This window comes from Nerophis ophidion, linkage group LG20, assembly GCF_033978795.1.
Source record: "Nerophis ophidion isolate RoL-2023_Sa linkage group LG20, RoL_Noph_v1.0, whole genome shotgun sequence".
Taxonomy (NCBI): domain Eukaryota; kingdom Metazoa; phylum Chordata; class Actinopteri; order Syngnathiformes; family Syngnathidae; genus Nerophis; species Nerophis ophidion.
In genome coordinates, this window is record NC_084630.1 from 23483682 (window position 1) to 23555770 (window position 72089).

Below are 72089 nucleotides of genomic sequence, written 5' to 3' on the forward strand. Positions count from 1 at the left end.
TATATATTTGTATATATATATATATATATATAATGTATATGTACACACATTATTATTATGTATGTACATAAATATAATGTGTGTGTGTGTGTTAGACAGACAGCGGGCAGCAGAGAAGTGTGATGCGCATGCGAGACGTGTGGCGGAACAATAAGGTTCTGATAGTGATGGGCAGCAGCTTGGTTCTGATCCACGTGGGCTGGTACCAGTTGAAGTCGAACCCCCTGCTGCACCAACACAGCAAACAGGAAGTGGCCGCGGATGACGCCACTGCGCCCCGGGCGCCCTGGAAGAAATGGTGAGTCCCCGCGAGCACGGCGCGGCTAAAGGCGCTAACACGGCCATGTTTTGCCCTGCAGAGGAACAGCGGCAGCTGGATGAGGAGGAAGTGGGTGTGGCTGGTGGGCGGGGCCTTCATCAGTGTGCACGCGTGCACCTGGCTGATGCAGCGAGCCGTTCGGAGCGCCGTGCAATCTGAGGTGACGCAACAGAAGCAAGCTGAAGGTGACTTATGGTTGCTAGGCAACCACATCCACGTCAATAAAGATATTCTAATCTCTTCTAGATGCCATGTGACACTCCTTAATCATCTCATTAATATTCATACTCTACACACAACAGAAGCATGATAAATGAAGATGTGTCACTGGTTGATAAATGAAGATGTGCCAGTGGTAGATAAATGAAGATGTGTCACTGATTGATAAATGTGTCACTGGTTGATAAATGAAGATGTGTCACTGGTTGATGAAGATGTATCACTGGTTGATAAATGTGTCACTGGTTGATGAATGAAGATGTATCACTGGTTGATAAATGAAGATGTGACACTGGTTGATAAATGTGTCACTGGTTGGTGAATGAAGATGTATCACACTGGTTGATAAATGTGTCACTGTTTGATAAATGAAGATGTGCCAGTGGTTGATAAATGTATCACTGAATGATGAATGGAGATGTGTCACTGGTTGATAAATGTAGATGTATCACTGGTTGATAAATGGAGATGTGTCACTGGTTGATAAATGGAGATGTGTCACTGGTTGATAAATGTGTCACTAGTTGATAAATGAAGATGTTTGACAGGTCAAGGCCTCCCTGCACCAACACATCCTCCATCAAAGAGCCCAGAAGATGACCTCTGACCCCTCACATGCACCACAGGTCCTCAAGCAGTCCATCAGTCCAACTTCACACTCTGGATAGGAGATGGCACTAACTACACCTATAACTGCAATGTCATGGTGTGTGATCTATCAAAGCTGTACACAATGTCAATTCCATCAATTATTGGCATTAATAAAGATTCTGATAGAGAAATACACTTTACTTTGAAGGGTAAAAGAGGATGTTTTGTGTTTGTCATTGATATTCCTGTACACTAAGTATTTTGTCTGATGGTCAGCAGGTGTTGTCAAAGTGAACAAACTTTATTTGCAACCAAGGTGCACAAGTGTAGGAAAAACATATTTCAATGATAAATACTTTACAGCTTTTATTTTGAAAGTTCTTTGTATTGTGTTTGACTTGTAGTGCCACAACAATCAACACACAAACCATGTGACCATTACGTCGTCCGGTCAGGACGTGATTCTCACGTGTGACCCTGAACGCACCGCACACTCACTTGTGCTGCTGTTGCCATGGTAACTTCCTACGGTCTTTCAGTGCGTTCTTCTTCCTCTTCTTGCTCAGGAAGTTCTCCAGCTTGCCGCTTTTCTTCAGCTCCTTGTACTTCTCAGCCAGACGCACTTTCTTCTCCGCGCCTGTTGGCAACACAACACATCCGTCCATATCTCTTTATATAAACCAAGACCACATCCGGGCAAGGAAAAACTCAACACAATGAGAAACCTCGGAAGGGACTGTGAACACATGAACAAATGTGAACTGCTTACTTTTATTGAGGAAGAAGGGTTGTGCTCCCTGATTGGCTCGTTCTCGCTGCTCCTTCTTGAACTGAAGCGCTCGCTCTCTCTGCTGCTCTGCACTCCGCCTCGCTCGCTCCTGATTGGCCTGCGGGACGCCACACACCCGTCACATTTCCCACAATGCTCAGCGTGAGCAGCCGGGGGCAGAGACTCACCATCTTCTTGAGGAGGGAGTTGAGCTTCTCCTTCTTCTCGCCCTTCTCCGTCTTCTTCAGCTGCTTTTTAATCACCTGCACAGGGAGAGAGCGTGCCAGCGTGTAGCTCCGCCCACAAGTAGGTGAGGTCACGCACCTGGGCCTCCTGTCTCCTGATGTCATGGATGAAGCCGTAGGTCCTCTCGAAGACGTCCGCCTTGTACTCTCCAGACAGGTCATCAAAGCGAGGGTCTCTCCGCATCTGCGCACCGTTGGCTCGTTAGCACGTTAGCGTTTGTCCCCGCACTCCCTGCCACTCACCGCTTTCTTCACGCCCGCCACCTGGCGAAGGAACGGCGCCGCCCTCTTGGAGGACATCTCCATGGGCCTGGCGGCAAACACGGGTGAGCTCGCAGGTGTGGTCGGCGGTGGTCACGTGACCGCTCACCTATTCTTGTTCAGACGCTTGTGTTTGGCGGCGCCGTGCGGACGCTTGGCGGCGCCGTACGCCACTTCCTGGTACACCTTGGTGCCCACTTCCTTCTGCAGCTTCATCACGTCCTCAAAGGACATATTGGAGAGTTCTGACAACGACACTCACTCATTCACTCACTCACTCCTTCACAAACACCAGGAACGGCTTCCCCACCTTTTTTGATGTCCTCTCTCGTCTCCATTGCTGGCCCTTCATCCTCGTCATCTTCACCGTCCTCCTCCTCATCTTCACCGTCCTCTTCCTCATCTTCACCGTCCTCCTCCTCAGCTCCTCTCTCCATCAGCAGAGCAAAGTTCTTCTCCACATCAGAGTCTTCTCCATCGCTGCTACTGGCCGCCATCTTGTTCGCCCTCGCTGTCTAGTAACAAGCATGTTGGTCCAAATGTAAAGTTAGCAATATTGGTGATACGCCCAATTAATTGTCATGTCACAAAAAGTCGTTTATGATTAGGTGACACAATTTACCGGCCACGTGTGCTACCTGGGGTGCAGGTGAAGGTTAAAAGATGAACAATCCCAACGCACTTCACAACAGCGCGACTTCACACGGACTTCCGGTCTTTGTTCCCCGCCTTGCCTCGCCTTCAAAGTGGGAGTTTTTGATGTAATGTTGCAAATATATACGATACAGACACGTCGGTCCAAGTCTCCATTACACGCGTGAGTGAGTTCCAGAGAAAGACGTAATTTTTATTTTCGCTTTCACAATAAAAGCCTGCTACTTGTGCCTGGCTGCCAAGAGGCTCTGTTCGTATTCAGCTACTCGGCATGTTGTTGAGAGTCGTCATGACTGCTTATTTTGTAGTACATATCATGGCATAAAAACATACATGGAGTGGTCGGTTTCCTTGCAAGTCATTTATTTTGAAACATCTCAGTATTTCCGGCGAATGTTTCGTGCTTAATTCTCTGAAGCGGAAACGCCTCAGACCGGAATTATACATATGTCAACTTTCAAAATAAATGCATTTGGACGAGTGACTACAAAAGTTGACGGACGCCACGAAGCACGACATGGACCTGGCGTGCTACACATGACACAAAACTTCGCTTTCCCACCACAATTAATAATTGTGCCATTGAGCAACAATTGGATCCACGCGATGGATTATTCCCCTCATTTATTTTGAAACGCCTGTGTATTTCCGGCGAGTGTTTTGTTAGACACAGGAAGTAGTTTATGTGGCTGCTGGGAATTGGCTAAGTTTTATATTCATAAATGTAAGTTTCTCAATACCCGACCTGTCTTTTGTGCCTTTAAAAAGATTTAGAACTCTACGTTAAAACACTCTCTACCTCTAACAACAAAAAAGCTGTGAAAACAATGATGCTGTGTTCCATATTTAAGTTATTTACTGAAATTGATTGCACTTTGTTTATTTTATATATATATATTTGTATTTTATTTTAGTTACTTTGAATTTACAACACTCTGGTGCTGTTTTATTTCGTACTTATTTTGATTATTTTTTCTCGTCTGTTTGTAAATGTTGAAAATCATAAATAAAAGTTTATTTAAAAAATGTGGTTGGTCGGAAATGCTTAACACCAGAATATACACATGTCAACTTTCAAAATAAAATGTTCTGGATGAGTGACTACAAAAGTTAACGGACGCCACGAAGCACGAGCTGGACCTGGCGTGTCCCACGTGACACAAAACATCTCTTTCCCACCATCCATCCATCCATTTTCTACCGCTTCTTCCCTTTTTGGGGTCGCGGGGGGCGCTGGCGCCTATCTCAGCTACAATCGGGCGGAAGGCGGCGTACACCCTGGACAAGTCGCCACCTCATCGCAGGGCCAACACAGATAGACAGACAACATTCACACTCACATTCTCACACTAGGGCCAATTTAGTGTTGCCAATCAACCTATCCCCAGGTGCATGTCTTTGGAAGTGGGAGGAAGCCGGAGTACCCGGAGGGAACCCACGCATTCACGGGGAGAACATGCAAACTCCACACAGAAAGATCCCGAGCCTGGATTTGAACCCAGGAATGCAGGACCTTCGTATTGTGAGGCAGACGCACTAACCCCTCTGCCACCGTGAAGCCACATTGATTAATTATACTATTCAGCTCCAATCAGACCCACGTGGTGGATTATTCCCCGCCTCTTATGCTGAAGAGCCAAAGCGGAAGCTGTCGTCACGCACAGGCGCTTGACTCTGTGCGCGAATTAAATGGCAGTGATCCTCACACGCGCGGACAAAGTGGTCGTGGACACCGCGCGACCACTTCCTGCTTCCACGCGTGGACGCCATGATGCCGGTGAGCCCCCTTTGATGACCTTTCACCTTGCACTGCTTGCTACTTCATGTTGTTCATGTTAATGACTAACAAGTGGGAGGGGCTTGTGTCGTTTAAAAAAAGTGAATGGACTTGTTGACACAGGTGTCAATCATCTGCGGTGGCGGCCGCTCCGGGCTGTAACTTGTCCCGCCCCCTTGCGGAAGTGTGTTGAACTACAAGGCGCTTTTGACGGACCGCTGTTGATGACGTCATCAAGGTAGCTGAGGGCGAGTGACTGGCACCTGCGTTACCATGACAACGTGAAGGAGGCGAGGGATCTGTGTTCTGCTCGGCAACGGTTGCCACGGTGACCGTGCTGGTGAACAATGAAGCCCACCTGGTCATGTGACCACCCCATATGGCGCCAGGCAAAGTTCAGGAAGTGAGTTGTGGCTGGGTTGCCATGACGACGTGGCAACGTCTTAATCCCAGCCTTTGCCCGTCTTAATGAGACAGCGTGGCGGTGTGTCAGCGTGATGTCATGGTCACATGACAGGGCAGCAGACGCCACATTGTTGGGATGGCGTCCCTCACGGCGGGGGGGGCTCTAATCTGTCTGGATTAGGATGGCGCTAATGAGGTGGCGCTCTACTTCCTGTCTGCCCCTTGATGAGGTTCACAGTTTGACTCCGCCCCCTCCCTTCCCGTCCAGACCGCTTGTCCTGGAGAAGTGCAGGCCGGCTGGTCACATGACCGGCAGACTGTGAGCATGTCTGATGATGTTGTATCCTCCCCTTGTGGCCCCCAGGAGCCACGACTGTGGAGATTGAGGCCAGAGGAGCATCAGGAGGAGCATCAGGAGGAGCATTGGGACTATCATCAGGAGGAGCGTCATGAGGAACATCATGAGGAGCATCATGAGGAACATCATGAGGAGCATCATGAGGAACATCATGAGGAGCATCGGGAGGAGCATCAGGAGGATCAGATGCTCCAAGAGAATGTCCTCAGGCAGGAGGCCAAGCTGCAGCGTGTGCGGGCCCTCAGGGGCCAAGTGGAGAACAAACGCCTCGGCAACAGCGAGCTGGGTGAGCGGAGGGGGTGTCGCCAAGGAGGGGCGTAGCCATGCGACGGCGATGTCATGGAGGTGCTGCGTGTGTGTGCTCTTGCAGCGGGCGAGGTGGAGCAGATGAGCGCCGTGTTGCAGCAGAAGCAGAAGGAGATGCTGCTGGCCGTCGCGCGGGTGGAGGAGCTGAGCCTCCAGTTGGAGGCGCTGAGGAGCATCTCAATGCCGCCTCCTCCTTCTCCTCTTACTCCCCGCCTCCACGCCCCCGCCACTTCCTCCTCCGTTGAGCTGATGCACCTCTGCAGGGAGCTGCAGGTCCGTGTGCTACTTCAATGTGCTAACATGGCGTGCTAATGAAGATGCTAACGTGGCGTGCTAATGAAGATGTTAACATGGCAGGTTAATGAAGATGCTAACGTGGCGTGCTAATGAAGATGCTAACGTGGCGTGCTAATGAAGATTCTAATGTGGCGTGCTAATGAAGACGTTAATGTGGCGTGCTAATGAAGACGCTAATGTGGCGAGCTAATGAAGACACTAACGTGGCGTGCTAATAAAAAAGTTAACGTGGCGTGCTAATGAAGATGCTAACATGGCATGTTAATGAAGATGCTATCGTGGCGTGCGAATGAAAATGCTAACGTGGCGTGCTATTGAAAAAGTTAACGTGGCGTGCTAATGAAGGTGCTAATGTGGTGTGTTAATGAAGATGCTAACATGGAGTGCTAATGAAGATGGTAACGTAGCGTGCTAATGAAGATGCTGACGTGGCGTGCTAATGAAGATGCTAACGTGGCGTGCTAATGAAATGCTAACATGGCGTGCTAATGAAGATGCTAACATAGCGTGTTAATGAAGATGCTAGCATGGTGTGCTAATGAATATGCTAACGTGGCGTTGGACCTTCTAGCTGAGGAAGCAGCTGAACCAGGACCAGAGCAGCCGACTGCAGCAGCAGAGGTCGGGCCTGAACAAGAAGAACGTGGAGGTGGCGGCCATGGAGCGACGCCTCTCTGAGGTCCGCCTTCGTCTTTGGAAGAAGGCGGCTCTGCAGCCCCAGGAGACAAAGGTGCGGGCCCCTGGGGGTCCTGCCCAGGACCACAACATCCGGTGTGGGCCCCCCCTGCAGGTCACCTCGGACGTCGCTGTGGCGGCGGTGGGTCCGTACATCCAGTCCTCCTGTCAGGGGCCCCCACTTCACGCCACCACCCTGCCGATGCCAGTCCCGCCCCGCCGGCCGCAGGAAGCGACCTCAGGTAGGCCAGTCACGTGATCTCCATGAGCCAATCAGACATGTTGTTGTGTTGCAGCGGTGGAGACTAGCCCCGCCCACGCCTGCACTCTGCCCCGCGTGGCCAGCCTGCGCCGCCACTCCTCAAGCTCACGCTACGCTACAGATGCGCCGCCCCATGTCCCATCAAGGACCAATCACATGGCTGAAGACCAGGTACCAGTGGACTCCTTCTCGCTGAGGACCGCGTTACACCCGTGTCACACCCGTGTCACACCCGTGTCACACCCGTGTTACACCCGTGTTACCCCCGTGTTACACCTGTTACCCCTGTGTTACACCTGTGTTACACCCGTGTTACACCTGTGTTACACCCGTGTTACATATGTGTTACACCTGTGTTACAACCGTGTTACACCCGTGTTACACCTGTCTTTGTGTGTTTGGCTGGTAGGCGTGCTCTAAAGCTCAGATGGCATTGCAAGCTCTGCCTCCAGCCACCGCCTTCTCCACCGGAACCTTCCCTGGAAGGATGCGGCCATCAAGGGGCGCCCTACATGTGGCCAGCAAGCAGGACAGTCCCCCCACCTCGGGGCCCCTCCCCCCTGTGCTGCAAAAGCCTTTGACGGTGGCGGCGGCGTCCATAATCCGCGTGTACACGCAGCAAAGCCTCCTGGGAAAGAGCTGCACGCCGCCACGCTGCCCAGCAGGTGACTCGCCACCGCCAAAGGCCAACTTGTCACCTCCACCCCCAGTGTACGGGAGGCCCATCCCCCCGTGCGCCTCCAAAAGGGGCGGGACTGACGGTTGTAGAGCAGAGCGAGCTCCCACTCGGCCGCTCAGTCCCACAAAGCTCCTCCCCTTCCTGTCTTTCCCCGCCGACCCTGAAGTCCTGCGGCGTTGGCAGCACGCCCCCCGGCCCCTGAAGAAGCGTGGCTCTGTGGCAGAGCCCGAAGGCCCGGCGGGCCCCAACATCCAGAAGCTTCTCTACCAGAAGACCACCATGGCTGCCATGGAGACCATCGCCATGGAGACCCCAGAGGATGAGGTGACTCCAACCCCACGGCCCCCAAGTTCACCCGTCACAAGCTCCGCCTCTTTCCGCCCCCCGGCCGCTGCTCTGGAGGGGGCAGAAGAGGAAGTGCTGCATCCAATCACGTCGCCTCATCAGGACCCCTCGCAAGGAGGCCACGCCCTCAACCTGCGACCTTCTGAGGTCACGGTGAGATGACCTGCTCATCATCATCATCATTATTATTAATGGTGGTCATAACATTATTATTACAATAATCATTATCACAACAATAATGTGAAATATAATAATTACGATCATTATTCCAATAATATTATTGAATGATAATACTGTAATAATATAAATAATATAATAGTAATAATACAACTATTATAATAATTATTAAAATGATTAGTATTATAATATTGATACATATAACTATTATTGTACTACGTAGACTTGTAATAATTACTATAATAATAATGATGTCAATAATTGTCATAATAGGAATAAAAATAACGAATAATTAATGTTAATAGAAATAAGAATGTTAATTACAATAATTAGGAATACTAATAATTATATTAATAATAGTCATTATTGCCATTTTTACTAGCATTATTTTATTAACAATTAATGTAATAATGAATCATAATAATATTGCTATTATATTAATATACAATTTATTAGATTATATTTATAATGTAAATAATAAAAATAAAAATATTGATTATCATGAAAATAATAATAATTACAATAGGTATAAGAGTAATAATGATCATGATCATTATAATAATAGGAAAAGGAATATTAATCATCATCCACCCATCCATTTTCTACCGTTTGTCCCTTTTAGGGTTGCGGGTGGTGCTGGAGCCTATCTCAGCTGCATAATAATGATAATAACAATAATAATATTAATGGGTATAACAATAGTAATTATCATAATGATCCTTCCATCCATCCATCCATTTTCTACCGCTTGTCCCGTTCAGGGTCGCGGGGGTGCTGGAATAACAATAATAATATTAATAGGTATAAGAATAGTAATTATCATGATGATGATGATATGATAAAAATAGGAAAATTAATAGTAATTATCATGATAATAATAATAATAGAAAAATTAATATTAATTTTAATAACTAATAATAGGTATACGAATATTAACTATCATGATAATGATAATAGGAAAATGAATAGTAATTATCATGATAAAAAGGGCTTCCCGGTGGCAGAGGGGTTAGTGCGTCTGCCTCACAATACGAAGTTCCTGCAGTCCTGGGTTCAAATCCAGGCTCGGGATCTTTCTGTGTGGAGTTTGCATGTTCTCCCCGTGAATGCGTGGGTTCCCTGCGGGTACTCCGGCTTCCTCCCACTTCCAAAGACATGCACCTGGGGATAGGTTGATTGGCAACACTAAATTGGCCCTAGTGTTTGAATGTGATTGTGAATGTTGTATGTCTATCTGTGTTGGCCCTGCGATGAGGTGGCGACTTGTCCAGGGTGTACCCCGCCTTCCGCCCCGAGATAGGCGCCAGCGCCCCCCCGCGACCCCCAAAAGGGAATAAGCGGTAGAAATTGATGGATGGATGGATGGTAATAATAATAGAAAAAGGAATATTAATTATGATAATAATAATAATAGGTATAAGAATATTAAATATGATAATAATAATAGTAGAAAAATTAATAGTAATAATTATAATTATAATAGGAAAAGGAATATTAATTATGATAATAATAATAATAATAGGTATAAGAATATTAAATATCATGATAATAATAATAGTAGGAAAATGAATAGTAATCATTATAATTATAATAGGAAAAGGAATATTAATTATGATAATAAATAATAATAGGTATAAGAATATTAATTATGATAATAATGATAGGACATGAATATTAATTATGATAATAATAGGTATAAGAATATTAATTATCATGATAATAATAGGAAAATGAATAGTAATTATCATTATAATTATAATAGGAAAAGGAATATTAGTTATGATAATAATAATAGGTATAAGAATATTATTATCATGATAGTAATAATAATAGTCGGTATAAGAATAGTAATGATGATGATAATAATAGGAAAATTAATAGTAATTATGATAAAATCATGATAATTATAATAGGAAAAGGAATATTAATTATCATGATAATAATAATAATAGGTATAAGAGTAATAATTATCATAATTATAATAGTAGAAAAATGAATAGTTATCATCTTGATAATGATAATAACAATAATAATATTAATGGGTATAAGAATAGTAATTACCATGATAATGATCCATCCATCCATCCATTTTCTACCGCTTGTACCGTTCGGGGTCGTGGGGGTGCTGGAATAACAATACTAATATTAATAGGTTTAAGAATAGTAGTTATCCATCCATCCATCCATTTTTTACCGCTTATTCCCTTTCGGGGTCGCGGGGGGCGCTGGCGCCTATCTCAGCTACAATCGGGCGGAAGGCAGGGTACACCCTGGACAAGTTGCCACCTCATCGCAGGGCCAACACAGATAGACAGACAACATTCACACACTAGGGACCATTTAGTGTTGCCAATCAACCTATCCCCAGGTGCATGTCTGTGGAGGTGGGAGGGGCCTATCCCCAGGTGCATGTCTTTGGAGGTGGGAGGAAGCCAGAGTACCCGGAGGGAACCCACGCAGTCATGAGGAGAACATGCAAACTCCACACAGAAAGATCCCGAGCCCGGGATTGAACCCAGGACTACTCAGGACCTTCGTATTGTGAGGCAGATGCACTAACCTCTCTGCCACCGTGAAGACCAGAATAGTAATTATCATAATAATAATTAAAGTTGTAAGAATAGTAATTATCATAATAATAATAGAAAAAAGAATAGTAATTATCATGATACTAATTATAATAGGATAATTGTAATTATCATGATAATAATAATAATAGAAAAATAAATAGTAATTATAATAATAGGAAAAGGAATAGTAACTATCATGATAATAATTATAATAGGTACAATAGTTATTATCCTGAAAATAATAATAAAGATAATAATAACAGGTATAAGAAATACGTGTGATGAGGTGGCGACTTGTCCAGGGTGTACGGCGCCTTCCGCCCGTAGCTGAGATAGGCACCAGCACCCCCCGCGACTCCAAAGGGAATATGCGGTACAAAATGGATGGATGGTATAAGAATAGTAATTATGCTAATAATAATAATAATAATAGGTATACAGATAGTAATTATTATAATAATAATAGGAAAAGGAATAGTAATTATCATGATAATAATAATAAGAAAGGAACAAGAAAAGTAATTATGATAATAGGAAAATGAATAATTATGATAATTATAATAGGAAAATTATTATTAATCATCATATTAATAATAGGAAAAGGGATAGTAATTATCACGATAATAATAATAGGAAAATGATTAGTAATTATGATAATAATAACAATAGATATAAGAATAGTAATTAAAATGATAATAATAGTGATAGGTATAAGAATAGTTATAATAATGATAATAAGTATAAGAATATTGATTATGATAATAATAGGTACAATAAAAGTAATTGTAATGATAATATTAAAGCTAATAAACCTTTCAGGCAAAGAAGTCCATCCTGCGCACAGCTGCCTCGGGTCCTGTCGACGGGGCGCTGCGGGTCAAGTTCAACGCCCTCGCCATCCTGCTGGACTCTTCGCTGGAGGGCGAGTACCACCTCGTGCGCAGGCTCATCTACCAAGTGAGTCTCCTCGCCACCTCGGGCGCTGTGGTCCCTGACGCTTGTCTTGCAGGTGGACGACCCCAGCGCCGCCAACGACGAGGGCATCACGGCGCTACACAACGCCGTGTGCGCCGGACACACCCACATCATCAAGCTCCTGGTGCGCTTTGGCGTGGACGTCAACGCCGCAGACAACGACGGCTGGTCAGTAGAGCGTGGTGTGCCCCCGCCCCCAAGGTCGCGACGCCTCCTTATGTGTTCTCACGCTGTCTTTTGGGGGGTGTGGTCAGGACGCCGCTGCACTGCGCCGCCTCCTGCAACAACGTGCGGGCGTGTAAGTTCCTGGTGGAGTCGGGCGCCGCCCTCTTCGCCGCCACCTACAGCGACATGCAGACCGCCGCCGACAAGTGCGAGGACACGGAAGACGGCTACGCCCAGTGTTCGCAGTTCCTCTACGGTGAGAAACCTCTGATGCACACACACACACGTCCTCACTCTACACAACACTCTACAAGTTCCAGCAGGAAGTTCTCATCTTTGCTGCTCACCATCACTTATTGGCTCTGTGTGTAGCCAAGTAATATTCTATGTAAGTATTAATGTATTTAATGTATAACGTACACAAGTACTATTGTATTTAATGTATGGTGTATGCAAGTATTGTAGCAAACTGTTTCACTCTGAGTTTATCTCAGTCTGTGTGTCTGTAATCTGATTTACGTTTGTGTACTGATTTGTGCATCTGTAATCTGATTCACATGTTTGTGTACTTATCTGTGTGTTTATATCTAAGTCTGTGTGTCTGTAATCTGATTCACGTGTTTGTGTACTTATCTGGGTGTTTATATCTCACACTCTGTCTAATCTGATTCACGTGTGTGTGTACTGATTTGTGTGTTTATATCTCAGTCTGTGCGTCTGTCATCTGATTCACGTGTGTGTGTTCTGATTTGTGTCTATATCGCACTCTGTATCTAATCTGATTCACGTGTGTATGTACTGATTTGTGTGTCTAATCTGATTCACGTGTGTGTACTGATTTGTGTGTTTATCTCAGTCTGTGTGTCTGTAATCTGATTCACGTGTTTGTGTACTTATCTGTGTGTTTATATCTCACTCTGTGTCTAATCTGATTCACGTGTGTGTGTACTGATTTGTGTGTTTATATCTCAGTCTGTGCGTCTGTAATCTGATTTACGTGTTTGAGTACTTATGTGTGTTTATATCTCAGTCTGTGTGTCTGTAATCTGATTCACGTGTTTGTGTACTTATCTGGGTGTTTATATCTCATTCTGTGTCTAATCTGATTCACGTGTGTGTGTACTGATTTGTGTGTTTATCTCAGTCTGTGCGTCTGTAATTTGATTCACGAGTGTGTTCTGATTTGTGTGTCTATATCTCAGTATGTGCTTCTGTAATACAATTCTCGTGTTTGTGTACTAATTTGTGTGTATCACCATTTTAGTGTGTGTAATCACCTGTATCTGTTTACTAATTTGTGTGTATCTAACGCCATCTATGCTTTTGTAATCTGATTCATGTTTGTGTACTACAAACCCCGTTTCCATATGAGTTGGGAAATTGTGTTAGATGTAAATATAAACAGAATACAATTATTTGCAAATCCTTTTCAACCCATATTCAGTTGAATATGCTACAAAGACAACATATTTGATGTTCAAACTCATAAACTTTATTTTTTTTTGCAAATAATAATTAAGTTAGAATTTCATGGCTGCAACACGTGCCAAAATAGTTTGGAAAGGGCATGTTCACCACTGTGTTACATTACCTTTTCTTTTAACACTCAATAAACGTTTGGGAACTGAGGAAACTAATTGAAAGTGGAATTCTTTCCCATTCTTGTTTTATGTAGAGCTTCAGTCTCCGCTGTCGTATTTTACGCTTCATAATGCGCCACACATTTTCCATGGGAGACAGGTCTGGACTGCAGGCGGGCCAGGAGAGTACGCACACTCTTTTACTACGAAGCCACGCTGTTGTAACACGTGGCTTGGCATTTCTGGCTGAAATAAGCAGGGGCGTCCATGATAACGTTGCTTAGATGCCAGCATATGTTGTTCCAAAACCTGTATGTAACTTTCAGCATTAATGGTGCCTTCACAGATGTGTAAGTTACCCATGCCTTGGGCACTAATGCACGCCCATACCATCACACATGCTGGCTTTTCAACTTTGCGCCTATAACATTCCGGATGGTTATTTTCCCCTTTGTTCTGGAGGACACCACGTCCACAGTTTCCAAATATAATTTGAAATGTGGACTCATGAGACCACAGAAATCCTTTCCACTTTGCATCAGTCCATCTTAGATGAGTGTTTTTAATAAATGGCTTTCGCTTTGCATAGTAGTTTTAACTTGCACTTACAGATGTAGCGACCAACTGTAGTTACTGACAGTGGTTTTATGAAGTGTTCCTGAGCCCATGTAGGGATATCCTTTACTCACTGATGTCGGTTTTTGATGCAGTACCACCTGAGGGATCAAAGGTCCGTAATATCATCGCTTGCGTGCAGTGATTTCTCCAGATCCTCTGAACTTTTTCATGATTTTACAGACCGTAGATGGTAAAATCCCTAAATTTGTTGCAATAGCTCGTTGAGAAATGTTGTTCTAAAACTGTTCGACAATTTACTTACAAAGTGGTGACCCTCACCCCATCCTTGTTTGTGAATTACATAGCATTTCATGGAAGCTGCTTTTATACCCAATCATGGCACCCACCTGTTCCCAATTAGCCTGCACACCTGTGGGATGTTCCATATAACTGTTTGATGAGCATTCCTCAACTTTATCAGTATTTATTGCCACCTTTCCCAACTTCTTTGTCACGTGTTGCTGGCATCAAATTCTAAAGTTAATGATTATTTGCAAAAAAAAATGTTTATCAGTTTGAACATCAAATATTAGGGGTGTGGGAAAAAATCGATTTGAATACAAATCGCGATTCTCACGCTGTGCGATTCAGAATCGACTCTTTTTTTTTTAATCAATCCAACAAACCACTACACAGCAATACCATAACAATGCAATCCAATTCCAAACCCAAACCTGAGCCAGCAACACTCAGAACTGCAATAAACAGAGCAATTGAGAGGAGACACAAACACCACACAGAACAAACCAAAAGTAGTGAAACAAAAATGAATATCATCAACAACAGTATCAATATTAGTTATAATTTCAGCATAGCAGTGATTAAAAATCCCTCACTGACATTATCATTAGACATTTATAAAAATAATAAAAAAGAACAATAGTGTCACAGTGGCTTACACTTGCATGGCATCTTATAAGCTTGACAACACAGTGTCCAATGTTTTCACAAAGATAAAATAAGTCATATTTTTGCTTCCTTTAATAGTTCAAACAAATTTACATTATTGCAATCAGTTGATAAAACATTGTCCTTTACAATTATAAAAGCTTTTTATAAAAAAATCTACTACTCTGCTAGCATGTGAGCAGACTGGGTAGATCCTGCTGAAATCTATGTATTGAATGAATACACAATCCTTTTGAATCGAAAAAATATCGTTTTTGAATCGAGAATCGTGTTGAATCGAAAAAAATTGATATATTATCGAATCGCGACTCCAAGAATCGATATTGAATCGAATCGTGGGACACCAAAAGATTCACAGCCCCATCAAATATGTTGTCCTTGTAGCATATTCAACTGAATATGGGTTGAAAAGGATTTGCAAATCATTGTATTCTGGGTGGCAGAGGGGTTAGTGCGTCTGCCTCACAATACGAAGGTCCTGCAGTCCTGGGTTCAAATCCAGGCTCGGGATCTTTCTGTGTGGAGTTTGCATGTTCTCCCCGTGAATGCGTGGGTTCCCTCCGGGTACTCCGGCTTCCTCCCACTTCCAAAGACATGCACCTGGGGATAGGTTGATTGGCAACACTAAATTGGCCCTAGTGTGTGAATGTGAGTGTGAATGTTGTCTATCTGTGTTGGCCCTGCGATGAGGTGGCGACTTGTCCAGGGTGTACCCCGCCTTCTGCCCGATTGTAGCTGAGATAGGCGCCAGCGCCCCCCGCGACCCCAAAAGGGAATAAGCGGTAGAAAATGGATGGATGGATGTATTCTGTTTATATTTACATCTAACACAATTTCCCAACTCATATGGAAACGGGGTTTGTAATTTGTGTGTGTGATCAGATCTATGTGTCCGTGTCCTAATTTGTGTGTGTGTGTATGTCAATCTGTGCTTCTGTAATCCAATTCACTGTGTCTGTATCTCAATCTGCGTGTGTGATGAGATCTGTGTGCGTGTTTTAATTTGTGTGTCCGTATTTACATCTGTGTGTTTGTACATACACAAATCAAAATATGGACACACAAATTAAAACACGCACACAGATCTGATCACGCACACAGATCTGATCACACACGCAGATTGAGATACAGACACAGTGAATGGATTGCAGATGCACAGATTGATATACACACAGAAGTTAAAATACACACAAAATGAATTGATTTCAAACACTGTTTGTGATACAGACACACATCAATTCAGATTACAGACGCACAGATTGCGATACAGGCACACAAATCAGTACACAGATGAAAGACCCACAGATTGCGATACAAACACATGGATTACAGACGCAGATTACGATACGGACACGCAAATCAGTACATGGATTACAAACGCACAGATTGCGATACAGACACACAAATCATTACACGATTACAGATGCACATATTGCAATACAGACACACTAATCAGTACACAGATTACAGATGCACAGATTTTGATACACACAAATCAGTACATGGATTACAGACGCGAGGATTGCGATACAGACACACAAATCAGTACACAGAAGGCCAATAGTTTAGTGACAGTAGTCCATGTGTGTGTGTATGTGTGAGTGCAGGCGTGCAGGAGAAGATGGGGGTGATTAATAGGGGCGTGGTCTACGCCCTGTGGGACTACGAGCCTCAGAGTGGCGATGAGCTCCGCCTCCAGGAGGGCGAGGGCGTAACGGTGCTGAGGCGGGAGGACGAGGCGGAGGACGAGTGGTGGTGGGCGAGATGCGGCGACCACGAAGGTTACGTCGCCCGCAACCTGCTGGGGGTGAGTCCTCCAGAGTTAGCATTAGCATGTAGCGGCGCTAACATTCCCCATGATTGACAGGTCTGCGCGAGGGTCCGCCCCCGCACAGGACGCTTCACCGAATGATGGACAGTTGCCAGGGATCAGGTCACAGGATTAAAGATTGAGATCTTCAGCATGACTCCGCCTCCTCTTGAGCGAGGTCATTTATTGAAGAAGAAGGTGGTGTCGGCACAGCATGCAGAGAAAAGGGTACATTCACCTTGAAAGTGCTGAAAGGAGCCAAGATGGCGTCCACAAATTGAGATTATTTTAGTGAGGGTTCTGCTTCTGCCGGAGGTTCTGGTCCGCAGGGAGCAGGCGGGTGACGTGGCCGATGCCTTTGGTCACGCCCTCTCTGAAGAGCAGCTTGGCGCCGGTCCGCAGGTACTCGGGATGTTTGATGAAGTGGAAGCCCACCACGGCTCGCTCGCCGGTCCGCAGCTCGTCCTGCGAGGGGGAGAGAGTGGCGTGACCTGCCGGCAGCCATCTTGCGAACGTAGCGCCGAAATGCACCTTCCCGTAGACGCTCTGGACCACGGCGGTCTGCCGCACGTTGCCCACGTGGACGGTGACCTGTGACCCCCGGCGGAAGGTCTTGGCGTGGAAGAGGAGCACGATGGCGGCCTCGAACTCCCGGCAGACGGTGGGCTTCATCTTGGGACTCACCATCACCATCCCCTGCCGGGACAGCAGCCGTCATGTCGCTGCGGTCGCCGCCCTCTTTGCCACCTCTCACCTTGCGCAGCAGCGAGCGGTCAAAGTTGCCCAACGCCAGCGTGGCTGCCTGCCCCGCCCTCAGCAGCCTGCACGCCGAGCGGTTCCTCTGGATGCTCGCCACCCTCAGGCGCAGGAAGTGGCCTTGCTCCGTGGGCCCCACCACCAGCCGCTCGCCCTCGCGACACACCCCGCTGACACACACACACATTGTTGGACACTGGCCATGCTCTCACCTGTACACAGTCCCGCCCACCAGCGTGCTCTCACCTGTACACAGTCCCGCCCACCAGCGTGCTCTCACCTGTACAGAGTCCCGCCCACCACCGTGCCCACCTCAGGCACCGAGTAGATCTCGTCCACCTGCAAGTACACCACCGTGTCCACTAGTGTAGCTGCAATGCATCATGGGAGACATGTTGGCGCTTTCATGTTTAGAGTGGGAGGAGCCAAATACAATCATTAATCATTAAAAATATTATTTTTATATTAGTTATTGTATTAAGACCATTCATAATAATTACTTAAATGGTTATTATATTGATCATAATAATAATAAAAGCAACAATACCAATAATAGGAATAATTGTTGTTATTGTAATAATAATAATAATAATAATAATCAGAATTAAAATACTAAAAAGAATAATTGTAATAATAGAAAAGTAATTATATTTATTAGTTATTGTAATAGGACAATTTATAATAATTACTGTAATAATGATTATTACTATTATTATTATAGTAATAATACCAATAATAGGAATAATAATCATAATTACAATACTAAAATGAATAATTGTAATAATAAAAATGTAATTCTATTTATATCAGTTATTGTAACATGACAATTTATAATCATTACTGTAATAATAATGATTATTATATTTATCATAATATGAGTAATGATAGCAATAATAGAAATAATTATTATAGTAAAAATGATAGGAATAATAATCATAATTACAATACTGAAAAGAATCATTGCAATAAAAGTATAATAGTTATATTTATATTAGTTATTGTCATAAAACCATTTATAATAATTACTGTTACAATTAAATTTATCATGATAATACAAGTAATAAAACCAATACCAGGAATAATAGTAATAGAAATAATAATCATAATTAAAACTAAAACACGTAATTGTAATAATAAAATATATATTTATATTAGTTATTGTAATAAGACAATTTATAATAATTACTGTAATAATGATTATGTGTCATAATAATACAAGTAGTAATACCAATAATAACAATAATAATTATATGAAAAATCATCATTACGATACTAAATAGAATTGTAATATTACAAATATAATTATAATATTGATGTTAGTTATTGTAATAAGACTATTTATAATTACTGTAATAATTATTATATTTATCATGGTACAAGTAATGATACCAAAAATAGGAAAAATAATAATTATAATAATTATGACAGGAATAATCAATTACAATACTACAAATAATAATTGTAAAAAATAATGAACAATTATATTGATTAGTTATTGAAATAAGACCATTTATAATAATTATTATATTGATCATAATAATAGTATGAATAAAACCAATAATAGGAAAAATAATAATGATAGGAATAATAATCATAGTTACAATACTAAAAATATTTATTGTAATATTAAAAATATAATTTTATTAGTTATTGTAATAAAAAAATTATAATAACTACTGTAACAATGATTATTATTATATTATAATAATATGAGTAACAATACCAATAAAAGGAATAATAACAATCACAACACTAAAAAATGATAATTGTAATAATAACATTTTAATTATTGTAATGAGAACATTTAATAATAATTACTGTAATGATTATTATATTCATCATAATAATACCAATATTAGGAATAATTAAAATAATAGGAATACTAAAAGGAATAATTGTATTAATACAATAAATAATAATTACTGTATTAATGAGTATGATTATCATAATACCGATATTAGGAATAATAATAGGAATACTAAAAATAATAATTGTAATATTACAATAAATAATAACTACTGTATTAATGATTATGATAACATTTATCATAATACCACCAATATTAGGAATATTAATAATAAATTTAATAGACGACTATATCCACTAGTGCAGTGGTTCTCAAATGGGGGTACGTGTACCCCTGGGGGTACTTGAAGGTATGCCAAGGGGTACGTGAGATTTTTTTTAAATATTCTAAAAATAGCAACAATTCAAAAAAACCTTTAAAAATAAATTCATTGAATAATACTTCAACAAAATATGAATGTAAGTTCATAAACTGTGAAAAATACAACATTGCAATATTCAGTGTTGACAGATAGATTTTTTGTGGACATGTTCCGTAAATATTGATGTTAAAGATTTATTTTTTTGTGAAGAAATGTTTAGAAGTAAGTTGATGAATCCAGATGGATCTCTATTACAATCTCCAAAGAGGGCACTTTAAGTTGATGATTACATCTATGTGGAGAAATCTGCATTTAGAATTGAATCACTTGTTTCTTTTTCAACAAGTTTTTAGTTATTTTTATATATATTTCCCAAATAGTTGAAGAAAGACCACTACAAATGAGCAATATTTTGCACTGTTATACAATTTAATAAATCAGAAACTGATGACATAGTGCTGTATTTATCTCCTTTTTTCAACCAAAAATGCTTTGCTCTGATTAGGGGGTACTTGAATTAAATAAAATGTTCACAGGGGGTACATGACTGAAAAAAGGTTGAGAAGCACTGCACTAGAGGGCCTTCAACTTGTAATTGACACACAATCAGCATGGACTGACTGACAAGTGTAGCTGCAATGCATCATGGGAGACATGGTGGGCGGAGTTGAGTTCTCTGATTACAAAAGTAGGAGGAGCAAAATATAATTACAACAATAGTAATAATAATAATAATAGGAATATTAACTGTAATAATAATCGTATTCAAAATATTAGAACACACTAATCAATTAACATGAATATAATAAATAAATAATAAATGGGTTGTACTTGTATAGCGCTTTTCTACCTTCAAGGTACTCAAAGCACTTTGACACTACTTCCACATTTACCCATTCACACACACATTCACACACTGATGGAGGGAGCTGCCATGCAAGGCGCCAACCAGCACCCATCAGGAGCAAGGGTGAAGTGTCTTGCTCAGGACACAACGGACGTGACGAGGTTGGTACTAGGTGGGATTTGAACCAGGGACCCTCAGGTTGCGCACGGCCACTCTCCCACTGCGCCACGCCGTCCCTAATGATGTCTTTATATTAATTATTATAAAAAATATAATAACTGATCATAAAAAGAATAGTGGTAATAAAAACAATAATGTAAAAAGTGAAATTACCTGTGTGCGTGTGTGTGTGTGTGTGCGTACGCACCTGGAACTCAGTCAGCTGCTGCATGAGCTCCTCTTGTTCTTTGCTGTTGCTCAGAGGAGGAAGAACGTTCAAGAAGACCTTGAGGAGCTCCAGACTTTCTCCTGACACACTGGACACTGTCAGGATGGGCGTGATGCTGCACACAAACACACACATGCACATGCGCACACACACAGGACCAGTTAGCACACACGCACACACAATTGCATACACACACGCACCAGGCCGACTGAGCGAACTGCTGTGCGGCGGCCACAGCGTCGTCGGGGCAGGAGAGCAGGAGAGGAACCTTGTTACAGCCCGGCTGCTTGAGGAGTCTCTCCAGCTGTCGCAGGGTCTTGTCCAGCGTGGCCCTCGAACACACGTCCACTTTACTGACCACCACGAAGATGGGAACTTTCAGCGCCATGGCCAGCCCCAGATGCTCCCGACTGGTACCTGCTGCATGGAGGATACTGCACATTATACTATATCAACTACTACACATTATACTACACACTACATCAACTATTACGTACATGATCTACTGCACATTATTTACAGTACAACTATTATGTACATGATCTACTACACATATACAGTACATCAACTACTACACATTATATACAGTACATCAACTACTACACATTATATACAGTACATCAACTATTATGTACATGATCTAATACACATTATATACAGTACATCAACTACTACACATTATACACAGTACATCAACTACTATTATGTACATGATCTACTACACATTATATACAGTACATCAACTACTACACATATACAGTACATCAACTATTATGTACATGATCTACTACACATTATATACAGTACATCAACTACTACACATTATACTACACACTACATCAACTACTATTATGTACATGATCTACTACACATATACAGTACATCAACTACTATTATGTACATGATCTACTACACATATACAGTACATCAACTACTATTATGTACATGATCTACTACACATTATATACAGTACATCAACTACTACACATTATACTACATCAACTACTACATATTATACAACACAGTACATCAACTACTACACATTATACTACACAGTACATCAACTACTATTATGTACATGATCTACACATTATATACAGTACATCCACTACTACACATTATACTACAACCTACATCAAGTACTACACATTATACTACACAGTACATCAACTACTACACATTATACTAATCAGTACATCAAGTACTACACATTATACTACAACCTACATCAAGTACTACACATTATACTACAACCTACATCAAGTACTACACATTATACTACACACTACATTAACTACTACACATTATACTACACAGTACATCAACTACTACACATTATACTACACAGTACATCAACTACTATTATGTGCATGATCTACTACACATATATACAGTACGTCAACTACTACACATTATATTACACAGTACATCAACTACTACACATTACACTACACAGTACATTAACTACTAAACATTATATACAGTATATGAACTACTAAACATACTACACATATACAGTACATGAAGTACTACACATACTACACAGTAAATAAACTACTATTATGTACACAAACTACTAAACATTATACTACACAGTACATGAACTACTACACGATACTACACAGTACATAAACTACTATTATGTACATGAACTAGTAAACATTACACTACACAGTACATTAACTACTAAACATTATATACAGTATATGAACTACTAAACATACTACACATATACAGTACATGAAGTACTACACATACTACACAGTAAATAAACTACTATTATGTACACAAACTACCAAACATTATACTACACAGTACATGAACTACTACACATTATATACAGTACATGAACTACTACACATTATACTACACAGTACATAAACTACTATTATGTACATGATCTACACATTATAACACATTTAAGTCTCATCTTAAAACTCATCTGTATACTCTAGCCTTTAAATAGACCTCCTTTTTAGACCAGTTGATCTGCCGCTTCTTTTCTTTCTCCTATGTCCCCCCCCTCCCTTGTGGAGGGGGTCCGGTCCGATGACCATGGATGAAGTACTGACTGTCCAGAGTCGAGACCCAGGATGGACCGCTCGTCGGGACCCAGGATGGACCGCTCGCCTGTATCGGTTGGGGACATCTCTACGCTGCTGATCCGCTTGAGATGGTTTCCTGTGGACGGGACTCTCACTGCTGTCTTGGAGTCACTATGGATTGAACTTTCACAGTATCATGTTAGACCCGCTCGACATCCATTGCTTTCGGTCCCCTAGAGGGGGGGGGTTGCCCACATCTGAGGTCCTCTCCAAGGTTTCTCATAGTCAGCATTGTCACTGGCGTCCCACTGAATGTGAATTCTCCCTGCCCTCTGGGTGTGAGTTTTCCTTGCCCTTTTGTGGGTTCTTCCGAGGATGTTGTAGTCGTAATGATTTGTGCAGTCCTTTGAGACATTTGTGATTTGGGGCTATATAAATAAACATTGATTGATTGATTGATGATATACAGTAAATCCACTACTACACATTATACTACAACCTACATCAAGTACTACACATTATACTACACAGTACATCAACTACTACACATTATACTACTCAGTACATCAACTACTACACATTATACTACAACCTACATCAAGTACTACACATTATACTACAACCTACATCAAGTACTACTCATTATACTACACACTACATTAACTACTACACATTATACTACACAGTACATCAACTACTACACATTATACTACACAGTACATCAACTACTATTATGTACATGATCTACACATTATATACAGTACATCCACTACTACACATTATACTACACACTACATTAACTACTACACATTATACTACACAGTACATCAACTACTACACATTATACTACACAGTACATCAACTACTATTATGTGCATGATCTACTACACATATATACAGTACATCAACTACTACACATTATATTACACAGTACATCAACTACTACACATTACACTACACAGTACATTAACTACTAAACATTATATACAGTATATGAACTACTAAACATACTACACATATACAGTACATTAAGTACTACACATACTACACAGTAAATAAACTACTATTATGTACACAAACTACTAAACATTATACTACACAGTACATGAACTACTACACGATACTACACAGTACATAAACTACTATTATGTACATGAACTAGTAAACATTATACTACACAGTACATGAACTACTACACATTATATACAGTACATGAACTACTACGCATTATACTACACAGTACATGAACTACTATTATGTACATGAACTACTACACATTATATACAGTACATGAACATGAACACATTATACTACGCAGTACATGAACTACTATAATGTACATGACTTACTACACATTATACTTATTAGCCCCCCTGAAGTGAATGTTTATCTATTGGTCTGTATGTGTCAAGATGTACCCTATTGTCTCTCACGCCCCCCCTGAAGTGAATGTTTATCTATAGATCCGTACGCTATGGTCTCTCACGCCCCCCCTGAAGTGAATGTTTATCTATAGATCCGTACGCTATTGTCTCTCATGCCCCCCTGAAGTGAATGTTTATCTATTGGCCAGTATGTGTCAAGATGTACCCTATTGTCCCTCAAGCCCCCCCTGAAGTGAATGTTTATCTATTGGCCTGTATGTGTCAAGATGTACCCTATTGTCTCTCACGCCCCCCCTGAAGTGAATGTTTATCTATAGATCTGTACGCTATTGTCTCTCATGCCCCCCTGAAGTGAATGTTTATCTATTGGCCAGTATGTGTCAAGATGTACCCTATTGTCCCTCACGCCCCCCCTGAAGTGAATGTTTATCTATTGGCCTGTATGTGTCAAGATGTACCCTATTGTCTCTCACGCCCCCCCTGAAGTGAATGTTTATCTATAAATCCGTACGCTATGGTCTCTCACGCCCCCCCTGAAGTGAATGTTTATCTATAGATCTGTACGCTATGGTCTCTCACGCCCCCCCCCTGAAGTGAATGTGTATCTATAGATCCGTACGCTATGGTCTCTCACGCACCCCCACCCCACCACACATCCGTTTTCGAGAAGCCCTGCTTCCCCTCCAGCGTTCGCCACCTCCACAATGACAGGATCTCACCACCACAGTCTCGGCCTAGCACTCTGCAGTTGAGCAAAGAAGAAGAAGCTCACCCACTCCCGTGTTGGCGCTGACCACCAGCATGGCAAAGTCGGGGCAGTAGCTGGTGAGGCCAAAGATGGTGGTCTTCAGGTACTTGTGGTGTCCGGCCAGGTCCATGAAGGTGATCATCTTGGAGGAGCTCTCACAGATCTCCTCGGCGCTGCGCGAGTGGCTGTAGTCGACCACCTGCACGGGACAGACACGGGGTGAGTGCGCCACACCTGGCCGGGAGGGGCACGTGCTGACCTGTCCTCTGCTGTTGAAGCCCAGGATCTCGAAGCTGATGCTGGACGTGCGTCCCGTCTGGATCTCGTGCAGGTGCCTGAAGAGGTTGAGACGCGCTCGTCCTCGCCCGTTGTCCAGCTCGCCCTGCGTCAGCACGCCCAGCAGGGTGGACTTGCCAGAGTCCACGTTGCCCAAGACGGCCACGCGCAGGTCCAGGAACTGCAGGCGGACAGACTTTAGTCTCTTTGTGGCGCCGCACCGCGTTCCACCTTCCTCACCTGCTGATCGTCCGGAACCTTCCGCACCAGAACCTCGGCGATCCTGCGCGTGCTGTCGTCCGGCTCATAGTCCACCTCCCGCTCCCGCAGCACCGTGATGTCGGCGCCCACCCTGCGGCGAGACAAGACACGTCAACACGGCGGACAGCCGGCGAGCTCGCCGCCGACGTACTTGTCGGCCATCTTCTTCAGGGTGGCGATGGACGCCTCCATGTCGGCCCGGCTCAGGCCCACCAGCAGACCGTTGTCCTCCACGCCGATCTGGTAGACGGCCTCGCCGCGCCCCTCCTGCAGGCGCCACTTCAGCTGCGTGGCCAGGTGCTCAAAGCGGTACTGAGTGGGGCTAACCAGCTTCAGCTGGGGGGCAAAGGTCACCTGTTAGCGTCACCTGACCCAACCCACTTGGAGGTGTTGGCGACGGCTAGCTACCTTATACTCAATGTTTCCTTCTTCTGCCTGCAAACACACACAGTTAGCACAAATACTTCATTCTGCCTGCAAATACACACAGTTAGCACAAATACTTAATTCTGCCTGCAAAGTTAGCACAAATACAACATTCTGCCTGCAAACACACACAGTTAGCACAAATACAACATTCTGCCTGCAAAGTTAGCACAAATACAACATTCTGCCTGCAAACACACACAGTTAGCACAAATACTTCATTCTGCCTGCAAAGTTAGCACAAATACTTCATTTTGCCTGCAAACAACACACAGTTAGCACAAATACTTCATTCTGCCTGCAAACACACATAGCACAAATACTTCATTCTGCCTGCAAACACACAGTTAGCACAAATACTTCATTCTGCCTGCAAACACACAGTTAGCACAAATACTTCATTCTGCCTGCAAAGTTAGAACAAATACTTAATTCTGCCTGCAAAGTTAGCACAAATACTTCATTCTGCCTGCAAACACACACAGTTAGCACAAATACTTCATTCTGCCTGCAAACACACACAGTTAGCACAAATACTTCATTCTGCCTGCAAAGTTAGAACAAATACTTCATTCTGCCTGCAAAGTTAGCACAAATACTTCATTCTGCCTGCAAACACACAGTTAGCACAAATACTTCATTCTGCCTGCAAACACACACAGTTAGCACAAATACTTCATTCTGCCTGCAAACACACACAGTTAGCACAAATACTTCATTCTGCCTGCAAACACACACAGTTAGCACAAATACTTCATTCTGCCTGCAAAGTTAGAACAAATACTTCATTCTGCCTGCAAAGTTAGCACAAATACTTAATTCTGCCTGCAAACACACACAGTTAGCACAAATACTTCATTCTGCCTGCAAACACACACACAGTTAGCACAAATACTTCATTCTGCCTGCAAACACACAGTTAGCACAAATCCTTCATTCTTTGTACACACAAGACGTGTCTGACGTTTCTGTGACGTCAGGGGTCGGTGACGTCATAAGTGAGTGTTGTCGCGGCGAGCTAGCATGTTGCTAAAGTGCTACCTCGGGCGGTAAAAATGGTTGTTGACATCCGTTGTTGCCTCTGTTGTTGCTCCTTTTGCTCCGACGTCGCCGACCTCGCTTGCTTCGTCTGGCGCGACACTTTTTCGACGTCTTCTTGGCGCCGCCGCTCAGGCCGTGTCTGCCGCGAGACGCCGCGCCGCCCAGCGGGACGGCCAGCATCTCTGCGGGGCGGAAGTGCACCTGCACACAGGTCGGATCGCCTGTGCGGCGTCTAACACGTCCGCCTGCTCGCTGGGCCTCGCCCGGGGGAGATGCTCTCTCTCTCTCTTTTCTCTCTCTCTCCCTCTCTCTCCTCAGCATCACCGCGCGAGCGGCTTTAGCACAAAAACGCTCGCTGCTTCCGTTTAGATTTCCAAAGTAAAGTTCGCCGCAGCCAAATCATTTGTACGTTTTAACGAGAAATGTCGGGCTTTACCTGACCAAGAAAATGTCTGTTGCCATAGTAACCGTGAACATAACATAAGACGTGTTCTCCTCCGTGCTGATAAAAGTGACAGATGTCAGATTTTGGTCACCCCAAAAAATAAAAGTACTCCCTGATTTGAGATATTTAGAGCAGTCCTGAGTTCAATCCCGGGCTCGGGATCTTTCTGTGTGGAGTTAGTATGTTCTCCCCGTGACTGCGTGGGTTCTACTCCGGCTGCCTCCCACCTCCAAAGACATGCACCTGGGGATAGGCCCCTCCCACCTCCAAAGACATGCACCTGGGGATAGGCCCCTCCCACCTCCAAAGACATGCACCTGGGGATAGGCCCCTCCCACCTCCAAAGACATGCACCTGGGGATAGGCCCCTCCCACCTCCAAAGACATGCACCTCGGGATAGGCCCCTCCCACCTCCAAAGACATGCACCTGGGGATAGGCCCCTCCCACCCCCAAAGACATACACCTGGGGATAGGCCCCTCCCACATCCAAAACCATGCACCTGGGGAAAGGCCCCGCCTACCTCCAAAGACATGCAACTGGGGATAGGCCCCTCCCACCCCCAAAGACATACACCTGGGGTTAGGCCCCGCCGACCTCCAAAGACATGCACCTGGGAATAGGTTGATTGGCAACACTAAATGGTCCCTAGTGTGTGAATGTGAGTGTGAATGTTGTCTGTCTTTCTGTGTTGGCCCTGCAATGAGGTGGCGACTTGTCCAGCGTGTACCCCGCCTTCCACCCTAATGCAGCTGAAATAGGCTCCTGCGACCTCCCGCGATCCCAAAAGGGACGAGCGATAGAAAATGGATGTTTGTAAATATAAATATGTATGTGTGTGTGTATGTGTATGTGTATGTGCATATATATATATAAAGGTTGGCAAGTATGGAGGGAAATGGTCTCAGACTGGAGTTTAAAGGCCTGCTGAAATGAGATGTTCTTATTTAAACGGGGATAGCAGGTCCATTCTATGTGTCATACTTGATAATTTCACGATATTGCCATATTTTTGTTGAAAGGATTTAGTAGAGAACATCGACGATGAAGTTTGCAACTTTTGGTCGCTAATAAAAAGCCTTGCCTGTACCGGAAGTAGCAGATGATGTGCGTGTGACGTCACGGGTTGTGGAGCTTCTCACATCGTTTACAATCATGGCCACCAGCAGCGAGAGCGATTCGGACCGAGAAAACGATGATTTCCCCATTAATTTGAGCGAGGATGAAATATTTGTGGATGAGGATAGTGAGAGTAAAGGACTAGGGGGGGAAAAAATAAATAGACGGCAGAGCGATTCAGATGTTGTTAGACACATTTACTAGGATAATTATAGAAAATCCCTTATCTAGTGTTACTAGTGTTTTACTAAAAGTCGGAGGGGTGTGGCCACGAGTGTGGTGACCGCCAGTGTCTCTGAGGGAAGCCATGTTTCTCGACGAGGCGAAGCAAAGGCAGCCATTAGGGCCGGGCTGAGATTTTTCTCCCCTCCCTCCTCCACGGTGGAAGCATCCCACGTTTGGGGGCGGCCAGTCGGAGGAGGCAAAAGAGTCCGCAGCTTCGTCTTTGACAGGTGCACGAGGAACGACGTAAGCTCCGCTCATGTCTACGGTAAGAGCTGACTCATTACCACAATTTTCTCACCGAAACCTGCCGGTTGACATGTGGTAGAGACCCATGTTCGCTTGACCGCTCTGTTTCATAGTAAAGCTTCACCTTCGGGAATGTAAACAAGGAAACACCGGCTGTGTTTTTGTTGCTAAAGGCAACCGCAATACACAGCTTCCCACCTACATCTTTCTTCTTTGACGTCTCCATTATTAATTGAACAAATTGCAAAAGATTAAGCAACACAGATGTCCAGAATATTGTGTAATTATGCGATTAAAGCAGACTTATAGCTGGGATCGGGCTGGAACAATCCGTGACGTCACGCGCACGTGTCATCATACCGCAACGTTTTCAACAGGATACTTGGCGCGAAATTTAAAATTGCAATTTAGTAAACTAAAAAGGCCGTATTGGCATGTGTTGCAATGTTAATATTTCATCATTGATATATAAACTATCAGACTGCGTGGTCGCTAGTAGTGGCTTTCAGTAGGCCTTTAACCTCGGACTTAGTTGAACCTCCAAAGTGGAACACCGCCCACAAGCCCGCTCGAGCGCAGCATACTTTTATTTTGAAATCTCCAACCTGAAAGTAGTTCTTTTACATCCGACACTCTCCTGGAAGCTGTCGGTCAAAACTTCTCCAAGTTGTGTTGATTTGTTTTTTCCCCCACGAAGACCTCCGTTTTTCTCAGGGCCCGTGTAGGCGCGAGTGTCCGCGTCAGGGCGCTCCTTCGGCGGCCTTCCTCCGCTCCACGAGCCGCTGGCGGGTGTTAGCATCTGTTAGCCTGCGGAAGCTAACGGGCTGAAGGCGGAAGTGGTTGTGCGTCTCGCTGCATTTTGCTTTTAGCTCTTTCCCACCGCCATTGTTTGTCGTGGAGCACACTGCGGCATGTGGAGGGTGACTTTACTAGCCTTCAGTGCTCTGCTGCTGGCCTTCGTTGTGGACAAGTTAGCTCTGGGCTGGTTCCAGCACAGCCTCGCCGGCACCAGCACGGAGCAACGCGAGCAGGGCGAGCAGAGCTGCTTCTGCCATGTAAGTCACACTTTTCATACTACTCGTCGTCTTCTTGACACTTTTGTTTTTACACCGCTTTCCAACGCCACACGGCGTCTGCTTACGTATGACGTCAGCGCTTCCAGAACGTTCTGGCAGTCTTTGACGTCCCTTATGCTAATTAGCAGCGTTGCTACGCAAGTTACGCAGAAACATGTTCTGTTCTAAAAGACAGCTTGTAATGTTGAACTTGTTCGATAGCATCCTAGTTTATGATGCTCATAAAGACTGGTATTGTCACGTATAATGACACGTAAACATTGATCATGGCATGTAAATAAATATTAGTCACGTGACGCGAAGGCAACGTGTGTGAATGCACGAGCGTGGTGCGACCTGATTGGTCAGGGTGAAGGCTAGCCCCGCCCTCTGCCCCTGGAGTTGTCGTCCAGCGATCCTCAGTCAGCGTCAGGACGCGACCTCATTGGATAGGACGACTACAAGGGGCGGGGCTTGATTTCACAACCAGGGGGCGGGCTCTCGGCAGCCGGAGTGACAAGCCTGCATCTCAGTCACACACACACGGACACACACACACACACACGCAGACACACAGACACACAAACGTACTGAGTGGAGTGTGAAGATGATGATGGACATGACGATGAAGATGATGATAATGATGATGATGAGAACTTTCTGCATCCTCCTGCTGTTCATTAAACTCACTGCACTGCTGCACTCTCAGGTGGGACTCACCTGGAACACCTTTCTAAATACTACTTCTACATACTTCATGTCACCTTTCTAAATACTTCTAAATACTACTTCTACATACTCCATGTCACCTTTCTAAATACTTCTAAATACTACTTCTCCATACTTCATGTCACCTTTCTAAATACTTCTAAATACTACTTCTACATACTCCATGTCACCTTTCTAAATACTTCTAAATACTACTTCTACATACTCCATGTCACCTTTCTAAATACTACTTTTACATACTTCATGCCACCTTTCTAAATACTTCTAAATACTACTTCTACATACTCCATGTCACCTTTCTAAATACTACTTCTACATACTTCATGCCACCTTTCTAAATACTTCTAAATACTACTTCTACATACTCAATGTCTACTTTCTAAATACTTCTAAATACTACTTCTACATACTTCATGCCATTTTTCTAAATACTTCTAAATACTACTTCTACATACTCCATGTCACCTTTCTAAATACTTCAAAATACTACTTGTTAATACTTTATGCCACATTTCTAAATACTACTTTTACATACTTCAAGTCACCTTTCTAAATATTTCTAAATACTACTTGTACATACTTCGTTACTTTTCTAAATACTTCTAAATCCTACTTGTGCAAACGTCATGTCACCTTTCTAAATACTACTTGTACATACATATTTCATGTTACTTTTCTAACTACTTCTAAATTCTACTTCTACCTACTCAATCTTACCTTTCTAAATACTACTTGTACAAACTTCATGTCACCTTTCTAAATACTACTTGTACATACTTAATGTTACCTTTCTAAATACTTCAAAATACTACTTGTACATACTTAATGTTACCTTTCTAAATACTTGTAAATACTACTTCTACATACTTCACGTTACCTTTCTAAATACGTCTAAATACTACTTGTACAAACTTCATGTCACCTTTCTAAATACTACTTCTACATACCTAATGTTACCTTTCTAAGTACTTCTAAATACTACTTGTACATACTTAATGTTACCTTTTTAAATACTTCTAAATACTACTTCTACATACCTCATGTCACCTTTCTAAATATTTCTAATACTTCAAGACTACTTGTACATACTTCGTTACCTTTCTAAATACTTCTAAATACTACTTGTACATACTTCACGTGAAAGGTGCACACAATCACAGTGACACAATGATACTGAGTTATGAAGTTGTCATGATACTGAGTTATGAAGTTTTGATGATACTGAGTTATGAAGTTGTGATGATACTGAGTTATGAAGTTGTGATGATACTGAGTTATGAAGTTGTGATGATACTGAGTTATGAAGTTGTGATGATACTGAGTTATGAAGTTGTGATGATACTGAGTTATGAAGTTGTGATGATACTGAGTTATGAAGTTGTGATGATACCGAGTTATAAAGTTGTAATCATACCGAGTTATGAAGTTGGGATGATACTGAGTTACGATGTTGTGATGATACCGAGTTATGAAGTTGTGATGATACTGAGTTATGAAGTTGTGATGATACCGAGTTACGACGTTTTGATGATACCGAGTTATGGAGTTTTAATGATACCGAGTTACGAAGTTGTGATGATACTGAGTTATGAAGTTGTGATGATACTGAGTTATGAAGTTGTGATGTCTGGCAGCTGACGGGCGTTCTTGACGACTGCTTCTGTGACGTGGAGAGCATCGACCTGTTCAACAACTTCAGGATCTATCCTCGCATCAAGAAGCTGACGGAGAGAGACTACTTCAGGTACTACAAGGTACGACACACACACACACACACACACACACATACACACACACACACACACACACACACACACACACACACACACACACACACACAGGGGAGAGGTGTTATTTGACTCTGATGGCGTGTTCAGGTCAACTTGAAGCGGCCGTGTCCATTTTGGCCAGATGACGGTCAGTGTGCCATCAAAGACTGCCATGTGGAGGCCTGCCCGGAGGTACTTTTCACCTTTCACCTTTCACCCCGCCCACATACTGACTGTTCTTCTTCATGTTCCAGAGCAAGATTCCTGCGGGCATCAAGTCTGGGAATTACAACAAGGTGAACACAGCTGACACACCTACACAAACTCACACACACTCTTTTGTGCACCACTCCACCTGTGCACACCGCTTGTAAGAGTCTACGTTAGCAACAGTCCACCTGTGCACACCGCTTGTAAGAGTCTACGTTAGCAACAGTCCACCTGTGCACACCGCTTGTAAGAGTCCACCTTAGCAACAGTCCACCTGTGCACACCGCTTGTAAGAGTCCACCTTAGCAACAGTCCACCTGTGCACACCGCTAGTAGGAGTCCACCTTAGCAACAGTCCACCTGTGCACACCGCTTGTAAGAGTCCACCATAGCAAGGGTCCACCTGTGCACACTGCTTGTAAGAGTCCACCTTAGCAAGAGTCCACCTGTGCACACCGCTTGTAAGAGTCCACCTTAGCAACAGTCCACCTTAGCAACAGTCCACCTGTGCACACTGCTTGTAAGAGTCCACCTTAGCAACAGTCCACCTGTGCACACTGCTTGTAAGAGTCCACCTTAGCAACAGTCCACCTGTGCACACTGCTTGTAAGAGCCCACCTTAGCAACAGTCCACCTGTGCACACTGCTTGTAAGAGTCCACCTTAGCAACAGTCCACCTGTGCACACTGCTTGTAAGAGTCCACCTTAGCAACAGTCCACCTGTACCTATTGCTTGTAAGAGTCCACCTGTGCCAGGGTGGACCTGTGCAAGGGTCCACCAGTGCAAGGGTACACCTGTGCAAAGGTCCCAAGGGTCCACCTGTGCAAGGCGCCACCTGTGCAAGTGTCCAACAGTGCAAGGATACACCTTAGCAAAGGTCCCAAGGCGCCACCTGTGCAAGGCGCCACCACTGCAAGGGTCCACCAGTGCAAGGGTACACCTGAGCAAAGGTCCCAAGGGTATACCAGTGCAAGGGTCCGCCTGTGCAAGGGTCCACCTGTGCAAATGTCCCAAAGGTCCACCTGTGCAAGGGTCCACCCGTGCAAATGTCCCAATGGTCCACCTGTGCAAAGCTCCACCTGTGCAAGGCTCCACCTGTTCAAGGCTCCATCTGTGCACACCACTTGTAACAGTCCACCAGTGCAAGGCTCCACCTGTGCACAAAGGCACAGGTGGAATCTGATGACAAGTAGAACTATTAGAAGAATGCAACAATGCAACCTGTCAATCATGCTGCACCCTCCAAAACAATCTTTCATGCTAATGCTGACTGCTAGCGTACTAGCTGCTAAGTACTGTTAGCAGCTGCTAACTTGGACTTTTATCTGCTCTGGAAGTTTCCATGAAGAGTGTGAAGGTCGAACACAGCACTCATGTTTGTTTTAGAAGGTTACTCTCAGGATTAAGTCCATCTGTGGGCGCCCATCTTTGTTTTTACACAGCTGCGCACACACACACACACACACACAGGGTCGAATGTCACGCACACACACACAAGGTCGAATGTCACGCACACACACACATACACACACACACACACACAGGATCGAATGTTACGTCCTGGAGCACAAGTAGTGGGTTCTAACACGGTCCTGGAGAACAAGTAGTGGGTTCTAACACGGTCCTGGAGACCAAGTAGTGGGTTCTAACACGGTCCTGGAGAACAAGTAGTGGGTTCTAACAGGGTCCTGGAGAACAAGTAGTGGGTTCTAACACGGTCCTGGAGACCAAATAGTGGGTTCTAACACGGTCCTGTCGAACAAGTAGTGGGTTCTAACACGGTCCTGGAGAACAAGTAGTGGGTTCTAACACGGTCCTGGAGAACAAGTAGTGGATTCTAACACGGTCCAGGAGAACAAGTAGTGCAATCCAACATGATCCTGGAGACCAAGTAGTGGGTTCTAACACGGTCCTGGAGAACAAGTAGTGGGTTCCAACACGGCCCTGGAGAGCAAGTAGTGGGTTCCAACACGGTCCTGGAGAACAAGTAGTGGGTTCTAACACGGTCCTGGAGACCAAGTACTGGGTTCTAACACGGTCCTGGAGAACAAGTAGTGGGTTCTAACACGGTCCTGGAGAACAAGTAGTGGGTTCTAACACGGTCCTGGAGAACAAGTAGTGGATTCTAACACGGTCCTGGAGAACAAGTAGTGCAATCCAACATGATCCTGGAGACCAAGTAGTGGGTTCTAACACGGTCCTGGAGAACAAGTAGTGGGTTCCAACACGGCCCTGGAGAGCAAGTAGTGGGTTCCAACACGGTCCTGGAGAACAAGTAGTGGGTTCTAACACGGTCCTGGAGACCAAGTACTGGGATCTAACACGGTCCTGGAGAACAAGTAGTGGGTTCTAACACGGTCCTGGAGACCAAGTAGTGGGTTCTAACACGGTCCTGGAGAACAAGTAGTGGGTTCTAACACGGTCCTGGAGAACAAGTAGTGGGTTCCAACACGGTCCTGGAGACCAAGTAGTGGGTTCCAACACGGTCCTGGAGAACAAGTAGTGGGTTCTAACACGGTCCTGGAGAACAAGTAGTGGGTTCTAACACGGTTCTGGAGACCAAGTAGTGGGTTCTAACACGGTCCTGGAGAACAAGTAGTGGGTTCTAACACGGTCCTGGAGACCAAGTAGTGGGTTCTAAAACGGTCCTTGAGAACAAGTAGTGGGTTCTAACACGGTCCTGGAGAACAAGTAGTGGGTTCTTACACGGTCCTTGAGAACAAGTAGTGGGTTCTAACACGGTCCTGGAGACCAAGTAGTGGGTTCTAACAGGGTCCTGCTCTGTCCTCAGTATTCCCAGGCTGCCAACAACATGGCAGAGTGCCAACAAGTGGAGGAACTTGGCGCCATCAACAGCACGCTGAGGTGAGCGCCTGCTGACTACATCATCACACTTGTCTGACACACAGGACTTCCTACTATTCTCTTCCTCTTTCAAGTAGTACCAGTTCAACTAGTATTCTGCACTTCATCATATGAGCTGTATTACTAGTTCAACTAGTACTCTGCACTTCATCATATGGGCTGTATTACTAGTTCAACTAGTACTCTGCACTTCATCACATGTGGGCTGTATTACTAGTTCAACTAATATTCTGCACTTCATCATATGGGCTGTATTACTAGTTTAACTAGTACTCTTCACTTCATCACATGTGGGCTGTATTACTAGTTCAACTAGTACTCTGCACTTCATCATATGGGCTGTATTACTAGTTCAACTAGTACTCTGCACTTCATCATATATGCTGTATAAATAGTTCAACTAGTATTCTGCACTTCATCATATAGGCTGTATTACTAGTTCAAGTAGTACTCTGCACTTCATCATTAGGGCTGTATTACTAGTTCAACTAGTACTCTGCACTTCATCACATGTGGGCTGTGTTATTATTTCAACTAGTACTCTTCACTTCATCACATGTGGGTTGTATTACTAGTTCAACTAGTATTCTGCACTTCATCATATGGGCTGTATTACTAGTTCAACTAGTATTCTGCACTTCATCATATGGGCTGTATTACTAGTTCAACTAGTACTCTGGACTTAATCATATGTGCTATATAACTAGTTCAACTAGTATTCTGCACTTCATCATATGAGCTGTATTACTAGTTCAACTAGTACTCTGCACTTCATCATAAGGGCTGTATTACTAGTTCAACTAGTACTCTGCACTTCATCACATGTGGGCTGTGTTACTATTTCAACTAGTACTCTGCACTTCATCACATGTGGGCTGTGTTACTATTTCAACTAGTACTTTGCACTTAATCACATGTGGGCTGTGTTACTAGTTGAACTAGTACTTTGCACTTAATCACATGTGGGCTGTGTTACTAGTTCAACTAGCACTCTGCACTTCATCACATGTGGCCTGTGTTACTAGTTCAAATAGTACTCTGCACTTTATCACATATGGGCTGTGTTCCTAGTTCAACTAGTACTCTGCACTTCATCATATGGGCTGTATTACAAGTTCAACTAGTACTCTGCACTTCATCATATGTGAGCTGTATTACTAGTAGTGTTGTGTACATGTTACTAGTGAAAGTAGTGCTGTGTACCTGTACAAGTCACTAGTGAAAGTAGTGCTGTGTACCTGTACATGTTACTAGTGAAACTAGTTCTGTCTATTCGTACATTTTACTAGTGAAGGTAGTGCTGCGTACTTGAACATGTTACTAGTGAAATTAGTGCTGTGTACCTGTACATGTTACTAGTGAAAGTAGTGCTGTGTACTTGTACATGTTACTAGTGAATGTAGTGCTGTGTACTTGTACATGTTACTAGTAAAAGTAGTGCTGTGTACGTACATGTTACTAGTGAAAGTAGTGTTATGTACTTGTCCTTGTTACTAGTAAAAGTAGTGTTGTGTACTTGTACATGTTACTAGTGGAAGTAGTGTTGTGTACTTTTACATGTTACTAGTGACAGTAGTGATGTGTACTTGTCCATGTTACTAGTGAAAGTAGTGCTGTGTACCTGTACATGTTACTAGTGAAAATAGTGCTGTGTATCTGTACATGTTACTAGTGAAAGTAGTGCTGTGTACTTGTACATTTTACAAGTGAAAGTAGTGCTGCGTACTTGTACATGTTACTAATTAAAGTAGTGCTGCGTACTTGTACATGTTACTAGTGGAAGTAGTGTTGTGTACTTGTACATGTTACTAGTGAAAGTAGTGCTGTGTACCTGTACATGTTATTAGTGAAAGTAGTGCTGTGTGCCTGTACATGATACTAGTGAAAGTAGTGCTGTGTACTTGTACATGTTACAAGTGAAAGTAGTGCTGTGTACCTGTACAAGTCACTAGTGAAAGGAGTGCTGTGTACCTGTACATGTTACTAGTGAAAGTAGTTCTGTGTATTTGTACATTTTACTAGTGAAAGTAGTGCTGCGTACTTGTACATGTTACTAGTGAAAGTAGTGCTGTGTACTTGTACATGTTACTAGTGGAAGTAGTGCTGTGTGCCTGTACATGTTACTAGTGAAAGTAGTGTTGTGTATCTGTACATGTTACTAGTGAAAGTAATGCTGTGTACTTGTACATGTTACTAGTGAAAGTAATGCTGTGTACATGTTACTAGTGAAAGTAGTGTTGTGTACTTGTACATGTTACTCGTGAAAGTAGTGTTATGTACTCGTCCTTGTTACTAGTAAAAGTACATATTACTAGTGGAACTAGTTTTGTGTACTTGTACATATTACTATTGAAAATAGTGTTATATACCTGTACATTTTACTAGTGAAAGTAGTGCTGTCTACTTGTACATGTTACTAGTTGAAGTAGTGCTGTGTACTTGTACATATTACTAGTGGAAATAGTGTTGTGTACTTGTACATGTTACTAGTGAAAGTAGTGCTTTGTACCTGTACATGTTACTAGTTAAAGTGGAGCTGTGTACCTGTACATGTTACTAGCGAAAGTAGTGCTGTGTACTTGTACATTTTACTAGTGAAAGTAGTGCTGCGTACTTGTACATGTTAATTGTGAAAGTAGTGCTGTGTACTTGTACATGTTACTAGTGGAAGTAGTGTTGTGTACTTGTACATGTTACTAGTGAAAGTAGTGCTGTGTACCTGTATATGTTACTAGTAAAAGTAGTGCTGTGTACTCTTACATTTTACTAGTGAAAGTAGTGCTGTCTACTTGTACATGTTACTAATGAAAGTAGTGTTGTGTACTTGTACATGTCACTAGTGAACGTAGTGTTATGTACCTGTACATGTTACTAGTGAAAGTAGTGTTGTGTATCTGTACATGTTACTAGTGAAAGTAATGCTGTGTACATGTTACTCGTGAAAGTAGTGTTATGTACTCGTCCTTGTTACTAGTAAAAGTACATATTACTAGTGGAACTAGTTTTGTGTACTTGTACATGTTACTATTGAAAATAGTGTTATATACCTGTACATTTTACTAGTGAAAGTAGTGCTGTCTACTTGTACATGTTACTAGTTGAAGTAGTGCTGTGTACTTGTACATATTACTAGTGGAAATAGTGTTGTGTACTTGTACATGTTACTAGTGAAAGTAGTGCTTTGTACCTGTACATGTTACTAGTTAAAGTGGAGCTGTGTACCTGTACATGTTACTAGTGAAAGTAGTGCTGTGTACTTGTACATTTTACTAGTGAAAGTAGTGCTGCGTACTTGTACATGTTAATTGTGAAAGTAGTGCTGTGTACTTGTACATGTTACTAGTGGAAGTAGTGTTGTGTACTTGTACAAGTTACTAGTGAAAGTAGTGCTGTGTACCTGTATATGTTACTAGTAAAAGTAGTGCTGTGTACTCTTACATTTTACTAGTGAAAGTAGTGCTGTCTACTTGTACATGTTACTAATGAAAGTAGTGTTGTGTACTTGTACATGTCACTAGTGAACGTAGTGTTATGTACGTGTACATGTTACTAGTGAACGTAGTGTTATGTACCTGTACATGTTACTAGTGAAAGTAGTGCTGTGTACCTGTACATGTTACTAGTGAAAGTAGTGCTGTGTACGTACATGTTACTAGTGAATGTAGTGCTGTGTACTTGTACATGTTACTAGTAAAAGTAGTGCTGTGTACTTGTACATGTTACTAGTAAAAGTAGTGCTGTGTAAGTACATGTTACTAGTGAAATAGTGTTGTGTACTTTTACATGTTACTCGTGAAAGTAGTGTTATGTAATTATCCTAGTTACTAGTAAAAGTAGTGTTGTGTACTTGTACATGTTACTAGTGGAAGTAGTGTTGTGTACTTTTACATGTTACTAGTGACAGTAGTGCTGTGTACTTGTCCATGTTACTAGTGAAAGTAGTGCTGTGTACCTGTACATGTTACTAGTGAAAGTAGTGCTGTGTACCTGTACATGTTACTAGTGAAAGTAGTGCTGTGTACTTGTACATTTTGCTAGTGAAAGTAGTGCTGCGTACTTGTACATGTTACTAGTTAAAGTAGTGCTGTGTACTTGTACATGTTACTAGTGGAAGTAGTGTTGTGTACTTATACATGTTACTAGTGAAAGTAGTGCTGTGTACCTGTACATGTTACTAGTAAAAGTAGTGCTGTGTACTTGTACATTTTACTAGTGAAAGTAGTACTGTGTACTTGTACATGTTACAAATGAAAGTAGTGTTGTGTACTTGTACATGTTACTAGTGAACGTAGTGTTATGTACCTGTACATGTTACTAGTGAACATAGTGTTATGTACCTGTACATGTTACTAGTGAAAGTAGTGCTGTGTACCTGTACATGTTACTAGTGAAAGTAGTGCTGTGTACGTACATGTTACTAGTGAATGTAGTGCTGTGTACTTGTACATGTTACTAGTAAAAGTAGTGCTGTGTACGTACATGTTACTAGTGAAAGTAGTGTTGTGTACTTTTACATGTTACTCGTGAAAGTAGTGTTATGTAATTATCCTTGTTACTAGTAAAAGTAGTGTTGTGTACTTGTACATGTTACTAGTGGAAGTAGTGTTGTGTACTTTTGCATGTTACTAGTGACAGTAGTGCTGTGTACTTGTCCATGTTACTAGTGAAAGTAGTGCTGTGTACCTGTACATGTTACTAGTGAAAGTAGTGCTGTGTACCTGTACATGTTACTAGTGAAAGTAGTGATGTGTACCTGTACATGTTACTAGTGAAAGTAGTGCTGTGTTCTTATACATTTTACTAGTAAAAGTAGTACTGTGTACTCGTACATGTTACTAATGAAAGTAGTGTTGTGTACTTGTACATGTTACTAGTGAACATAGTGTTATATACCTGTACATGTTACTAGTGGAAGTAATACTGTGTACTTGTACATTTTACTAGTGAAAGTAGTGCTGTGTACTTGTACATGTTACTAGTTGAAGTAGTGCTGTGTACTTGTACATATTACTAGTGGAAATAGTGTTGTGTACTTGTACATGTTACTAGTGAAAGTAGTGCTTTGTACCTGTTCATGTTACTAGTTAAAGTAGTGCTGTGTGCTTGTACATGTTACTGGTGAAAGTAGTGCTGTGTACTTGTACATTTTACTAGTGAAAGTAGTGCTGCGTACTTGTACATGTTACTAGTAAAAGTAGTGCTGTGTACTTGTACATTTTACTAGTGAAAGTAGTACTGTGTACTTGTACATGTTACTAATGAAAGTAGTGTTGTGTACTTGTACATGTTACTAGTGAACGTAGTGTTATGTACCTGTACATGTTACTAGTGAACGTAGTGTTATGTACCTGTACATGTTACTAGTTAAAGTAGAGCTGTGTACCTGTACATGTTACTAGTGAAAGTAGTGCTGCGTACTTGTACATGTTACTAGTTAAAGTAGTGCTGTGTACTTGTACATGTTACTAGTGGAAGTAGTGTTGTGTACTTGTACATGTTACTAGTGAAAGTAGTGCTGTGTACCTGTACATGTTACTAGTAAAAGTAATGCTGTGTACTTGTACATTTTACTAGTGAAAGTAGTACTGTGTACTTGTACATGTTACAAATGAAAGTAGTGTTGTGTACTTGTACATGTTACTAGTGAATGTAGTGTTATGTACCTGTACATGTTACTAGTGAACATAGTGTTACGTACCTGTACATGTTACTAGTGAAAGTAGTGCTGTGTACCTGTACATGTTACTAGTGAAAGTAGTGCTGTGTACGTACATGTTACTAGTGAATGTAGTGCTGTGTACTTGTACATGTTACTAGTAAAAGTAGTGCTGTGTACGTACATGTTACTAGTGAAAGTAGTGTTGTGTACTTTTACATGTTACTCGTGAAAGTAGTGTTATGTAATTATCCTTGTTACTAGTAAAAGTAGTGTTGTGTACTTGTACATGTTACTAGTGGAAGTAGTGTTGTGTACTTTTGCATGTTACTAGTGACAGTAGTGCTGTGTACTTGTCCATGTTACTAGTGAAAGTAGTGCTGTGTACCTGTACATGTTACTAGTGAAAGTAGTGCTGTGTACCTGTACATGTTACTAGTGAAAGTAGTGTTATGTACCTGTACATGTTACTAGTGAACATAGTGTTATGTACCTGTACATGTTACTAGTGAAAGTAGTGCTGTGTACCTGTACATGTTACTAGTGAAAGTAGTGCTGTGTACGTACATGTTACTAGTGAATGTAGTGCTATGTACTTGTACATGTTACTAGTAAAAGTAGTGCTGTGTACATACATGTTACTAGTGAAAGTAGTGTTGTGTACTTTTACATGTTACTCGTGAAAGTAGTGTTATGTAATTATCCTTGTTACTAGTAAAAGTAGTGTTGTGTACTTGTACATGTTACTAGTGGAAGTAGTGTTGTGTACTTTTGCATGTTACTAGTGACAGTAGTGCTGTGTACTTGTCCATGTTACTAGTGAAAGTAGTGCTGTGTACCTGTACATGTTACTAGTGAAAGTAGTGCTGTGTACCTGTACATGTTACTAGTGAAAGTAGTGATGTGTACCTGTACATGTTACTAGTGAAAGTAGTGCTGTGTTCTTATACATTTTACTAGTAAAAGTAGTACTGTGTACTCGTACATGTTACTAATGAAAGTAGTGTTGTGTACTTGTACATGTTACTAGTGAACGTAGTGTTATGTACCTGTACATGTTACTAGTGAACGTAGTGTTATGTACCTGTACATGTTACTAGTTAAAGTGGAGCTGTGTACCTGTACATGTTACTAGTGAAAGTAGTGTTGTGTACTTGTACATGTTACTAGTGAAAGTAGTGCTGTGTGCCTGTACATGTTACTGGTGAAAGTAGTGTTGTGTATCTGTACATGTTACTAGTGAAAGTAATGCTGTGTCCTTGTACATGTTACTAGTGGAAGTAGTGTTGTGTACTTGTACATGTTACTAGTAAAAGTAGTGCCGTGTACCTGTACATGTTAATCGTGAAAGTAGTGCTGTGAAAGTAGTGCTGTGTACTTGTACATGTTACTAGTGGAAGTAGTGTTGTGTACTTGTACATGTTACTAGTAAAAGTAGTGCTGTGTACCTGTACATGTTACTATTTAAAGTAGTGCTGTGTACTTGTACATGTTACTAGTGAAAGTAGTGCTGTGTACCTGTACATGTTACTAGTGAAAGTAGTGCTGGGTAATTGTACATGTTACTAGTGGAAGTAGTGTTGTGTACTTGTACATCTTACTAGTAAAAGTAGTGCTGTGTACCTGTACATATTACTAGTTAAAGTAGTGCTGTGTACTTGTACATGTTACTAGAGGAAGTAGTGCTGTGTACCTGTACATGTTACTAGTTAAGGTAGTGCTGTGTACTTGTACATGTTACTAGTGAAAGTAGTGCTGTGTACTTGTACATATTACTAGTGAAAGTAGTGTTGTGTACTTGTACATGTTACTAGTGAAAGTAGTGTTGTGTACTTGTACATGTTACTAGTGAAAGTAGTGTTGTGTACATGTACATTTTACTAGTGAAAGTAGTACTGTGTACTTGTACATGTTACTAATGAAAGTAGTGTTGTGTACTTGTACATGTTACTAGTGAACGTAGTGTTATGTACCTGTACATGTTACTAGTGAACGTAGTGTTTTGTACCTGTACATGTTACTAGTTAAAGTAGAGCTGTGTACCTGTACATGTTACTAGTGAAAGTAGTGCTGTGTACTTGTACATTTTACTAGTGAAAGTAGTGCTGCGTACTTGTACATGTTACTAGTGAAAGTAGTACTGTGTACTTGTACATGTTACTAATGAAAGTAGTGTTGTGTACTTGTACATGTTACTAGTGAACGTAGTGTTATGTACCTGTACATCTTACTAGTGAACGTAGTGTTATGTACCTATACATGTTACTAGTTAAAGTGGAGCTGTGTACCTGTACATGTTACTAGTGAAAGTAGTGCTGTGTACTTGTACATGTTACTAGTGAAAGTAGTGCTGTGTGCCTGTACATGTTACTAGTGAAAGCAGTGTTGTGTATCTGTACATGTTACTAGTGAAAGTAATGCTGTGTCCTTGTACATGTTACTAGTGGAAGTAGTGTTGTGTACTTGTACATGTTACTAGTAAAAGTAGTGCTGTGTACCTGTACATGTTAATTGTGAAAGTAGTGCTGTGTACCTGTACATGTTACTAGTGAAAGTAGTGCTGTGTACTTGTACATGTTACTAGTGGAAGTAGTGTTGTGTACTTGTACATGTTACTAGTAAAAGTAGTGCTGTGTACCTGTACATGTTACTATTTAAAGTAGTGCTGTGTACTTGTACATGTTACTAGTGAAAGTAGTGCTGTGTACCTGTACATGTTACTAGTGAAAGTAGTCCTGTGTACTTGTACATGTTACTAGTGGAAGTAGTGTTGTGTACTTGTACATCTTACTAGTCAAAGTAGTGCTGTGTACTTGTACATGTTAATATTGAAAGTAGTGCTGTGTACCTGTACATGTTATTAGTTAAAGTAGTGCTGTGTACTTGTACATGTTACTAGAGGAAGTAGTGCTGTGTACCTCTACATGTTACTAGTTAAGGTAGTGCTGTGTACTTGTACGTGTTACTAGTGAAAGTAGTGCTGTGTACTTGTACATGTTACTAGTGAAAGTAGTGTTGTGTACTTGTACATGTTACTAGTGAAAGTATTGTTGTGTACTTGTACATGTTACTAGTGAAAGTAGTGCTGTGTATATGTACATGTTACTAGTGGAAGTAGTGTTGTGTACTTGTACATGTTACTAGTGAAAGTAGTGCTGTGTACCTGTACATGTTACTAGTTAAAGTAGTGTTGTGTACTTGTACATGTTACTAGTGAAAGTATTGTTGTGTACTTGTACATGTTACTAGTGAAAGTAGTGTTGTGTACATGTACATGTTACTAGTAAAAGTAGTGCTGTGTACCTTTACATGTTTTTAGTTAAAGTAGTGCTGTGTACTTGTACATGTTACTAGTGAAAGTAGTGCTGTGTACCTGTAGATGTTACTAGTTAAAGTAGTGCTGTATACTAGTACATGTAACTAGTGAAAGTAGTGCTTTGTACTTGTACATGTTACTAGTGGAAGTAGTGTTGTGTACTTGTACATGTTACTAGTGAAAGTAGTGTTGTGTACTTGTACATGTTACTAGTGAAAGTAGTGCTGTTTACTTGTACATGTTACTAGTGAAAGTAGTGCTGTGTACCTGTACATGTTACTAGTTAAAGTAGTGCTGTGTAGTTGTACATGTTACTAGTGAAAGTAGTGCTGTGTACTTGTACATATTACTAGTGAAAGTAGTGTTGTGTACTTGTACATGTTACTAGTGAAAGTATTGTTGTGTACTTGTACATGTTACTAGTGAAAGTAGTGTTGTGTACATGTACATGTTACTAGTGAAAGTATTGCTGTGTACCTGTACATGTTACTAGTTAAAGTAGTGCTGTGTACTTGTACATGTTACTAGTTAAAGTAGTGCTGTGTACTTGTACATGTTACTAGTGAAAGTAGTGCTCTGTACTTGTACATGTTACTAGTGGAAGTAGTGTTGTGTACTTGTACATGTTACTAGTGAAAGTAGTGCTGTGTACTTGTACATGTTACTAGTGAAAGTAGTGTTGTGTTTTTGTACATGTTACTAGTGAAAGTAGTGCTGTGTACTTGTACATGTTACTAGTTAAAGTAGTGGTGTGTACTTGTACATCTTACTAGTGAAAGTAGTGTTGTGTACCTGTACATGTTACTAGTGAAAGTAGTGCTGTGTACTTGTACATGTTACTAGTTAAAGTAGTGCTGTGTACCTGTACATGTTTTTAGTTAAAGTAGTGCTGTGTACTTGTACATGTTACTAGTGAAAGTAGTGCTGTGTTCCTGTACATGTTACTAGTTAAAGTAGTTCTGTGTACTTGTACATGTTACTAGAGGAAGTAGTGCTGTGTACCTGTACATGTTACTAGTTAAGGTAGTGCTGTATACTTCTACATGTTACTAGTGAAAGTAGTGTTGTGTACTTGTCATGTTACTAGTGAAAGTATTGCTGTGTACTTGTACATGTTACTAGTGAAAGTAGTGCTGTATACTTGTACATATTACCAGTGAAAGTAGTGCTGTGTACTTGTACATGTTACTAGTGAAAGTAGCGTTGTGTACTTGTACATGTTACTATTGAAAGTAGTGTTGTGTACTTGTACATGTTACTAGTGAAAGTAGTGCTGTGTAATTGTACATGTTACTAGTGAAAGTAGTGCTGTGTACTTGTACATGTTACTAGTGAAAGTAGTGCTGTGTACTTGTACATGTTACTAGTTAAAGTAGTGCTGTGTACCTGTACATGTTACTAGTGAAAGTAGTGCTGTGTACCTGTACATGATACTAGTTAATGTAGTGCTGTGTACTTGTACATGTTACTAGAGGAAGTAGGGCTGTGTACCTGTACATGTTACTAGTTAAGGTAGTGCTGTATACTTGTACGTTACTAGTGAAAGTAGTGTTGTGTACTTGTCATGTTACTAGTGAAAGTATTGCTGTGTACTTGTACATGTTACAAGTGAAAGTAGTGATGTGTACTTGTACATGTTACTAGTGAAAGTAGTGCTGTGTACTTGTACATATTACCAGTGAAAGTAGTGCTGTGTACTTGTACATGTTACTAGTGAAAGTAGTGCTGTGTACTTGTACATGTTACTAGTTAAAGTAGTGCTGTGTACCTGTACATATTACTAGTGAAAGTAGTGCTGTGTACTTGTACATGTTACTAGTGAAAGTAGTGCTGTGTACCTGTACATGTTACTAGTTAAAGTAGTGCTGTGTACTTGTACATGTTACTAGAGGAAGTAGTGCTGTGTACTTGTACATGTTACTAGTTAAAGTAGTGCTGTATACTTGTACGTTACTAGTGAAAGTAGTGTTGTGTACTTGTCATGTTACTAGTGAAAGTATTGCTGTGTACTTGTACATGTTACTAGTGAAAGTAGTGTTGTGTACTTGTACATGTTACTAGTGAAAGTAGTGCTGTGTACTTGTACATATTACCAGTGAAAGTAGTGCTGTGTACTTGTACATTTTACTAGTGAAAGTAGTGCTGTGTACTTGTACATGTTACTATTGAAAGTAGTGTTGTGTACTTGTACATGTTACTAGTGAAAGTAGTGCTGTGTACTTGTACATGTTACTAGTGAAAGTAGTGATGTGTACTTGTACTTGGTACTAGTGAAAGTAGTGCTGTGTACTTGTACATGTTACTAGTGAAAGCAGTGCTGTGTACTTGTACATGGTACTAGTGAAAGTATTGGTGTGTACTTGTACATGTTACTAGTAAAAGTAGTATTGTGTACTTGTACATGTTACTAGTGAAAGTAGTGCTGTGTACTTGTACATATGACCAGTGAAAGTAGTGCTGTGTACTTGTACATTTTACTAGTGAAAGTAGTGCTGGGTACTTGTACATGTTACTATTGAAAGTAGTGTTATGTACTTGTACATGTTACTATTGAAAGTAGTGCTGTGTACTTGTACATGTTACTAGTGAAAGTAGTGCTGTGTACTTGTACATGTTACTAGTGAAAGTAGTGCTGTGTACTTGTACATGTTACTAGTGAAAGTAGTGCTGTGTACTTGTACATGTTACTGGTGAAAGTAGTGCTGTGTACTTGTACATGGTACTAGTGAAAGTATTGCTGTGTACTTGTACATGTTACTAGTGAAAGTAGTGTTGTGTACTTGTACATGTTACTAGTGAAAGTAGTGCTGTGTACTTGTACATATTACCAGTGAAAGTAGTGCTGTGTACTTGTACATTTTACTAGTGAAAGTAGTGCTGTGTACTTGTACATGTTACTATTGAAAGTAGTGTTGTGTACTTGTACATGTTACTAGTGAAAGTAGTGCTGTGTACTTGTACATGGTACTAGTGAAAGTAGTGCTGTGTATTTGCAGTAATCAAAGCAAAGAGGCGTTTGCTGACTGGGCGAGACACGACGACGCTCAGGATCATTTCTGCGAGCTGGACGGTGAGTAGGAGGAGCACTTTGCTCAGTGGCGCCCCCTCAGGTAGGCGTATGCTCTGCTGACCCTTTCCTTTCAGACGAGACGTGTCCTGACGCCGAGTACGTGGACCTGATGCTCAACCCGGAGCGCTACACGGGCTACAAGGGGCCGTCGGCCTGGAGGGTGTGGAACAGCATCTACGAGGAGAACTGCTTCAAGTCAGTGACCACGCCCCCTTGACACCCCCCCCCCATATTGTCACATGACACCTCACATGTCTTTGCAGGCCCAGGTCTGTGTACCGACCTTTGAACCCGCTGGTCCCCAGCAGAGGTGAGTCATTTCAGCCCTGTCCATGCACTCTCTTCTCATTGGTCAGCCTGATGCCTCGTGACATCACATCCCTGGGGGCGTGGCTTCATATGGAGCGGTCACGTTGAGCACAGCGCCACCTGCTGCTTGACTTGTGCTGTCACCAAGTCATGGGCTTGTTGTTGTTTGTTTCAGGAGACGAGGATGGTGAGTAGAGGTCAGGTGACGGTCACATGCTTGTGTGTCAGAGGTCAAAGTGTGATGTCGTTCCAGGCGAGGGCTTCTACGACTGGCTGGAAGGTAGCATGCTGCTGTTTCCTGTTTCCTGCTTCCTGCTTCCTGCTTGTCTACTGACTCATGCTTCTGCTGGCAGGCTTGTGTTTGGAGAAGAGAGTGTTCTACCGCCTCATCTCAGGCCTGCACAGCAGCATCAACATCCACCTGAGTGCCGAGTACCTGCTGGACGGTAACCACTACACCCCTGCCCCCGCCACCTGCACATGCCTAATCCTTCACTGTGTGTGTGTGTGTGTGTGTGTGTGTGTGTGTGTGTGTGTGTGTGTGTGTGTGTGTGTGTGTGTGTGTGTGTGTGTGTGTGTGCACGCAGAGGGGTGGGGCCACTCCGTGTGGGGCCCCAACGTGGAGGAGTTCCGTCGCCGCTTCGACACGGCGGAGACAAAAGGCGAGGGCACGCGGCGCCTGAAGAACCTCTACTTCCTGTACCTGATAGAACTGCGCGCGCTCTACAAGGTGGCGGCGTACTTCGAGCGCGCGGTGGTGAACTTGTACACGGGCAACGCTCAGGAGGACGCCGCAACCAAAGAGCAGCTGCTGCACTTCTTCAACGAGCTCAAGTAAGCCACGCCTCCTGTCGCCATCGCCGCCACACAGCTGACTTCCTGTCTCTTCCCAGAACTTTCCCCATGCACTTTGATGAGAAGTCCATGTTTGCTGGGCACCAGAAGGAAGCCAAGAGTCTGAAGGTAAAAACACACAGTACTCTACAAAGTACACTTCCATTTCTTTGTGATATGCAAAGATAATATTTACTTTTACAGCATTTGAATTGATATATTTTGTACATATTGATTATATTGATTTATTTTTTTTATGTATACAACAATCGATGTATTGTGTTATTGCATAGATATCTACTTGAATATATATACATACATACATACATATATATATATATATATTTATATATATATATGTGTGTGTGTGTGTGTGTGTGTGTGTGTGTGTGTGTGTGTGTGTGTGTGTGTGTGTGTGTGTGTTTATATGTATGTATATAAATATATACTCTATATTAGGGGTGTGGGAAAAAATCGATTCGAATACGAATCGCGATTCTCACGTTGTGCGATTCAGAATCAATTCTCATTTTTTTTAAAATCGATTTAAAAAAAATATATATATATTATGTATATATATATTTTTTTTTTTTTATTAAACCAACAAACCACTACACAGCAATACCATAACAATGCAATCCAATTCCAAACCCAAAGCTGAGCCAGCAACAATGCAGCTGTGTACATGCTTCCATCTGTTGTAAAGCTCTATGGAGATGATGAATACATTTTCCAGCATGATCTGGCACCTGCCCAAAGTGTCAAAACCAGCAGTAACTGTTGTACTGACCATGGCATTACTGTCCTCCATTGGCCTGCCAACTCTCCTGACCTGAACCCCATAGTGAATTTGTGGGGTATTGTAAAGAAGAAGCTGAGAGACACTAGACCCAATAATGCAAATGAGCTGAAGGCCGCTATTGAAGCATCCTGGGCATCCATAACACCTCAGCAATGCCACAGGCCGATTGCCTCCATGCCACGCCGCATTGATGCAGTAATCTGTGCAAAAGGATTCCCAACCAAGTACTGAGTGCATTAATTGACATTTTCAAAGGTTTGATTTTGTTTTGCTGTTATAAATCTTTTTTTTTTACTTGGTCTGAGGAAATATTCAAATTTTTTGAGATAGGATTTTTGAGTTTTCTTAAGCTGTATGCCATAATCATCAATATTAAAATAATAAAAGGCTTGCAATATTTCAGTTGATGTGTAATGAATCCAGAATGTATGACATTTTCATGTTTTTAGTTACATTACAGAAAATAAAGGACTTTATCACAATATTCTAATATTCTGAGACAGTCCTGTATATATGTGTGTGTATATATGTCTGTGTGTATAATTAATATTACATATGTGTGTGTATACATATGTACTTAATAACGTATGTTAGTGTAAGTATCGATGTGTATTAGTCATATTTTTAAATAATGTATGATATCAATATATGTATAATTGATTCCAAAATGCAAACATAAACGTGTAAAAGTAAATACATTTCTGATGCACACGATCAGGTGATTGATGACATCATCAGCTGATCACGTCTTATTGCTTGCATTCGATGATGATGATGATGTCATCGTTGCAGGAAGAATTCCGGCTGCACTTCAAGAACATTTCCAGGATTATGGATTGTGTCGGTTGCAGTAAATGTCGTCTTTGGGGAAAGCTGCAGGTGTGTGTCCTTGTCCTGACTCCGCCCCCTGGCTGCATCGCACCTTGCCTGTGAGCTGACTTTATGTTGTGGTCATGTGACTGCAGACGCAAGGTCTGGGTACCGCCCTCAAGATCCTCTTCTCCGAGAAGCAGATCAAGAACCTTCCGGAACATTTCCCCTCCAAAGGCTTCCAGCTCACTCGCCACGAGGTGGTCGCCTTGCTCAACGGCTTCGCCAGGTAGGCCACGCCTCTTCGCCCAACCACAACGACTACTAGAAAGCCGATGTGTGTGTTTGCGTGCCAGGTTGTCCACTAGCATCCATCAGCTGCACAACTTCCGCCTGCTGCTGAAGGAGAAGCGGTAACAGGAAGTGACCAGCAGGTGGGGACCGCCCCCACCCTCCCCAGACCTGCTACCTGCCTTGTACAGGTGTATGAGGATGAGTACATTTAATTTATTCAGGGAAACTCCGCCTCCTGCTGACATCATGGCCTTGGATCCCGCCCCACGTGCGACACGATCACATGATTTGTGAAAATAAACTATAGAGTGTGTGGTCATGTGATCACGTAGAAGGAAGTGGACCAAAGATGTCGCTTGCTTTTGAGTTTGTTGCCGTAGAGACAAGCTGCTTTGATGAAATAATGATTAAATGTCACAGTTTGTCCTTTAAACTTCCACTTGTGCTGGTCTTGACTTTCACAGATGCATGCTGGGAGCTCCAGACAGATGATGCTTAAACTAGTGGAGTAGTTGTTGTTGCGGGCTTTGTCCACTGGGAGGCAACTTAACAGTTGACAGTGTTGAAAGATTCTACTGGTCAGTAGGAGAATGAAGTCAGTGGCCGGGCTTCATAGGATTTGTAAAAATTATTTGACACTCTTGTTGTGGTTTTCCTCCAAAATGCCGAGTGGAAGTTGGTGCAGAGTTACCTCACCCCACCCCCATAGGTGAGGCGTGGCTTTCATTCATCCTCCTTACTCAGGCCCTGTTTACCCTAAGGTTATCCAGGGTAAATCCCACCTAACCTTATCCTTGTCCACACACACAACAATGGCGTTGAAGACCCCCTCCCTCTTCCGTCAGCCGGCGCAACGCGACCTAGTACGCATGCGCAGGTCATAGTCACCTCCAGTGTTGCTTTGTGTGCAACTTCTTCAATGGAACTTATGTGAACAATATCCAGTGTTGTGCTATTCTAATGACTTGGAATCCAGTGTGACTATTGTAGTCAATCGTTGCTGAGACATCATACATCAATCACACCTAAACAATGTGATAAAGAACATTTGACATCAATCAAACTGGGGATATAGATATCTGGTCAGGACAATCCTCATCTTCTCCTTCATCGTCCATTACTTTTTGCTGACTTGATATACTCTGAACCTACACCTTGAGTCCGCGACATACATGGCGGACAACAACTGGTACAGTCTGCTTTGCCGGTCCAAATGCATTCGCCGTTTTCCTCGACACCCAGGTAAGATAAAGCACATGCTACCGTTTTAATCACATCCACGGGAGCCCGCCTTCTCGTTGTCTCTCATTTGACAAATGGACAAAGTTTTTGGCTAGGTAGCATCCCAGCTAATCCGGGCGGACTTTGGCAAGATGTCGTGCCATCATTTTCTCTTAAGGAATTCATGTGTGACTTCCACAAGCTACCTTTCTATTTCCATTGGTTAGCTGTGAGCTTTATTTTGTTGTTTTCTTTCTGCCGTCACTTCCTCTCCAAACTCACTTTGTAAACGATCAATGAGTCCATACAAAGCTAAGTGCCGGAGGGTTGAAGAATTACACAGCTGACTTCCCCTTTAGGGTCCCTGAGTGTGTGAAAATGACATCTTCTGTAGACGTTCTGACTTCCATGGTACTAAAAGAAGAACTGACAAAATCTCATCTTCATGCATGACAATTATCCATCTCATGCTGCAAAGAACACCACTGAGGCACTGGCTGCTACGGGCATAAGAGGAGAGAAACTCCGTCCTCTCCCGGAAATGTACCAAGCAAGCAGTCCTATATTCACACGGAACTCAGCCTGTTTCATCAAAAGGTATATTTCCTTAGAAAATATTTTAATTAAATGGTCTGAGTTCTTTACAGCCTATAAAACGCCCTGAGACACTGTTATGCTTGTTCATGTGGAACAGTGGACTTTGAGTTATTTATTGTAAAAATACCGCTAGCGTTTCCTGAGATGTTCAATGAAATTTGAATCAAACTAACTGCTCCATCCATCCATCCATCCATCCAGCCATCTTCTTCACTTATCCAAGGTCTGGTCGCGGGGGCAGCACCCTAAGCAGGGAAGCCCAGACTTCCCTCTCCCCAGCCACCTCGTCCAGCTCCTCCCAGGGGATCCCGAGGTGTTCCCAGGCCAACCGGGAGACATAGTCTTCCCAATGTGTCTTGGGTCTTCCCCGTGGCCTCCTACTGGTTGGACGTGCCCTAAAAACCTCCCTAGGGAGGCGTTCAGGGGGCATCCTGACCAGATGCCCGAACCACCTCATCTGGCTCCTCTCCATGTGGAGGAGCAGCAGCTGTACTTTAAGCTCCTCCCGGATGGCAGAGCTTCTCACCCTATCTCTAAGTGAGAGACCCGAAATCATTCGGGCCGCTTGTACCCGTGATCTTGTCCTTTCGGTCATGACCCAAAGCTCATGACCATAGGTGAGGATGGGAATGTAGATCGACCGGTAAATTGAGAGCTTTGCCTTCCGGCTCAGCTCCTTCTTCACCACAACGGATCGATACAGCGTCCGCATTACTGAAGACGCCGCACCGATCCGCCTGTCCATCTCACTATCCTCTAACGGCTGATGACTTGAAAATTATACAAATTTACATTTGCATCAATTATTTATGAACATTTGAGTAAAATGTACTTTGCATAACCATTTGGAACATAGTGTAGTAATTTGTTCGGTATTAAAGTAAGACATACACAGGGACGGACAACAGAGCCCTGACATGAGGGGGAAAGCTATTTGCGAGTGAAATAATCTTCAAGATCTGACAGGGAAGTGGAAAAGAGTTGCAAAGGTCAAAGGGTGTTGGCTGGAGGAAAAGGCAAGGGAGGCACAGGATGCAGCGGAGAAGAAGAACACAAAAACCCTGGACAGGATTGTGCGGGAGTTAAGCACCTCCAGGGGTGGCTCTGGTGTACAAGTCAAGAACAAGGATGGTGGAGCACTTCTGACTGACGGAGAGCAGGAGGCAAGATGGGTGGAGCATTTCAAAGAAGTTCTCAACCAGCCAACTCCGCCCATGCTCTTCACTTTTGACAAGGAAACAACCGATCCAGCTCTCAACGGCACTTCAGATGAGGTATCCGAGACTGAGGTTGCCAGAGCAATCAAGAGCCTCAAAAATATCAAGGACTTGATGAGGTGACAGCTGAGCTAATATCAAAGTACAGTAGGGCAAAAAAGTATTTAGTCAGCCAGCGATTGTGCAAGTTCTCCCACTTACAATGATGACAGAGGTCTGTAATTTTCATCATAGGTACACTTCAACTGTGAGAGACAGAATGTGAAAAAAATCCAGGAATTCACATTGTAGGAATTTTAAAGAATTTATTTGTAAATTATGGTGGAAAATAAGTATTTGGTCGAGCATTCAAAGCTCTCACTGATGGAAGGAGGTTTTGGCTCAAAATCTCACGATACATGGCCCCATTCATTCTTTCCTTAACACGGATCAATCGTCCTGTCCCCTTAGCAGAAAAACAGCCCCAAAGCATGATGTTTCCACCCCCATGCTTCACAGTAGGTGTGGTGTTCTTGGGATGCAACTCAGTATTCTTCTTCCTCCAAACACCACTAGTTGAGTTTATACCAAAATGGATACATGGATGATACAGCAGAGGATTGGGAGAATGTCATGTGGTCAGATGAAACCAAAATAGAACTTTTTGGTATAAACTCAACTCGTCGTGTTTGGAGGAAGAAGAATACTGAGTTGCATCCCAAGAACACCATACCTACTGTGAAGCATGTGAAGTCATTAAAGCCTGTAATTGGTCAATGATTCATAACAAGGCTGATTTTGAAGCAATATTGCTTTTGATCAATGACACCCTAGATTTTGGATGTAAAACGGACAAACTTATAAAAGTGTTATAAATAAGACATATATTTATTGACTTATTGATTGTTTTTTTGTTTTTGTTTTACTTTAAAGGCTTCAAATATTTCAGCAGCTGTCCGAGCAGTTTTTGTCTAATAGGTAAACTTTTTTTTTTATTGTGGAGAAAACACAAATTACGGTATGCAATATTTCCAACCAAAACTGTTGCAAAGTGGAACATTTGAGATGAGGCCAGCCTGGTCGGGCAGAGGTTAGTCCTTACAGTTGTCATCAAAATGATTCAACCCCCACACAATTTATGTGTTTTAGCAAGTTGGACATTTATTCCGTATTTTGTTTATAGTCATATCAAATAAAGATGTGTCAAATAGACAAATGCAACTTAAATTGTGACACTGTATTTTACAAAATAGCAAAAAGGGTTTTTTTTCTCAATATCTCATTGACAAAATGATTCAAGCCCCTAGTTCCATGCATCTTTAGTACTTAGTAGAACACCCTTTGGCAGTAATGACATCCTTCAAAGGTGATACATAAGCGGACACAAGCTTCTTGCAAGCATCTACAGGTATTTTAGCCCATTCCTCTTGGGCAAAGGCCTCCAGTTCATTCATATTCTTGGGCTTGCGTGCTGCAACTGCCTTCTTCAAGTCCCACCACAGCTTTTCTAGAGGATTTAGGTCTGGCCACTGTGAAGGCCACTCCAGAGTCTTCCAGCCCTTCTTCTGCAACCACTCTGATGTTGATTTGGAGGTATGCTTGGGATCCTTGTCCTGTTAGAAGGTCCAACGTCTCCCAAGCCTCAGCTTCCTCACTGACTTCATGACGTTTGCAGCTAATATATCCTGCTAGGAAATAGAATTGATAATGCCTTGAACGCGCTGGAGATTCCCGGTACCTGAGGCAGAGAAACAGCCCCAGAGCATGATTGACCCCCCACCATGCTTAACAGTAGGCAAGGTGTTCTTCTCTTTGTAAGCTTCATTTTTTCTCCTCCAGACATAACGTTGATCCATAGGCCCAAAGATTTCCACTTTTGTCTCATCACTCCATAGAACAGTTTCCCAAAACCTTTGGGGTTTGTCCAGATGATTTTTGGCATACTGGAGTCTATTTTTCCTGTGCCTGGTAGTCAGAAGTGGGGTGCGCCTGGGAGTTCTGGCATGGAGCCCTTCATCTCGTAGTGCGCGCCTTATTGTCTGGGACGAAACCTGCGTTCCCCCCTCTGCAATGTCCTGTTGTAGTTCCTCAGCTGTTACCCGGGGGTTTTTCACCACTGTACGCTTCAAATACCGGACAGCAGTTGCACACAGCATCCTCTTTCTACCACGCCCAGGTAGTTTCCACTGTGCCTTTAGCTTTAAACTTGCAAATTATGCTCTCAACTGTGTCTCTTGAAATGTGTAATGTATTTGCTATTTTCTTATATCCATATCCTTTCTTATGAAGAGAAATGACCTCCTCTCTTGACTTCTTTGACCACTCCCTGGACTTCACCATGTTCCAAATGCACCATTGCCCATCTGCAAGAAGCTGAGCGTCACAGTCTTTTTCAATCGGTTTAATTGTTGCTCGTTATGGTTCTAATCACATCTACAGGTGTTTTCAACACCTGATTGAAAAGACCTTATTCAAATTCTGTTCTTAAGAGTTATGATCTTCAAGGGGTGGAATAATTTTGTCAATGAGATATTAAGAGAAATGACACTGTTTGGTATGTTACAAAATATAATGTTGTAATTCAGGTTGCATTTGTCTATTTAATGCATCTTTATTTGATATGACTATAAACAAAATACGGAATAAATGTCCGACTTGCTAAAACAACAAAATTGTGTGGCGGTTGAATAATTTTGATCACAACTGTATGCCTCACAGAAAGAAAATCCCGGGTCCGATTCCGGAGTTTGCATGTGCACTGCTGGGGTTCTCTCTGGGTTCTCCCACCTCCAAACACATGCACTCATGCCCGAGTGAAGCTGGGATGGGCTCTCGACATAGCGACAGCGGTAAAATGGATGGATAGATGTTATCGGCATTTATTTTTGCGTTTGTTTTTAGGTAAATAACCCTGAAGAATCCATGCATTTGTAGTGGTGTCATCTGCCGCCATCTAGTGGTTTAACGTGCAACTGCATATATCCAATATTGACACCGCCATCGTGCATTGAAGTCAGTATATTTGCACACTTCATCTTTGAATCAACTCTGCAAAAAGACTGAATGATGTCTCTTGCATTAATTACTGGCTGAGAAGTATCGACACACCCAAAACCTTCAGTATTTGTGGTTAATTGATGGAGGTGGACCCCGACTTAAACAAGTTGAAAAACTTTTTCGGGTGTACCATTTAGTCAATTGTACGGAATATGTACTGTACTGTGCAATCTACTAATAAAAGTTTCAATCAATCAAAAAAAAAATTTGTACAACATGTTGACGAGAGTGAAAACTATGTCTTTCAATGAGGGACCTAAATGGGTAAAAGTGGACAGCAAATGATGATCTCCTATTTGGATTGATAAATATATATTTATATTTAAATGTATACATATATATTTATTAAAGGGGTAAGTGGTTGATTTGATCTTCTTCTTGGTCCAACTTCCATCATCCTTCTTATACTTTTGACACCAAGAGACTGCAGGTGAAGTGTATTTGTGGTGGTGTCGTCCTCGTCTGGACAGAAGGACGACACGGCGGAATCCAAACAGACGTCGGAGACGCTTCACTGGAGCCAACGTGGCTTTATTACAAGCGAGCGTTATTATACAGGACTGCAGTTCCCTGGAGGCGCCTAGGTCAAAAAAGATACCAGAGTCCTAAACCAGAGAAGCCAACCCAGCAGTCTTATGTTCCTGACTCCTGTCTCTGTGTGTGCTAAGTCAGGACAGCACATCCTGACCATAAAAGAGGATGTTCTTGTGTAAGTGTCTGCTAAACAACTGCTTTGAGTCATAATTTCAATGTTGGCGTTGAGCTAGACAAATAGTCTCTTCTCAAGGTTAATATTATCACTTTTGCATTCCGAAGTCCTAATTAGTGCCTCTTTCCTACATGATCCTATCCACCTGCCAGTATCAAACTAAGGGGCCTTTTCTTGTTTTGTGCTCAAACTGAACTACCACTGTTTACTTCAACTTGGAGGTTTGCTCTCTCCAAGATGAATATGAACATTCACCATATGTAGAACATACTGTACTTTGAGTTGGTTAACTCAGGCTAACTCCATAGCTTGCTAACTTGTAAGCGCTAGTTTCACCGTGACCTTTATTTTGTTAACAAGGATGGAGCAGCCCTTTTATTGTGAAGACAGTTTGACATCTATTTTTAGTCACATCGGGCTGCCATTTTTGTAGCTTTTATTATTATTTTTTTTTAACTCCACCTTGTTTGTATTATGGAAATGCATCCTGATAATTTATGGTCCTGTGTCAGTATTGGAAGCTGCTACATGTGTAAATGTTAAATAAAAAGAGAAAACAACAAATCCTTTTCAACTTATATTCAATTGAATAGACTGCAAAGACAAGATATTTCATCTTCACACTCAGAAACTTTGTTATTTTTGCAAATAATGAGGAAGTTAGAATGTACTGGCAGCAACACATTGCCAAAAAAGCATTTTTACCAGTGTGTTACATGGCCTTTCCTTTAAACAACACTCAGTGCAGGTTTGGGAACTGAGGAGACACATTTTTTAAGTGGAATTCTTTCCCATTCTTGCTTGATGTACAGTTTAAGTTGTTCAACAGTCTCCTGCCTTATATTTTAGTCTTCACACATTTTCAATGTCTGGACTACAGGCAGGCCAGTCTAGTACCCGCAGTCTTTTATTATGAAGCCACACTGTTGTAACACCTGGCTTGGCATCGTCCTGCTGAAATAAGCAGGGGCGTCCATGATAACAGCATATGTTGCTCCAAAAGCTTACACAGATGTGTAAGTTACCCATGCCCTGGCCACTAATACACCCCCATACCATCACAAATGCTGGCTTTTACACTTTGCGCCTATAACAATCCAGATGGTTATTTTCCTCTTTGTTCCGGAGGACACCACGTCCACAGTTTCCAAATATAATGTGAAATGTTGACTCGTCAGACCACAGAACACTTTTCCACTTTGCATCAGTCCATCTTAGATGAGCTCGGGCCCAGCGAAGTGTTTCTGGGTGTTGTTGATAAATGGCTTTGGCTTTGCATAGTAGAGTTTTAACTTGCACTTACAGATGTAGCGACCAACTGTAGTTACTGACAGTGGTTTTCTGAAGTGTTCCTGAGCCCATGTGGTGATATCCTTTACACACCGATGTGGCTTTTGGATGCAGTAGCGCCTGAGGGTGGAAGGTGCGTAATATCATGGCTTACGTGCAGTTATTTCTCCAGATTCTCTCAACCTTTTGATGATATTATGGGTGAAATCCCTAAATTCCTTGCAATAGCTGCTTGAGAAATGTTGTCCTTAAACAATTTGCTCAGGCATTTGTTGACAAAGTGGTGACCCTCGCCCCGTCCTTGTTTGTGAATGAGTGAGCATTTCATGGGAGCTGCTTTTATAGCCAATCATGGCACCCACCTGTTCCCAATTAGCCTGTTCACCTGTGGGATGTTCCCAATAAGTCTTTGATGAGCATTCCTCAACTTTCTCACTCTTTTTTGCCACTTGTGCCAGCTTTTTGGAAACATGTTGCAGGCATCAAATTCCAAATGAGCTAATATTTGCAAAAAATAACAAAGTTTCTCAGTTTGAATGTTATTTTTTGTTGTCTTTGCAGTCTATTCACCCCAAAAGACAAGCACCTGGGGATAGGCCCCTCCCACCTCCAAAGACATGCACCTGGGGATGGGCCCCTCCCACCTCCAAAGACATGCACCTGGGGATAGGCCCCTCCCACTTCCAAAGACATGCACCTGGGGATAGGCCCCTCCCACCTCCAAAGACATGCACCTGGGGATAGGCCCCTCCCACCTCCAAAGACGTGCACCTGGGGATAGGCCCCTTCCACCTCCAAAGACATGCACCTGGGGATAGGCCCCTCCCACTTCCAAAGACATGCACCTGGGGATAGGCCCCTCCCACCTCCAAAGACATGCACCTGGGGATAGGCCCCTCCCACCTCCAAAGACATGCACCTGGGGATAGGCCCCTCCCACCTCCAAAGACATGCACCTGGGGATAGGTTGATTGGCAACACTAAATGGTCCCTAGTGTGTGAATGTTGTGTGTCTATCTGTGTTGGCTCTGCGATGAGGTGGCGACTTGTCCAGGGTGTACGCCGCCTTCCGCCCAAATGCAGCTGAGATAGGCTCCAGCCGCCTCACCCAGCGACCCTGAATGGGACAAGCAGTAGAAAATGGATGGATGGATGTTTGTTTACTTCCTACTAAAAGACAAGTTGTCTAGTATGTTCAACATTTTATTTCAGGACTAAATGACAATAATAAACATATGTTTCATGTACACAAACATCTTTTGTTACAATAATGACATTTTTTGTGGTTCCATACTTATTTAGAAAAATATGGAAATACATTTTGGTACGGGGACCCAACTATTGGTATGTGGAATAAATGTAGTGATTTTGTGAAGGCAGGTATTGTTGTGATGAAGAGTACACCTCAGAAGGAGGAAATCTCTTTTTGTTTGTATTCTTTTCCATTTTAATACTCGACTTTGATTTGTGTCTGCTCCTCTCCAGGCGACTAAAGTTGGAAGAGTTGTTCCCCTTCTTCAGTCCGTTTAGCACGTGCCTTGTTATGAAGGAGACTTCTGCTTTTCCATCCACTTGATATTCTCATTCTATCACTTGCTCACTTTCTAACGTGTTGCCAGCACTTTGCTTACTTCCTTTTCTTTTTCTCCAATACTAAATCCCCGGATTTTTTAATGTAACAAATTCCCATGTCTTGATATAATCTGAGATTATATTCATATGTATATATATATAATATCAGATTATATGAAATCTTCAATCTCATCCATAAATCATTGCCAACCTGCTTGCTGTTTTTGGACCTGATTGCTTCTCTTCTGGGATCACGTGACACCTTGTGCTGCATTCACTGACACGATAACTGAGTCGGAAAGAACCCTTTCGGGCGAAAGTCTGATTCGCGTAACATATGATCAAAATAAATCAGTTTTTCTTCAAACAAAACCCTTCTTCTCGTCCACAATAGGCCATTTTATGTCTACTAGTCAACGTAAAAGATATGTTTGCGGAACGTGTGAGGGATAAAACTCCTTGTAGGACGAGGCTGGTATCCTTAAATGAATAAACGTTCTACTTTTGGGATCACGTGACACCTTGTGCTGCATTCACTGACACGATGGATGAGTCGGAAAGCACCCACTCTAGCGAAAGTTTGTTTCGAGTAACAAGACGATCAAAATAAATCAATTTTCCTTCAAACAAAAACATTATTCTCGTCTACAATCAGTGTTTTTATGTCTACTATTTAACGTAAAATATATGTTTGCGGAACGTGTGAGAGGTAAAACTCCTCGTGGGACAAGGCTGGTATCCTTAAATGAATAAACGTGCTACTTTTGGGACCACGTGACACCTCATGCTGCATTCGCTGACACGATGGGTGAGTCGGAAAACACCCACTCAGGCGAAAGTTTGATTTGAGTAACAAGGCGATCCAAATAAATCTGTTTTCCTTCAAACAAAAACATTCTTCTCGTCCACAATAACATTTGTTGTGTCTCCGGAATATGTGAGAGGATAAAACCCTCGTGAGAAGAGGTTGGTAAAATAATTTGTATTTTTTTTAAACCTTTGTTTATAGTAATCAACATTCACAATATTAACATACAAGCAAAGAAATAATACTAATCAAAACAAGTACAGAAACAGTACAAAACAGCAGCGCCAGGGGCTTGTTAATTCCATAAAGCAATTAAAGGAAAATGCAATATATATATATATATATGTGTTTATATTCTTTAATTTTATTTTTGATTATTATTATTAATCATGCATTATTTTTTTTTTCTTTATTTAATTGATGTATTTGAAAATACTACTTTGTTTTTCTGCTGTTTTTCTTTTTTTTTTTAGGGGAGTGGTATTGTTGGGATATAAACAAAAAATATATTTTGTCATTTACTGTAGAGCAGACAACAGATATATGATGTATGTGAATATGATGTAATGGATAGGAATGTCTGATGCTGGATGTCGATAAAAATTAAAAATAAATAAAAAATTTACAATATTTGTTAATATACAGATATAAAACAAGTGAAGGCATGATAATTAAATAAAATAAATGCTAACAAACTCCCCCCCCCCCCAAAAAAAAAAAAAAAAGTGTAAAGCAAGTTCCGTAAATAATCCACATTTAGAGCACAGCATCAACACTAAATTGGCCCTAGTGTGTGAATGTGAGTGTGAATGTTGTCTGTCTATCTGTGTTGGCCCTGCGATGAGGTGGCGACTTGTCCAGGGTGTACCCTGCCTTCTGCCCGATTGTAGCTGAGATAGGCGCCAGCGCCCCCCGTGACCCCGAAAGGGAATAAGCGGTAGAAAATGGATGGATGGATGGATCATCGTTTTCACAGTTTTTGGGTTGTTACAGGTAGAAAGCGTTTTAAAGTTAACTTCTAGTTCTTTTTAAAAGGCACTAAAAACAGGTCGAGTATTGAAAAACGTACTTTTATGTATATAACATTTAGCCAATAGTATAATGAGGTTGCACAGGTAAAAATCATGATTTTTATTTTATTATTATTATTTTTTTTTACAACGGTTCACCAATGACAGTGACGTCACTTCCCCCTGGCGCTCTTATTTCCCACGCAGCGTGAACGCAGCAGAGATGAAGTCAAGCTGCAGAGGAAACATCTTCACGTTGGCCGCGTCTCGCTCACGCGCCTGAAAGCTGCTGGAACGTTCGCTCCCCTTCCGGTCCTCCTCCGGTCTATCCCCGGTCCTCCTCCGGTCTATCCCCTGTGCTCCTCCGGTCTATCTCCGGTCCTCCTCCGGTCCTCCTCCGGTGCTCCCGCGGCTCAACTTGGAGAAGAAAGTTGAGTTGTCGGCAAAGACGAGGAGATGACGGGCACGAGCAGTGGAGAGGCGCGTGCGTGTGCAGGGAAGGAAACCGCAAACGCAGCAAAAAGCAAAGAGGTGCGTTCACGTCCACATGACTGCAGTAAAACTTTGGACTTTTCCCTGGTTTGAGTTGGTCACGTGACCGAAGCTTTTATTTTGAAAAGTGAAGGAGGCGTTTTCTTTCAGGATTTCGAGCTGGCGGCCGTGTACGTCTCGGACGCGCAGTACAACAGAAACATCTTCTTCGACACGTCGCCGCAGGCCGTCAGGTGAGCCTCCCGGTCTGCCCCCCCCACTGGCGCAGGGGCTCACGTGCTTTTATTTTGAAATGTGGCAGGTTGTATATGCTGTACAACCACAAAGTGGCTCAAGTCCTGGTCTACTTCTTCATCCTGCTCCACTTGTCCTTGGCGCTCTGCGAGGAGCCCGCCGTCCTGCCGCTGCCGCCCTGGGTGAGTGGGATGGCACGCACAGGAAGTGGGGCTGCTGGACAGGAAGTGCCCGCCTCCTTTCCTGTCAAGCCAGAGGGCTCGGTTTGAATGGCATGTATTGAAGTAAGATTGATTGATTGGAATGGAAAGCGTGCTATCAATATAGTTGATCGACTGGAGTTGAATTTGTTGGCGTTTTGCTGGACTTGAATTCCTTGCTAGAATTCAATTCCAGTGATGTGGAAATCAATTGACTTGAATTGGCTCCGCCCACAGGATGTTGAATTGTCCTGACAGGAAGTGTGATCTGCAACTAAGCAGAACAATACATTTTGATATAAATACCACAAATATTAGTACTACAGTATTAATCCTACAACTGATAATTTATAATACCACGGTATTATTACTGCCATATGATGTTCGTATTTTAAATAATAATACTACAAATACCACAGCAATATTAATACTACCAAAATACTGCTGCAAAGTAAATGGTGCAAATAATAATACAACATTAATGCTGCAAATGTTGATACTACAAATAAAAATACTGCAGTATTAATGCTGCAAATATGAACACTACAAATATTAATACCTCAGTATTAATACCACAAATGTTAATACTACAATCTCAATACTATAAATATTACAAAAATGGTGGTACTACAGATAATAATGCTACAAATATAATCACCACAAATAATAATACTATAATATTAATACTACAAATAATGATACTAAAATATTATTATTATTAATACCACCATATTATTACCACCAATAGTGCTACAAATAATAATACTGCAACATTAATACTTTACATGTTGATTTTATGAATAATAATACTACAGTATTAATACAACAAAATAACTATGAATAATACTGCAATATTAATACGGAAAATATACATTTTACAAGTAATAATACAACAAATAATAATACTACAAATATTAATGCCATCCATCCATCCATCCATCATCTTCCGCTTATCCGAGGTCGGGTCGCGGGGGCAGCAGTCTAAGCAGGGAAGCCCAGACTTCCCTATCTCCAGCCACTTCGTCTAGCTCTTCCCGGGGGGATCCCGAGGCGTTCCCAGGCCAGCCGGGAGACATAGTCTTTCCAACGGTTCCTGGGTCTTCCCCGTGGCCTCCTACCAGCTGGACGTGCCCTAAACACATCCCTAGGGAGGCGTTCGGGTGGCATCCTGACCAGATGCCCGAACCACCTCATCTGGCTCCTCTCGATGTGGAGGAGCAGCGGCTTTACGTTGAGCTCCTCCCGGATGGCAGAGCTTCTCACCCTATCTCTAAGGGAGAGCCCCGCCACCCGGCGGAGGAAACTCATTTCGGCCGCTTGTACCCGGGATCTTATCCTTTCGGTCATGACCCAAAGCTCATGACCATAGGTGAGGATGGGAACGTAGATCGACCGGTAAATTGAGAGCTTTGCCTTCCGGCTCAGCTCCTTCTTCACCACAACGGATCGATACAACGTCCGCATTACTGAAGACGCCGCACCGATCCGCCTGTCGATCTCACGATCCACTCTTCCCCCACTCGTGAACAAGACTCCTAGGTACTTGAACTCCTCCACTTGGGGCAGGGTCTCCTCCCCAACCCGGAGATGGCACTCCACCCTTTTCCGGGCGAGAACCATGGACTCGGACTTGGAGGTGCTGATTCTCATTCCAGTCGCTTCACACTCGGCTGCGAACCGATCCAGTGAGAGCTGAAGATCCCGGCCAGATGAAGCCATCAGGACTACATCATCTGCAAAAAGCAGAGACCTAATCCCGTGGCCACCAAACCGGAACCCCTCAACGCCTTGACTGCGCCTAGAAATTCTGTCCATAAAAGTTATGAACAGAATCGGTGACAAAGGACAGCCTTGGCGGAGTCCAACCTTCACTGGAAACGTGTCCGACTTACTGCCAGCAATGCGGACCAAGCTCTGACACTGATCATACAGGGAGCGGACTGCCACAATAAGACATTCCGATACCCCATACTCTCTGAGCACTCCCCACAGGACTTCCCGAGGGACACGGTCGAATGCCTTCTCCAAGTCCACAAAGCACATGTAGACTGGTTGGGCAAACTCCCATGCACCCTCAAGAACCCTGGCGAGAGTATAGAGCTGGTCCACAGTTCCACGACCAGGACGAAAACCACACTGTTCCTCCTGAATCCGAGGTTCGACTATCCGGCGAAGCCTCCTCTCCAGTACACCTGAATAAACCTTACCGGGAAGGCTGAGGAGTGTGATCCCACGATAGTTGGAACACACCCTCCGGTCCCCCTTCTTAAAGAGAGGGACCACCACCCCGGTCTGCCAATCCAGAGGTACCGCCCCCGATGTCCACGCGATGCTGCAGAGTCTTGTCAACCAAGACAGCCCCACAGCATCCAGAGCCTTAAGGAACTCCGGGCGGATCTCATCCACCCCCGGGGCCTTGCCGCCGAGGAGCTTTTTAACTACCTCAGCGACCTCAGCCCCAGAAATAGGAGAGTCCACTACAGATTCCCCAGGCACCGCTTCCTCAAAGAAAGACGTGTTGGTGGGATTGAGGAGGTCTTCAAAGTATTCCCTCCACCGATCCACAACATCCGCAGTCGAAGTCAGCAGAATATTAATGCTACAAATATAAACACAAAAAGTATAACAACAAAAATATTAGTACTACATTATTAATCCTACAAAAGGGAAAGCTAATAACACTAATATGAATATTACAAATGTTAATACTACAAATATAAACACTACAAATAATACTAAAATATTAATACTATGAATAATACTATAACATTATCACTTAAAAATAATACAAATACAATATTAATATTACAACTATTGGCACTACAATGTGAATATTACAAGTAATAAGACTACAACATTAATACTACAAATAGTAATACTGAAATATAACATATATTATTACTACAAATAGTAGTACTGCCACAACAATACTACAAATGTTAATGGTACTGTTAATACTTCAAATATTAATACAAAATATAATAATATTAAAAAATTAATACCACACAGATTGATACTACAAATATTAGTACTAAAATAATACTACTGCACACGTTAATACCACATATATTAATAATAAAATATTTGTGCAGCATATATTAATACTACAAATACTAGTACAAATGTTACTGCTACAAATACTAATACTACAAATGTTAATAAATATTATTATAATACAACAAATAATAATACTCCAATAATAGTACTACAAATATCAGTGCCACAATATTAATACTACAAATATTAATATCACAAATATAAATACCACAAAGAAAAACATACTACAATTTTATTACTATAAATAATAATACTACAATATTAATGCTACAAATACTACTACTACAATAATAATAATACAACAAATAGTTTTATTACAAGCAAAAACACTACAAATATTAATACCACAATGTTACTAGAAATAATGATGCTTCAATTATAATGCTACATGATACTGATGATACAAAAAAATAATACTACAATTATTAATACTAAAATATTTGTACCACAATACTTATACTGCAAATACTACAATTTTAATTTTCCCGAAGGAATCAATAAATATCTATCCATCCATCTATCTATCTATCTATCTATCTATCTATCTATCTATCTATCTATCTATCTATCTATCTATCTATCTATCTATCTATCTATCTATCTATCTATCTATCTATCTATCTATCTGCAAAGGTAAATGCTACAAATAATAATACTACAAATATATAAACTACAAATAAAAACACTACAAATATAAATGCTACGGATAATAGTACAATAATATAAATACTACAGGTAATATTACTGCAGTATAAATGCTACAAGTAATAATACTACAAATATAAATACAAGTAAAAAATACTACACATTTTAAGACTACAGATAATTGTGCTAGAATAAACAACAAATGTTGTGTTAATACTATAAATAATAATACCACAATATTAATACTGCAAAAATAATACTACAGCCATTTTTTACTATGAATATTAATACTCCAATATTTTTACTAGAATTAATACTGCTACTAATGTTTATAGTACAAAATTAAACTGAAAATGTTGATAGTACAAATAATAATACTACAATATCAATACTAGAAATAATACTACTTCAAATATAAATATTACACTATTATAGTACAATAAAAATATTATGAATTATATTGCGATATAAATGCTACAAATAAAAATACTAAAACATCAATAGTAATCCTTCAAATATAAATATTACAAATATTATTACCACAATAATTATCCTAAAAATATTAATACCAAATATTAATTATCCAATGTTAATACTGAAATATTGATACTACAAATATCAATACTACAAATAATAATACTATTAAATATAAATGCAACAAATATTAACACCACAGTATTAATACCACAGATATTAATACTACAATATCAATACTACAAAAATACTATAAAAATATTGGTGCTACAATACTAATACTAAAAATACAAACACTAAAAATAATACTAGAATATTTTTACTACAATATCAATACTTCAAAAAATACCACAATATTAATACTACAAATGATGACACCACCTTATGAATACTACAGGCAACAAGACTACCATATTAATACTACAAATACTAATACTCAAAATCTAAACACTACAAATAATACTACAATATTAATACTAGAATATTAATACCAGAAATAATGACACCACCATTTGAATACTACAAGTAATACAACTACATTGGTAATACTCCAAATACAAACTCTACAAATATTAGTTCCACAAATAATACTACAAATAATATTACCACCATAATAATACTACACATTTTAATGGTACAAATATTAATACTACAATTAATAAGGCTCCAAATGTTAATAGTATAAAAATTAATACTAAATGTAATAATACTACAATATTAATATGGCAAATATTAGTACTACACAATACTACAAATATTAATACAGCAATCTTAGGACCACAGATATTAATAGTACAAATAATATCCATTTATCCATCCATTTTCTACCGCTTATTCCCTTTTGGGGTCGCGGGGGGGGGGGGGGGAGGGGCTGGCGCCTATCTCAGCTACAATCGGGTGGAAGGCGGTGTACACCCTGGACAAGTTGCCATCTCATCGCAGGGCCAACACAGATAGACAGACAACATTCACACACTAGGGACCATTTAGTGTTGCCAATCAACCTATCCCCAGGTGCATGTCTTTGGAGGTGGGAGGAAGCCGGAGAACCCGGAGGGAACCCACAGTCACGGGGGGGAACATGCAAACTCCACATAGAAATAATAATACTACAAAGATTAATACTACAAACATTAGTAATACAAATATAAATACTTCAATTAATACTACAAATAGTACTAAAATGTTAATACTACTAATATTAATACTACTAATAATAGTACATGAATGTTAATACTACAAATGTTAACAATTAAATATTAATGTAATAATAGTAATAATACAAAAATAGTACTATAAATGTTAATACTACAAATAATATTGCAATATTGCAACTACAAATATTAATATCACAAATATAACTGCTACAAATAAAAACATACTACAATTTTATTATTACAAATAATACTACAATATAAATGCTAAAAATAATAATAATATATTAATAATATAATCATAAATACTACAAATATTGATACCACAATATTAATACTAGAAATATGAATACTTCAATAGTAATGCTACAAATGTCAATACTAAAAAAATAATACTACAAATATAAATTCTACAAAAATTAGTACTACAATACTAATACTACTAATATTGATACTGCAAAGGTAAATAGTACAAATAATATTACAAATATAGAAACAACAAATATAAATGTTACAGACAATATAAATACTACAGGTAATAATACTGCAGTATAATTTAATACAAATAATACTAAAAATATTAACACTACGAGTAAAGATACTACAAATGTTTGTACTACAAATAATAATACCACAATGTTAATACCACATATATTAGTACGACAATATTAATACTACAAAAAATACTATGAATATTAATACTATTAATACTACAACATCATTACTACAATTAATAATACTACCATATGAGTTGGGAAATTGTATAAACAGAATACAATGATTTGCAAATCCTTTTCAACCCATATTCAGTTGAATATGCTACAAAGACAACATATTTGATGTTCAAACTCATAAACTTTTTTTTGTTGTTGTTGCAAATAATCATTAACTTTAGAACTTGATGCCAGCAACACGTGCCAAAGTAGTTGGGAAAGGGCATGTTCACCACTGTGTTGTATCACCTTTTCTTTTAACAACACTCAATAAACGTTTGGGAACTGAGGAAACTAATTGTTGAAGCTTTGAAAGTGGAATTCTTTCCCATTCTTGTTTTATGTAGAGCTTCAGTCCTTCAACAGTCCGGGGTCTCCACTGTCATATTTTACGCTTCATAATGTGCCACACATTTTCGATTAGAGACGGGTTTGGACTGCAGGCAAGCCAGGAAAGTACCTGCACTCTTTTTTTATGAAGCCAAGCTGTTGTAACACGTGGCTTGGCATTGTCTTGCTGAAATAAGCAGGGGTGTCCATGATAACGTTGCTTGGATGACAACATATGTTGCTCCAAAACCTGTATGGACCATTCAGCATTAATGGTGCCTTCACAGATGTGTAATTTACCCATGCCTTGGGGACTAATGCACCCCCATACCATCACAGATGCTGGCTTTTCAACTTTGCGCCTATAACAATCCGGATGGTTCTTTTCCTCTTTGTTCTGGAGTCACCAGGTCCTCTGTTTCCAAATATAATTTGAAATGTGGACTCGTCAGACCACAAAACACCTTTCCACTTTGCATCAGTCCATCTTATTTGAGCTCGGGCCCAGGCAAGCCGGCGACGTTTCAGGGTGTTGATAAATGGGTTTGGCTTTGCATAGTAGAGTTTTAACTTGCACTTACAGATGTAGCGACTAACTGTAGTTACTGACAGTGGTTTTATGAAGTGTTCCTGAGCCCATGTGGTGATATCCTTTACACACTGATGTGGGTTTTTGATGCAGTACCGCCTGAGGGATCAAAGGTCCGTAATATCATTGCTTACGTGCAGTGATTTCTCCAGATTTTCTGAACATTTTGATGATTTTACAGACCGTAGATCGTAAAATCCCTAAATTCCTTTCTAATAGCTCGTTGAGAAATGTTGTTCTAAAACTGTTCGACAATTTGCTTACAAAGTGGTGACCCTCACCCCATCCTTGTTTGTGAATTACTTAGCATTTCATGGAAGCTGCTTTTATACCCAATCATGGCACCCACCTGTTCCCAATTAGCCTGCACACCTGTGGGATGTTCCAAATAAGTGTTTGATGAGCATTCCTCAACTTTATCAGTATTTATTTTCACCTTTCCCAACTTCTTTGTCACGTGTTGCTGGCATCAAATTCTAAATTTAATGATTATTTGCAAACCAAAAAATGTTTATGAGTTTGAACATCAAATATGTTGTCTTTGTAGCATATTCAACTGAATATGGGTTGAAAATGATTTGCCAATCATTGTATTCTGTTTATATTTACATCTAACACAATTTCCCAACTCATATGGAAACAGGGTTTGTAGTATTATTAATTTTAGTAGTAATGTTGTCGTATTAATATTATTAGTATTAATATTCACAGTATTTTTTGTAGTATTAATATTGTCGTACTAATATATGTGGTATTATTATTTCCCAACTCATATGGAAACAGGGTGTATGCGGTCACAGCACATAAGGCTGTGAGCACACATGTTTGTATTAGCACACACACACACACACACACATATTGGCAACCACGGACACATTTCAGCTGTGAGTGTCAGCCTTCAATAATCAAAACAGCCGTTTAGGAAATAAAAGACAATTAGGCCAAACCCAATCATTGAGTGCGCATCTTAACATGTTTAATTGAACCTTAATTCAGCAAAACTATGATTTATTTGATTGCTCTATTAATCAATCAGGATATTTGATAGAATACTCAATTACTAAAATATTTGATAGCTGCAGCTCTCGATTATTATTGTTATTGTTATGAATATTGTGCAGGCGACCATGTTGGTGGAGCTGCTGTGAGTGCACATATTGTTGTTATTATTATTAAAATTATGAATATGATTATTTTTGTTATGATTATTTTGCAGACGACCATGTTGGTGGAGCTGCTGTGGTTGTATGTCTTGTTATTATTATTATTATTATTATTATGAATATGATTATTATTGTTATTAGTATGAATATTGTACAGGCGACCATGTTGGTGGAGCTGCTGTGCCTGCACGTTTTGTTATTATTATTATTAATGTTAATATTGTTGTTATTAAATACAGAGAATAGTTTCACCACAATCATTGGTACTTTAACTTTTTAACTTTATTATTATTATTGTTATTGTTATGAATATTTTGCAGGTAGCCATGTTGGTGGAGCTGCTGTGCTTGCACGTGTTGTTATTATTATTAATAATATTAATGTTATTAATATTATTATTATTGTTATTAATATTGTTGTTATTATTATTAATATTATTGCCATTTTTATGAATATTGTGTAGGCGACCATGTTGGTGGAGCGGATGGGTGTGCACGTTTTATTATTCCTATTATT

The 72089-nt window shown here is 41.4% G+C and overlaps 5 protein-coding genes across 10 annotated transcripts in view; 3 read left to right on the forward strand and 2 right to left on the reverse strand.

The window, feature by feature from the left end:
- Positions 1 to 1480: 1480 nt before the first annotated feature.
- On the reverse strand, positions 1481 to 3257 carry rrp36 (ribosomal RNA processing 36). Of its 2 annotated transcripts, none has more exons than XM_061880756.1 (8): positions 3027 to 3257; positions 2715 to 2919; positions 2514 to 2649; positions 2387 to 2453; positions 2223 to 2327; positions 2087 to 2161; positions 1899 to 2016; positions 1481 to 1766 (listed from the first exon to the last, which is right to left on the reverse strand). In XM_061880756.1, the coding sequence occupies exons 2-8, from the start codon at positions 2899 to 2901 to the stop codon at positions 1624 to 1626; spliced, it is 831 nt and encodes a 276-aa protein (XP_061736740.1). In that variant the 5' UTR covers positions 2902 to 2919; positions 3027 to 3257; the 3' UTR covers positions 1481 to 1623. The 2 variants fall into 2 exon arrangements, with proteins under 2 accessions (XP_061736740.1, XP_061736739.1); XM_061880755.1 differs by having other exon boundaries at positions 3043 to 3256.
- Positions 3258 to 4678: 1421 nt separating this feature from the next.
- On the forward strand, positions 4679 to 21048 carry LOC133538879 (apoptosis-stimulating of p53 protein 2-like). Of its 2 annotated transcripts, XM_061880748.1 has the most exons (11): positions 4680 to 4835; positions 5605 to 5884; positions 5969 to 6177; positions 6773 to 7118; positions 7173 to 7309; positions 7548 to 8315; positions 11729 to 11866; positions 11919 to 12052; positions 12139 to 12305; positions 16764 to 16963; positions 17024 to 21048. In XM_061880748.1, the coding sequence occupies exons 1-11, from the start codon at positions 4827 to 4829 to the stop codon at positions 17066 to 17068; spliced, it is 2433 nt and encodes an 810-aa protein (XP_061736732.1). In that variant the 5' UTR covers positions 4680 to 4826; the 3' UTR covers positions 17069 to 21048. The 2 variants fall into 2 exon arrangements, with proteins under 2 accessions (XP_061736731.1, XP_061736732.1); XM_061880747.1 differs by having other exon boundaries at positions 4679 to 4835; positions 16764 to 17026.
- LOC133538880 (GTP-binding protein 2-like) lies at positions 15951 to 29911 on the reverse strand. 3 transcript variants are annotated; one of them, XM_061880751.1, is made up of 12 exons: positions 27308 to 28144; positions 26249 to 26275; positions 25992 to 26176; positions 25820 to 25931; positions 25563 to 25760; positions 25328 to 25502; positions 21326 to 21545; positions 21105 to 21240; positions 18003 to 18061; positions 17721 to 17892; positions 17498 to 17662; positions 15951 to 17431 (listed from the first exon to the last, which is right to left on the reverse strand). In XM_061880751.1, the coding sequence occupies exons 1-12, from the start codon at positions 27626 to 27628 to the stop codon at positions 17255 to 17257; spliced, it is 1947 nt and encodes a 648-aa protein (XP_061736735.1). In that variant the 5' UTR covers positions 27629 to 28144; the 3' UTR covers positions 15951 to 17254. The 3 variants fall into 3 exon arrangements, with proteins under 3 accessions (XP_061736735.1, XP_061736734.1, XP_061736733.1); XM_061880750.1 differs by having other exon boundaries at positions 15951 to 17662; positions 21326 to 21542; positions 27308 to 29911; XM_061880749.1 differs by having other exon boundaries at positions 15951 to 17662; positions 27308 to 29905.
- Positions 29912 to 29926: 15 nt separating this feature from the next.
- ero1b (endoplasmic reticulum oxidoreductase 1 beta) lies at positions 29927 to 51495 on the forward strand. 2 transcript variants are annotated; one of them, XM_061880752.1, is made up of 16 exons: positions 29927 to 30397; positions 32761 to 32880; positions 33004 to 33087; positions 33150 to 33191; positions 35898 to 35971; positions 47940 to 48013; positions 48088 to 48208; positions 48277 to 48323; positions 48498 to 48509; positions 48576 to 48602; positions 48676 to 48768; positions 48910 to 49156; positions 49216 to 49285; positions 50751 to 50837; positions 50924 to 51057; positions 51125 to 51495. In XM_061880752.1, exons 1-16 carry the CDS (start codon positions 30254 to 30256, stop codon positions 51183 to 51185), a joined length of 1437 nt encoding a protein of 478 aa, XP_061736736.1. In that variant the 5' UTR covers positions 29927 to 30253; the 3' UTR covers positions 51186 to 51495. The 2 variants fall into 2 exon arrangements, with proteins under 2 accessions (XP_061736736.1, XP_061736738.1); XM_061880754.1 differs by lacking the exon at positions 29927 to 30397 and adding an exon at positions 30950 to 31106.
- An 11223-nt stretch (positions 51496 to 62718) lies between these two features.
- tpcn3 (two pore segment channel 3) overlaps positions 62719 to 72089 on the forward strand; it is a 47252-nt gene continuing 37881 nt past the window's right edge. The window contains exons 1-3 of the mRNA XM_061880758.1: positions 62719 to 63053; positions 63165 to 63247; positions 63316 to 63430. Of these exons, the coding sequence (XP_061736742.1) occupies positions 62979 to 63053; positions 63165 to 63247; positions 63316 to 63430 (273 nt within the window). The 5' untranslated portion in view covers positions 62719 to 62978. The remainder of the gene's footprint in view (positions 63054 to 63164; positions 63248 to 63315; positions 63431 to 72089) is intronic.

Bases quoted from the DNA above. Each gene is read 5' to 3' on its own strand.
- rrp36 (XM_061880756.1), bottom strand. From the start codon at position 2,901: ATGGCGGCCAGTAGCAGCGATGGAGAAGACTCTGATGTGGAGAAGAAC. The intron at 2,162-2,222 runs GTGCGTGACCTC...CTCCCTGTGCAG, and splicing joins TCAGGAGACAGGAGGCCCAG to GTGATTAAAAAGCAGCTGAA. The intron at 1,767-1,898 runs GTAAGCAGTTCA...TGTTGCCAACAG, and splicing joins ACCCTTCTTCCTCAATAAAA to GCGCGGAGAAGAAAGTGCGT.
- LOC133538879 (XM_061880747.1), top strand. The intron at 6,178-6,772 runs GTCCGTGTGCTA...TGGACCTTCTAG, and splicing joins ACCTCTGCAGGGAGCTGCAG to CTGAGGAAGCAGCTGAACCA. The intron at 12,053-12,138 runs GTCAGTAGAGCG...GGGTGTGGTCAG, and splicing joins GCCGCAGACAACGACGGCTG to GACGCCGCTGCACTGCGCCG.
- LOC133538880 (XM_061880749.1), bottom strand. From the start codon at position 27,628: ATGCTGAGGAGAGAGAGGGAGAGAGAGAGAAAAGAGAGAGAGAGAGCA. The intron at 25,932-25,991 runs GTACGTCGGCGG...GTCTCGCCGCAG, and splicing joins CTGAAGAAGATGGCCGACAA to GGTGGGCGCCGACATCACGG. The intron at 17,663-17,720 runs GTGAGAGGTGGC...CTGTCCCGGCAG, and splicing joins ACCGCTCGCTGCTGCGCAAG to GGGATGGTGATGGTGAGTCC.
- ero1b (XM_061880752.1), top strand. From the start codon at position 30,254: ATGTGGAGGGTGACTTTACTAGCCTTCAGTGCTCTGCTGCTGGCCTTC. The intron at 32,881-33,003 runs GTACGACACACA...TGGCGTGTTCAG, and splicing joins ACTACTTCAGGTACTACAAG to GTCAACTTGAAGCGGCCGTG. The intron at 48,603-48,675 runs GTAGCATGCTGC...TTCTGCTGGCAG, and splicing joins CTTCTACGACTGGCTGGAAG to GCTTGTGTTTGGAGAAGAGA.